The following is a 72,089-nucleotide window of genomic DNA, read 5'->3' on the forward strand; positions in this document are numbered from 1 at the left end:
TCGACGTCGAAACCTCAAGTTTCTTAAAGTTCAATGGTCAAATCATTCCGAAAAGGAGGCAACATGGGAAAGAGAGGATCGTCTCCGACTTGAGTAACCCGCGCTATTCCCGATGACTTCCAAATCTCGGGACGAGATTCTTTTGAGTGGGGGTGAGTTGTCACATCCCTGGATCTCTAACTAGGGTCTAGTCTTTGTGCTCATGTTTTCTTCTATTGCATTCAAGAATTTGAAACAAACTCCAAAGAAGTGGTGCAACTCAAACCAAAAACCCTAGCCACTTCTAATTCAAGGAAAATTCAAATCTTGCCAAAATCAATGAACCCAAAATGGCCTCAAGAAAAGTTCACCTTCTCTGATAAATATTGAAAATAAGTTATCACGGGTGAAAACTATTCTCAAATCACTTTTGGCATTTTATTTAAAACCAGCAAGTCCCTGAATTCAAACTTATATTTGAATTCAAAAATATGTAAGATTTCAAAAATGCTGAAAACTTTATGGGTGATTGGAAATATTCCAACTAACACCCTAGCATTTTTCAGACTATTTTTAGATTTGATTTTAGTGCCAAAAATAAATAGCAACAAGTGTGAGCAAATAAAACAGAAACAGAAAAAAATGAAAAAGTCCTATCCTACGCTCACCTTGGCCCAGCCCACCTCCACGCTTGTCTTCTTCCTCCTCGCCAGTGTGCAGCAGGAGGTGGCGCCATGTTCTCCAGCGCGCCCACGCAGCTGCACGCTTGCCTGCCTCGCCTGATGCGCTGGAGGGTGGAGATAAACCTCCCCGTAGACATGCCCGAGCTCTCCCCCTCCTCATTCTTCCCCCTGCCCTCTCTCCTCTAGGCCGCCATTGGAGCCCGAGCAGAGCTCGAGCTCGCCGTTGCTCTGGCGTGCCTCCTTCCCTCCTGAGCCGCGCGGAAGAACCGCCAGGATCCCTTGAAGCTTCCAAGCCACGAGCTCGAAGCCGAGACGCAGTGAATCACCGAGAAGTCGCCTTCTTCCTCCTCGAATATTCGACGTTCATCGTCGCCGTTCTTCCTCCTCGGGCCTCCCCCGAGCCTACTTTCAATGCCTCTGCACTCCTCGTGAGCTCAGGATCCTTTCCCCTCTATTTCCCCTCTCGATTCCGAGCTCTAGCACCTGATTCCACTGGAGCCCGACGATGACCGCCGTGGTAGCTCGTCGCCGGTGGCTCTCTAGTGATTGGCTCGTTGTTCTGAGGCTTGGAAACGCTTCAGCACATCGTGTGGATGCTTTAGGAGCCCAGCGCCGCACGTTTTCACCTCAGTTTTGACTAGCCCGACATCGCCCGAGCTCCGGCAGCCGCCGAGCTCGTCGCCGGCGTCATCTCCGGCCAGATCGTTTGGGGCCGTGGCGGAAACCTCGGCCGGACTTCTGTGCGGGTTACCCTCAGATAGGCGATAGACCTGGACTAAGTATTAACGTGGTTAACGGTCGTGGCTGACTCCCTAGCTAGGCTTCCGCTTGAAGGTTGCCGAGGTGCATGACGTGCACATGGCGATAAGTGGCAAGAGCATGTGTGAAGAAGTACAACCCTGCAGGGTTATGATCTATTCGAATAGCCGCGTCCGCGGATATGGACTACTTGGAAACATATGTTGTTCATAGATAACTATAATGGCTACTCATAAAATTGTCAAGATAAGCGTGAGTGTCGTGGACGGCATTTCCGTATGGATACAGAATGATTCCACGACGGAGTATTGTTGTGGTGTTAGTGGACTCGTGTGCGAGAAATCAAAGTTGTCAAAACTATTTAAAAATGCAAGTTGTCTAGCCATGAGTCAAATGTTGGCTTTCCGCATGAAACCCCAAAATTCCTATTTGTACATTGCATGAGTAGATAGTTATCCTAAAGTCTTGCTGAGTACTTTTGTACTCACGTTTGCTTAATAAATTGTTGCAGAGGTTGTTAATGACCCTAATGGAGGGTTCTACCTAGACATCGACGACGACGAGTAGCTGGTATCCCAGCTACGATCTGGCCCTAGGGTGGGTCTGTAGATAGTCAGGCCATGTGCCTTTATCTTTTCCTCTGTCTGTACTCAGATAGCTTTAAATCTTCCGCTGGCTTGTAAGAATTGTGTGTATGACTTGTGATGATGGGTCGTGAGACCCCTACCTTGTAATATTATGTGTGTGGCTCTTCCGAGCCTTCTAAATAAAGTTTGTATGTTTATGGTTATGTTGTGATGCCATCGATGTATCTATACATATCGGTATGCCATGTGTACGTGTGTTGTACTTGATACATATGGGGTTCGAATACCTAGGCGTAGGCTTTAGTAGCACTCCTTACAGGGAAATGCCCCTTTGTGATTCCAACGAGCCATGGTAGTTCGCTACTGCTCCGGACACATTGGTTGACCGGCATGTGTCCTTCTCAGCTTCTGTGTCTGTCCCCTTTGGGGAAATGTCACGCGATGTAACGGAGTCATTGTAGCTTGCTACGACTCGTCTACATTCGCTGGTGACCGACACCTGCTTTGCTGGGTCATGTATGCCTGTCCCTGTGCGGAACTGTCGCTTTGGTTTATGACTAGACATGTCGATCCGGGTTCTTTGTCATTGGATTGCTAGCGACACAACTGCATACGTGAGTCAAAAGGCGCAAACGGTCCCGACTAAGGTAAGGTTGCAGTCGTGGGGATAATCGTGCGTGAGACCGCAAAGAGATGTGATGTGTTACAGGCTGGGTTCCTATGGCTTAGGATCGGGGTCTTGACATATTTATAATCTCGTTTTTCAATTAAAAGTTCCAAGAATTGCATTACAATGCTTGCATTGCATGCTTTGATTGGTGATGTGTAAAAACAGAAACTGGTGTTGTAGTGTTTGAATTTTCATATTTACTCAAACGTGCAAAGTTTCTGAAATTTTCGCACACGGTTGTCATATAAGTTTTATACCATGTCATAAATTTTCATAATTTTTGAGTTACAGAAGTACAATATTTTCATAAATTGTCTACAGACTATACTGTTTGGACATATTGTTGTTATAGTTTTGTTTTCTACTTATCCTATAGTTTCCATAGCCTATATTTATAGATATAAATTGTGGAAATGGTAGTCAACAGTAGATGATGTTTGCAATTATTATGCAACTTGCCTTGGTAGTACATAAAGAGTTGATTTATTATTATGTGCACTAACTTATCTTACGAGTTCTTTTCAAGTTTTGTGTGGATGAAGTTTTTGAGAATAGGTGAAACCGGGGTACGAGAGGATTGAAAAAGATACAAAAGCTCAAGCTTGGGGATGCCCAAGGCATCCCAAGTAAATAATTCTATAACTCTCAAGCATCTAAGCTTGGGGATACTACGCATCCCACCTCTCTTCGTCAACTATCGGTTAGCCTATGTTGAGCCTAAACTTTTATTCGTTCACATGATGTGTCCTATTCTTGGAGTGCTATTTTTATTTTGTTTGTTGTTTAATTAAAATACTAAGATATGAAAATCTTTATTAAGAGAGAGAGTGAAAGTCCTCACATAGCTGCTTAATTGTTTGACTACTCATTGATCTCCACTTATATGTTTTGGAGTAGTTTTGCCATTTACTCTTGTGCTTCACTTATATCCTATGGGTAAATGGTTGAATCAATTGAATATCATAAATCTGAAATTATATATGTTTTATATGCTTACCCCATGGGAAGTAATGACTTCCCATATAAGAAGTATAGGTGGTAAAATTTACTGAAAGTTAGCAAACACCGCATTGGTCACTTGAACAATTGATGAAACCATATTGAAGGAAGACAGATTTCACATAAAAATATACTATCTTGGAACTATGATTGTGAATACCCGTTAATTATTTTCAAACTTGAGCAATTAGTCGAAGTTGGACAAGGAAGACAACGTAATGAGTTATGCTTGGGTATATTTGTATAGAAGTTATATTGTTATGGTTCATCCAACATGTGGTGCTTGCTTCCACCTCATACTAGCCAAAACTTCCGCACCAAGTAGAAATACTACTTGTGCATCCAAACACCCTTAAACCCAAAGTTGTTCCATATGAGTCCGCCGTACCTACCTATATGCGGTATTTACCTGCCGTTCCAAGTAAATTTGCATCCGCCAAACTCTAAACCTTCAAATAATATTTTGTTTTGTATGCCCGAATCGCTCATATTGTGACTAGGGGCTGTCAGTATCTTCCATGCTAGGTGGGTTATTCTCACGATATGTGTTGATTCACTATCATTCACGAGAAAGTGGCTCGTATTCGGGATGCACAGTTCCATGCTCAAAAATCAAATCAAATATAATGAAACAAAACTCCCCGAGGAATGTTGCTCGTATGGACGGTACCCGAGGATTCGGCTCGCCGTGGAGTGTGATTGATTGGTGGAGGGGGAGTAAAAACTTTACCATTCTGTTTGGGAACCGCCTATAATGTATCTAGCATGGAAGATACCAAGATCTCTTGGATGTTATGTTGACAATGAAAGCATACCGCTCAAAATTATTATTCATCTCTGTGTTTAAAAGCTTGAGCTCTGGTACCTCTGCAAACCAATGCTTCCCTCTACGAAGGGCCTATATTTTATTTCTAGTACTTACCTTTATGCAAGAGTCAAGGTGATCTTCACCACTTCCTATATTTTTTCCTTTTTCTCTTGGCAAGCGTCATGTGTTGGGGAATGTTCTAGACATATATATGCACACAAATATATTTGATCATGAATTATTATTGTTGACAATTATCAATATGATAAATAAGTTGCGAGGCAAAACACAAAGACCCTGTCTTTCTCTGTATTCGATGGAGGTTATTTGCTCTAAAAATATGCTTTGAGTGTTAGCAATCATGGAAGACTACCTGATAGTTGAGTATGTGGAATTTGCTAAATTAAAGCTCTTACATAGACCCTTCCTGGAAATAAGATGAATTGCAATTGTCCGATGACTAGGATTATGGTTTGTTAGTTTTCAAGAAACTTTTTGGTCTATACTTTAACATGAGAATAGCTTGTTACTTGATCGTGAGACGTTTTATGAGATGAGCTACTGTTAATGGTTTATATTGATGCTAAAAAAAGTGATTGGAAGTATCATTTGTCAAACTTGTGCACTTGCTAACATTCACACTTCATAAATTATTTCTTTTATCATTTACCTACTCGGGGACGAGCATGAATTAAGCTTGGGGATGCTGATACGTCTCCAACGTATCTATAATTTATGAAGTATTCATGCCATGTTTACAATAATTCTATATGATTTTGGTATGATTTTATTAGAACTAACCAGGACTAACACTGTTTTCAGCACAACTACCATGGTGTCGTTTTTTGTCCAGAAATAAAACTTCTCGGAATGAGCTGAAAATTTACGGTAATTTTTGAAGGACCAAAAGAGACTCCTGAAGCACCAGAGCTAGTCCAGGAATTGGATGAGGAAGCCACAAGCCTGGTGGGCGCCCCCACCCCATAGGTCGCGCCACCTGGCTTGTGACTTACTCGGGAACCTTCCTGGCGTGAAACCGGCGCCAAAAATTCCTAAAAATACCAAAACCCCCAAAAGAAACCTAGATCAGGAGTTCCGTCGCCGCAAGCCTCCAGATCCATGAAAAACCAATCGGGAGCCCGTTCCTGCACCCTACCGGATGGGGAAACCATCACCGGAGACCATCTTCATCATCCCGACGGTCTCCATGTCGAGGAGGGAGTAGTTCACCCTCGGGGCTAAGGGTATGTACCAGTATCTACGTGTTTGATCGCTCTCTCTCGTGTTCTTGAGAGGGCACGATCTTTATGTATCACGAACTTTATTAATATAGATGAATCATATGGAGTTTTCCCCTCTCTATCTTCTTGTGATGAATTGAGTTTTCCCTTTGAAGATTTCTTATCGGGTTGAATCTTTAAGGAATTGAGAACACTTGATGTATGTTTTGCGATGGGATATCTGTGGTAACAATGGGATGTTCTATTGATCCACTTGATGTATGTTTTGGTGATCAACTTGTGGCTTCCTTGACCTTCGGAATCTATGCATAGGGGTTGGCACATGTTTTTATCTTGACTTTCCAGTAGAAATTTGGGCCACTCTTTGAAGTTCTTTGTGTTGGATTGAACATGATGAATCTGAAATTATGTGATGCATATCATATAATCATGCCCATGGGTACTTGTCATGACATTGGAGTATCTAGGTGATATTAGGGTTTTGGTTGATGTGTATATTAAGGTGTTATTTTTGTAGCGACCCGACTCAAAACGAGTCAAGCCTCTGTGTTTCTGTGCCATCCCTGGATCAGTATGCTGGCACACACAGTACATCAATGTATATATCAAAGTGCAATCACATGTAAATAGCGTAAAACTGATATATACCTTAAATATCTCAGCGGAAGCAGTCAAGGGAGTGGAGTCCCAATAAACACCAACGGCAAGTTGAGTGCGGACCGTAACCCTGAATCGTACTCTTACTCGTGGAAGAAAAATATCTGCAACATAAGACGTTGCAGCCGTGTAGGTCAGCATATTGAATATGCCGGCAAGTCACATAAGAGAGGGGTGAAAAGTAATCATCTATACTATATGCATATATGGCTGGTGGGGCTATAAGTTTTAGCGTAAAGCAAAAAATTTCCTACATCAAGAGAGGGCTAAAAGCAAAATGTTACTACATTGTTGGTTGTTAATGAGATGGTTGCACCAACCATTTCTCGTACCCATGTTGTCAATAATACCCACATCAATATTATTATTTGTGTTGAGAATTTCAGATAACTTCAGTTCCTTTGGCTCAAGTTGTCCATGACCGTGGACACGGCTAATCGATTAGGTTTGAGTACTCTGCAGAGTTTTGCACACGTTCCCCACAAGATTTGATCGCCTCCGTGTATGTCCTCGCACTTCAGGGTGTTTCAAGATCGGATGATCAAAACATGGTCTTTCAACGGGTCCCTCTGAATCCCTGTCGGTGCCCATCCAATCCTACTGTTCTTCTACATCTGCTAGCACCGCCTGTCCAGAGTCGCCGCGTTGTCCAACCAAGCCAGAGCCCATATTGACTTGTGGCTGTGCAGGTAAGCCTTGGGTCTTGAAAATATCCGTCCGTCTCTTTGAGCCTGGGTGAAGCTTTCCGCTGGATGTCATGGCCTCTCCAGCATCCCGGGTCATCCACTGGTTTCTCCACGGAGCCGATCAACCGTCCTTCACCCAGAGTTGCATTGCAACGCGAGGTCTTGAAAATCTTGTCTTAACCGGTCTTGGTTATTTAATCAACCTCGCATCACTCTTGTTATGCACTCAACCGAAATCCCGTCTACTCAAGCATAGCAATATGAAATTTGTCGTCCCGGGGCCAAGTATCGGGGTTCTTGTGTGCCTACCACATGATACTACAACCTATACTAAAATTTCCAAGTACCTAAGCAGCATGCAATTGAGCAAAGAAAGGTGAAACTACCATGCATCAAAAAACATAGGAGATAGTATGATCAAAATGACTTGCCTGGCGATGTTGACGAAGAAGAATTTTCGTTCTCGGGAAATACGTGATAGAACTATTCGTCACTCTCCGATGAAATCTATATAATCAAACATAGTATTCACATAAGCACTCACACTAGCAATCATTCTAGCAATCAATTAACAAACAGCAATAAAAGTTGATGCAATCAAAAATCAATAAGAGAGAGCGGATAAAAATCCAAAGAAAACTTCAAAGAAGCTAGGAAGCCTTCTACTACATCAAACACTATATAGTTTTTGTTCTAACTGAAAATAAAACACTAAAATAGAAAAAATAACAGAAAACAAAATATAAAATAACTAAGATAACAGAAGTAAAACTTACAAAACAATATTATTTTATAAGTATTTTCAAAATAGGAAATCAAACTAGCAATGCAATCAATTCGCAAGTTAGTATAGAACTAGAATTGATTCCATGCAAACAAATAAGAATAAATAAAATAAAATTTTGTTGTTGTTGAAAAGTTACTGGTAAATATCAGGAAACAAAATATAACTTGTCACAATTACAAAAAAACAAAAACAAATTAAGAACAAATAATACAAAAGAAATAGCAAGAAAAAAAGGCTAAAACAGAATCTGTTTTGCTTAAAACCCTAAGTAAAGTTACTTAAAAAAATTGAAACTTAAACTACTGAAAGATATGATCAATACGAAGCAGCAGCAAAAAGAATCAAATTAAAAGCTATTTTTAAACTCCCGGAATAAGCAAAACAAGATTTAATTCAAATCTGATCTAACTCAATTTTTATAAATCCAAACATAGACAAATTATATATCTATAGAAACTACATAACAATTTTGATCCAACTCAAAAAGAATCACCTAATTCGGAGTTATAGACTAATAGATATGAATTTTCTAAGATTTCAATTTTCTGAAAAAACTGCAATACGGGATTTCGTGAATCTCACCATGGGTGACAAAGAGGAAGAACTCCGGCGAGGTAGCTGCTCCGGCGAGGTGGGGAGGTCACCGGCGGGGTGGGGAATCGGCGGAGGAGTAGCATGGCAGGGGGTGGGGCGCTGGAGAGGCTCGGCAGGGGTGATGGGGAAGTGCCACGAGACCTACTGTACTCCGTTCTTGACAGGAAGATGAGGATGGTGGCGCCGTGGCTACGAGCAGGGAGAAGGCGAGGTGATGGGGAAAATGGAACGAGGAGAGGAGGGGCGTTCTTATAGGGGTGGTGAGAGGCTCGGGAAGGAAGTGTAGCCCTCGAATCGGGGGAGGGAAGCTTCGTGGGAAGCTTCTCCCATGGCCACAGAAGGAAGCTCGTGAGGATGAAGAAGAAGGTGGGATTGTGCCAGATTGGTTTCCTAACGTGGCCCAAGTACATTCCTAAAATAAGGGATATCTTTCCCTTTTTATTAAAACAGGAATTAATACGATTAAAAGGAAATAGAATATCCTCGGAATATAGGGGTATAATATATTAAAATTTTCACAAAAATAAATCCAGAAAGATGGGCATTTTTTCACTACCAAAATAAATACTTCAAAAAAATGTTTTTAGAAAATCCCTAAATGCTTTATTTCTTTTTGAAAATATTTTTCAAATAAACCTTGGGTTTTATGGTCCAAATATTTCAAAGGAATATCCCCAGTTTGGAGGGTCATGTTCCTCCTCTCTTTCTTGCTTGGCAAGAATTATTTTTGGGGTATTTCTCGGGGAAGAAAAATAAAGAAGCAAGGGCAAATATTTGAAAGGATTCAAATGCAAACTCCGTTCAAATTCTTTATAGTTGAAGAAGTCATGTCATCTTCTCTCTTTGCTTTTAAATGATTGAATTTGAATTCTCGGAGAAGGGGAAAGTCATTTTATTCCCTCTCATTCAAAAGTTTTGAAAAGTTTTCAAATTTCACTCAAGCTTTCAATCACTCAAGCAACCAAAGAAACAATCTAATAATTATTTTAACATTCCAAAATTTATAATTTTGGGATGTTACAAACTACCACACTTAAAATGAATCTCGTCCTCGAGATTCGGAGAGGCTAGAAAGAAAGGTTAGGGTTTGGGGTCTTCTAACAAATCCAATCTCCGGCAAGGTGGGATGCTACCACACTTAAAATGAGAGATACTGGTCCCTCAAAATGCTTTAACGATCCTCTGGGGTTTTTGGCAACTGACATCGCACAACCTTCATATTAAATCCTTTGGTGATGCTCTCCCGTTGATATAAGCTTCTTCCATTACTGGGTCTTCTTAACTGACAGTCTCGTGGTCAATTCTAAATAACATATCGACGGTTCTCATGGTGGTCTACCATTTGTGGTTATCCTGCAGAGAAAGGGGTCTTGTCTTCATCCTCACCGTAAAATTTCCTACGCGTGACAACAAATGCCATGTACTTGCGGCTTTCCTTGTACCATTCTAAGGCTTACACAAAAGCTTCAAAGAACATTCTCTCTCTATATGGGTAAGTCTCTCAGATTTACCATTCCGAATAGCAAGATAAATGATAAGAGTAAGTCGTCATGGTGATCAATCCATTCCGCACCCAAATCATTTCTCTGTATAAGGTTTAGCGAATCTCGCATTCTAACACTTGGGCATCCTCACAAGCGTTGCAGAATTTCTCTTGTCCACGAACGAAGTTCGGATAATCCATTGGTTCTGCAAGCTGAACAAAACATCTATCATTTCTTCACCACTCTCAGGCTTTCGTATGCTCCTAAGAAAATGTTTGCTGATCCATCATAGCTTCTTTCATAAATCATATGCATTTCATAATCAATCCTTTATTACATCCTACATTTATCCTCAAAAACTCCAATTCAAAAGTACTCTATTACAAATGCTGCCATCCACATGGTTCGGTATGGTCGAGCATTTCTGCCAACTTTATTTATATGCCTCTCTTGGAGGTACTTTAGTTCCACTCGAACTTTCCAATGTGCTCCTTGAAATCATCCATCTTTTGCTTCATCATGGTGGTCATGAGCTTCATCTCCATCATCTCCGCACGTACTTCACTCAGGTATTCTTGGGTATGACGGAGTCGTGCTTCAAGGATTTCTCCGATCTGACGTATGGCTTCCATGGCAACTTCACGAACAACATCAAAGAAGGTTGCTCGTGGTACACGTGAAATGAAAAAGTATTGCCCCATAGTCTTTGGACAAACTCCTTTCACATGGTGGAGGTGTACTTCCACGTACCAAAGTTCTACTCCACTTTCCATGAATGGGTAGCCTTTGAAGACTGCATCTCCTTCAAGATGAATGTGCTTCATCATGTCCTTCAGGATTTTCGGGTAATCATGATCACTGGTCAGGGTCATGATCGTTTCTGGGCCCTTGAGGAATGACTCGTAGAGAGTTGTCATCTGCAGGTGTCAGTAAGTAAGTACTTAGAGGAATGTATATGTCTCCTCGGAAATCATGGTACACTCCTACTCAATGGATCCTGTGGGTTTACCGATTACTACCACACTTAAATGAATTATACTCATGCCTGCATAGACCTTATTTCTCTTATCCTCATAAGTGTTCAGAGATCCTTGCTCGTAGAGAAACAACGCATACAGTTTCAACATAGGCAATCATGAGACAATAAATTCCATTTATTCATGATGTTATTACAATCTCCGGGACTTCTGTTACAAAAAATTCACTCCATGATCTTATGAAAAACAAGAGTGCTTCGGATTATACTTATTGCCATGGTCAAAACTTAACTACTCCATTCTAGCTTTCTTCCTTTGTGGACAATCGCTGGCAAAATGTCTTGCTTCCTTGCAACAAAAGCAAATGAGTTCTGACAAATCTCGAGGCGTCTTAGTGTTTTCCTTCGCTCCTTGGGTTCCCGGCTTCCTTCCTGAGCACATGTATTTGTGGTGGCCAAATTTCATACACTTGTAACATCTGACATGACTTAGGTCTATGTCTGCAGAGATTTGGTTCTTCCGGGGGTACTTCTTCTTCTTTCCGGACTCCTTTGTTTTGGCCAGTTCTTCTATTTCAAGTGGATCAAACTCCACTTCTTCTATCGGGAAGTTTCCCAGATACTCTTGGCTTCTCTTCGTGCAGTCCTGTGAATAATGTCCTTCTTCTCCACATGAGTAGCATGCATTGGAGAAAAATCTGGTCAGACCTTGTCCATCAGGGTCTTCAATATTTTCGTTCATCACTGGCTCTTCCAGAATCTTCTTCTTGAGTGTTTCCTTCACTGCATCTTTCTGCTGCTTGACAACTTGTTGTACCTTGGGGTAAATGTGACACTGAGCTGGGTAGTGGGTGGTTCCTTCACAAAGGAAACAAGTCACCTGACTACTTGGGCACTCCTCAGCTGGGTGATATTCTTCACAATGAGTGCATCCATCCTTGTGTTCTTCCTGGGTGTGTCCTATTTCTCCACAGATCTTGCATGCACAAGTCTTCTCCTTCGGATTATCATAGCACTTTTGAATAAGACGAGATTTTAATAGAGTCTTCTTGAATTCTTCCCAACTTTCTGCTCCACTAAATCCTTGTATGGCATGATGCATTTTCCACCAGATAGCAGCACTTTGGGTAAAGTACTGGAGAGCGTGTTCCACTTCGTACTTCCTTGAGATCAAGTTGCTCGCGAAGTGGTTCTCCATGGTTTGAATCCATATATCAGCCTCCAGCTGGGTCATTGGTCCAGAGACTACAAGTCTAGCTTCATACTCCATCTGGTAGGGTTAAGGTTTTGGGGATGAGACGGGTAAGAGAGGGAGGGAGATACACACAATACAAACAATATTTTTGAGAATAGCTTTTAGTTGTGGCCGTCGGAAAAACACACACCAATGACGGCTCACAAATCATCGTATCTAACGTGAGTATATAAAAGGGGTTTGGACATTTAATGGTCATATAAATATTCGAACGCTTCAGGGTCTTCGAGTTCTTCGGGTCTTGAGAGTCTTCAATTGGTGCACCTTCAATTCTTCAAATGCATGTTGAAATCCTCTTTACTTTGAAGTAGAACTCCATTGATTCTTCATGAGGTCAAAGGGGAAAGGGCATTGTCTAATTATGTGAGGTGAGAGAGAACGTTTGATGAAATCAGAAGAGATGAGAAGTAAAAGGTTTTGCTGAAAATAAGATTTTTGAGAGGTCCTATCCTAAGAAATTTCCAGTTTCTAGGGTCATGTCCTACAGTCAACATGTGCTCTGATACCATTTCTGTAGCGACCTGACTCAAAACGAGTCAAGCCTCTGTGTTTCTGTGCCATCCCTGGATCAGTATGCTGGCACACACAGTACATCATTGTATATATCAAAGTCCAATCACATGTAAATAGCGTAAAACTGATATATACCTTAAATATCTCAGCGGAAGCAGTCAAGGGAGTGGAGTCCCAATAAACACCAACGGCAAGTTGAGTGCGGACCGTAACCCTGAATCGTACTCTTACTCGTGGAAGAAAAATATCTGCAACATAAGACGTTGCAGCCATGTAGGTCAGCATATTGAATATGCCGGCAAGTCACATAAGAGAGGGGTGAAAAGTAATCATCTATACTATATGCATATATGGCAGGTGGGGCTATAAGTTTTAGCGTAAAGCAAATTTTTTCCTACATCAAGAGAGGGCTAAAAGCAAAATGTTACTACATTGTTGGTTGTTAACGAGATGGTTGCACCAACCATTTCTCGTACCCATGTTGTCAATAATACCCACATCAATATTATTATTTGTGTTGAGAATTTCAGATAACTTCAGTTCCTTTGGCTCAAGTTGTCCATGACCGTGGACACGGCTAATCGATTAGGTATGAGTACTCTGCAGAGTTTTGCACACGTTCCCCACAAGATTTGATCGCCTCCGTGTATGTCCTCGCACTTCAGGGTGTTTGAAGACCGGATGATCAAAACATGGTCTTTCAACGGGTCCCTCTGAATCCCTGTCGGTGCCCATCCAATCCTACCGTTCTTCTACATCTGCTAGCACCGCCTGTCCAGAGTCGTCGCATTGTCCAACCAAGCCAGAGCCCATAATGAATTGTGGCTGTGCAGGTAAGCCTTGGGGCTTGAAAATATCCGTCCGTCTCTCTGAGCCTGGGTGAAGCTTTCCGCAGGATGTCATGGCCTCTCCAGCATCCCGGGTCATCCACTGGTTTCTCCAGGGAGCCGATCAACCGTCCTTCATCCAGAGTTGCATTGCATCACGAGGTCTTGAAAATCTTGTCTTAACTGGTCTTGGTTATTTAATCAACCTCGCATCACTCTTGTTATGCACTCAACCGAAATCCCGTCTACTCAAGCATAGCAATATGAAATTTGTCGTCCCGGGGCCAAGTATCGGGGTTGTTGTGTGCCTACCACATGATACTACAACCTATACTAAAATTTCCAAGTACCTAAGCAGCATGCAATTGAGCAAAGAAAGGTGAAACTACCATGCATCAAAAAACATAGGAGATAGTATGATCAAAATGACTTGCCTGGCGATGTTGACGAAGAAGAATTTTCGTTCTCGGGAAATACGTGATAGAACTATTCGTCACTCTCCGATGAAATCTATATAATCAAACATAGTATTCACATAAGCACTCACACTAGCAATCATTCTAGCAATCAATTAACAAACAGCAATAAAAGTTGATGCAATCAAAAATCAATAAGAGAGAGCGGATAAAAATCCAAAGAAAACTTCAAAGAAGCTAGGAAGCCTTCTACTACATCAAACACTATATAGTTTTTGTTCTAACTGAAAATAAAACACTAAAATAGAAAAAATAACAGAAAACAAAATATAAAATAACTAAGATAACGTAAGTACAACTTACAAAACAATATTATTTTATAAGTATTTTCAAAATAGGAAATCAAACTAGCAATGCAACCAATTCGCAAGTTAGTATAGAACTAGAATTGATTCCATGCAAACAAATAAGAATAAATAAAATAAAATTTTGTTGTTGTTGAAAATTTACTGGTAAATATCCGAAAACAAAATATAACTTGTCACAATTACAAAAAAACAAAAACAAATTAAGAACAAATAATACAAAAGAAATAGCAAGAAAACAAAAAAGGCTAAAACAGAATCTGTTTTGCTTAAAACCCTAAGTAAAATTATTTAAAAAAAATTGAAACTTAAACTACTGAAAGATATGATCAATACGAAGCAGCAGAAAAAATAATAAAATTAAAAGCTATTTTTGAACTCCCGGAATAAGCAAAACAAGCTTTAATTCAAATCTGATCTAACTCAACTTTTATAAATCCAAACATAGACAAATTATATATCTACAAAAACTATATAAAAGTTTTGATCCAACGCAAAAAGAATCACCTAATTCGGAGTTATAGACTAATAGATATGAATTTTCTAAGATTGCAATTTTCTGAAAAAACTGCAATACGGGATTTCGTGAATCTCACCATGGGTGAGAGAGAGGAAGAACTCCGGCGAGGTAGCTGCTTCGGCGAGGTGGGGAGGTCGCCGACGGGGTAGGGAATCGGCGGAGGAGTAGCACGGCAGGGGGTGGGGCGCTGGAGAGGCTCGGCAGGGGTGATGGGGAAGCACCACGAGACCTATTGTACTCCGTTCTTGACAGGAAGATGAGGATGGTGGCGCCGTGGCTACAAGCAGGGAGAAGGCGAGGTGATGAGGAAAATGGAACGAGGAGAGGAGGTCCATTCTTATAGGGGTGGTGGGAGGCTTGGGAAGGAAGTGTAGCCCTCGAATCGGGGGAGGGAAGCTTCGTGGGAAGCTTCTCCCATGGTCACAGAAGGAAGCTCGTGAGGATGAAGAAGAAGGTGGGATTGTGCCAGATTGGTTTCCTAACGTGGCCCAAGTACATTCCTAAAATAAGGGATATCTTTCCCTTTTTATTAAAACAGGAATTAATACGATTAAAAGGAAACAGAATATCCTCGGAATATAGGGGTATAATATATTAAAATTTTCAGAAAAATAAATCCAAAAAGATGGGCATTTTTTCACTACCAAAATAAATACTTCAAAAAAATGTTTTTTAGAAAATCCCTAAATGCTTTATTTCTGTTTGAAAATATTTTTCGAATAAACCTTGGGTTTTATGGTCCAAATATTTCAAAGGAATATCCCCGGTTTGGAGGGTCATGTTCCTCCTCTCTTTCTTGCTTGGCAAGAATTATTTTTGGGGTATTTCTCGGGGAAGAAAAATATAGAAGCAAGGGCAAATATTTGAAAGGATTGAAATGCAAACTCCGTTCAAATTCTTCATAGTTGATGAAGTCATGTCATCTTCTCTCTTTGCTTTAAAATGATTGAATTTGAATTCCCGGAGAAGGGGAAAGTCATTTTATTCCCTCTCATTCGAAAGTTTTGAAAAGTTTTCAAATTTCACTCAAGCTTTCAATCACTCAAGCAACCAAACAAACAATGTAATAATTATTTTAACATTCCAAAATTTATAATTTTGGGATGTTACAATTTTAGTACGAACTCTAGGTTGTTCGTGACACTTGTAGGGATAGCTCATAAGATTGAACAGAAAAGATAACTTTGAGGTGGTTTCGTACCCTACAACAATTTCTTGGTTTGTTCTCCGCTATTTGTGACTTTGGAGTGAACTCTTTGTCGCACGTGAGGGATTTATATATGATTCAACTATGTTAGTATTGTTGAGAGAACTTGCACTAGTGAAATTATGGACCCTAGGCCTTGTTTCTAAGCATTGCAATAGCATTTGTGCTCACTTTTATCATTAGTTACCTTGCTGGTTTTATATTTTCATATTACAAAAACCTATATCTACCATCCATATTACACTTGTATCACCATCTCTTCGCCGAACTAGTGCACCTATACAATTTACCATTGTATTGGGTGTGTTGGGGACACAAGGGACTCTTTGTTATTTGATTGTGGGGTTGCTTGAGAGAGACCATATTCATCCTACGCCTCCCACGGATTGATAAACCTTAGATTATCCACCTGAGGGAAACTTGCGACTGTCCTACAAAACTCTGCGCTTGGAGGCCCAACACGAGTCTACAAGAAGAAGGTTGTGTAGTAGACATCACACTTCCATTCGGGAACCTTCATTGGCTGTAATAGCCAGGATGGCTTCTGATGTTCTCCTTTGATTCGCTGGCATGAAACACAGTGTGCAATGAAAGAAGTGATATCCCTTTTCATTTCGCGCCACCAATATTTTACCTATTGATCCTTGTACATTTTTGTACCTCTAGCATGAATTGAATATGGCACGTTGTGAGCTGCTTCCAAATTTTGAACCTTGAGATCCTCTTGGTCTAGTACGCATAGCTGGTCGTCCTACCATAATATTCCCTCTTCATCAATAATAAACTCTGGGGCCTTTTTAAGGCTCACTTTCCTATTTATGCCTTCAATTATGGGTTTCTCATTCTGTGCCTTCTTGATCTGCTCATCTAGACTAGGTTATACCTCAAGTTGTGCCATAGTGCCTTCCGGAACGAGAAGCAGGTTTAGCAGAGCGAACTCCTGAATGAACTCGAGCCTTAACTCTTGCATAGTGCCGATTGTTGGAGTGGGGTTCCAGCTAAGAGCATCGGCTACCACGTTGGCTTTACTCGGATGGTAATGAATGCCCACATCATAATCTTTAATCAGATCTAACCAACGGTGTTGTCGCAGGTTGAGATCGGGTTCCGTGAAGAAATAGTTGAGGCTCTTATGATCTGTGTATATCTCACAGCGATTTCCATGTAGGAAATGTCTCCATTCCTTGAGAGCGTGTGTTAGAGCATATATCTCCATATGTGGTTTTAGTAATTGATGACAATTCCTATGGACTAATGGTTGCCTTAACTTATATTTATAGGATTTCTCCATAGGCACTTCTTGAAGTCCATCTGTTGGGTTCAAGGAGTTTATATGATGACCAAGGTGGCATTCAAGGTATTATCTAAAGAATGGTCATAGAGACACAAGGTTAATCAAGATCGTCAGACAAAGAGTAAATCAAGATGATCAACACACCAACGTACAAGATGTACCGAGAGGGATCAAGTGAGCCCATGGTATGGTAATCATTGTCCATTACATATTTGTGTACTAACCCATGGTCTTCCTGAGAGTTCTATGTCGGGTTAGGTGTGTTTCCATGGGCTTGCGTCAAGAGGAAGATCTCATACAACCCATGGAGGATGACGTCAAGTGGTGGAGGATGGTGGCAATGGACTTGTGAAGATATGCTGAAGAGCGGCTCACCCATAGTGTGTATGGGGAGCAATCAACTAGTCTTCATCAAGCCAACACAATATAGAAAGGTGGTCCATCTTGAGGAAGCCAAGATCATAGTCATTTAGCTCAAGAGGACGAGGTGTAAGGTATAGGTTTGCCCTTGATAGGTTTTCTGTTTTAGGATAGATTTATGTACTGTCAAGGGGGCTCTCAAGTGAGTAGCTTGATCGTACCGTTCATTGAGAGCTCAAACCATTTGCATCCTTGCGTCATACTTCTTGGTTCTTGTTTTCTATTTCTTTTTGTGAGTTTTAGAGCTTATGGTCATCTTTATGACAAGCTCGAGTTCATAAAAAACGGAGTCCATATGCATCTTCTATGATGTTTTCAATGTTGGGAGTTTTTACCGGTCTTATTCGAAGTAGGGTTCTCACCATTTTCTTTTGGGACTTTTCTCACTTGCTTCTTAATTATATTTCTATCAATATTGTGTTAGACCATGTCGTTAGCTTTCCAACAAACTTGGTTTTGTTGAATTTGGAGTCCGTATGCGAAAGTTATGGCAGTTTCAGTATCCAGCGGTAGTACCGCCCCCGGAGCACTAGTAATTTTTTACTACCACTCCCTAGCGGTAGTACCGCTCCTGAAGCGGTACTACCACTTTGTCGGACTGTTTTTCGCATCCTTTTTGGCCTCATTATGGTTGGTGAACCTACCGAGCGGTAGTACCGCTCCCATGAGCGGTAGTACGGCTCTGTGCGGGCTGCAAAGCATAATGGTTGGATTTTTTCCCACCTATAAAAGGGGGTCTTCTTCCCCATTGAACCTTATCTCTTTAGCTCGTGTTCTTCCCCCATTGTTGACCTTCTTCGAGCTTGCTAACTCTCAATCCATCCAATGATTCTTGCTAGTTCTTGAGGGAAAAGAAAGAGGAGATCTAGATCCACATTTCCACCAATCACTTTCTCCTCTAAGTGAGGGGAACCCATTGGGTCTAGATCTTGGAGTTCTTCGTGTTCTGCATTATTCCTCTCATTTTCCTCCCTAGCATTAGTTGCTTTGGTGGGATTTGGGAGAGAAGGATTTGGGCACTCCGTGTGCCCTTTCCATTGCATTTGGTGCATCGGTTTGAGTTCTCCATGGTGATACGGGGAAGTGAGAAGTTGAGAAGCTTATTACCTTTGGGTAATTGGTACCCCTCAAAGCTTGGTGGTGCCTCGGAGCTTAATCATTGGGGTGTAAAGCTCCGGGCAAACGTCTGGGTCTGATACGTCTCCAAGGGATCTATAATTTTTGATGGTTTCATGCTATTATCTTGTCAAACTTGGTATGTTTTGCACGCCTTTTATTTATTTTCTGGCCCTAACTTATTAACTCAGTGCCAAGTGCTAGTTCCTGCTTTTTCCATGTGTTTTATCCCTTTCAGAGGAGATTTTGAAACGGAGTCCAAACGGTAGAAAATCCCCGAAAAGGTTTTTTCTGGAACGGAAGAAGATCGGAGAGCTTGGGGGCCAAGCCAGAAGAGCCCCAGGGGCCCCACAAGCCCCCACCCCGCGGCAAGGGGGTCGCGCCATGCAGGCTTGTGGGCCCCCTGGAGGTCCCCTGACCTAGATCTTGCTCCTATAAATTCCCAAATATTCCCAAAAAAATCAGGGGAGCATCGTAATCACTTTTCCGTCACCGCAAGCTTCTGTCTTCGCAAGATCCCATCTGGGGCACGTCCTGGTGCCCTACCGGAGGGGGGATTCAGACACGGAAGGCTTCTCCATCAACACCATGACCTCTCCGATGATGCGTGAGTAGTTCACCATAGACCTACGGTTCCATAGCTAGTAACTAGATGGCTTCTTCTCTCTCTTTGATCTTCAATACAGAGTTCTCCATGATCTTCATGGAGATCTACCCAATGTAATCTTCTTTTGTGGTGTGTTTGTCAAGATCCGATGAATTGTAGATTTATGATCAAATTATCTATGAATCCTATTTGAGTTTCTTCTGATCTCTCTTATGCATGATTTCATATCCTTGTAATTCTCTTCGAGTTGTGGGTTTTGTTTGGCCAACTAGATCTATGATTCTTGCAATGGAGAAGTGCTTGGTTTTGGGTTCATACCGTGCGGTGACCTCACCCAGTGACAGAAGGGGTAGCGAGGCACATATCGTGTTGTTACCATCATGGGTAAAAAGATGGGGTTTTCATCATTGGTTTGAGATTATCCCTCTACATCATGTCATCTTGCTTAAAGCGTTACTCTGTTCGTCATGAACTCAATACACTAGATGCATGCTGGATAGCGGTCGTTGTGTGGAGTAATAGTAGTAGATGCAGGAAGTATCGGTCTACTTGTCTCAGACGTGATGCCTATATGCTAGATCATTGCCTTGGATATCGTCATGACTTTGCGCGGTTCTATCAATTGCTCGACAGTAATTTGTTCACCCACCGTGATATTTGCTATTTTGAGAGAAACCTCTAGTGAACACTATGGCCCCCAGGGTCTACTCCACACCATATTTTCATCCTTACACTTTTCACTTTGTTGCACTTTCCGCCTTCATATCTCACTTTTGCAAACAGTCTTGAAGGGATTGACAGCCCCTTTGAAGCGTTGGGTGCAAGCTTGTTTGTGTTTGCGTAGGTACTTTGGACTTGACGAGGCCCTCCTTTTGGTTCGATACCTTGGTTCTCAAACTGAGGGAAATACTTACTGCTCCTGTGCTGCATCACCCTTTCCTCTTCAAGGGAAAAACCGACGCAAACCAGAGAAGTAACAAGAAGAATTCCTACGCGCCAGGGAAGGACTTTAGTTGCCGCAGTAGAAGAATTTATGGCGCCGTTGCCTGGGAGGAAGATCAAGTCAAGAACTCATCCAAGTAGGTGTCGCAAACTCATCTCTTGCATTTACTTTGTTTGCCAGTTGCCTCTCGTTTTCCTCTCCCCCACTTCACCAATTTGCCTTTTTTTTAGTTCGCCCTTTTTCTCGCCCTCTTTTTGTTTGCTCGTGTGCTTCCTGCTTGCTGAAGTCACCGTGAACAAAAACACCAAGCTTTGTGACTTCTCAAATACTAATAATAATGATTTTATTAGACTCCGATTGCTCCCGCCACTAGTGCGGAGTCATACGAAATCAATGCCGCTTTGCTGAATCTTGTTATGAAAGAGCAATTCTCTGGCCTTCCTAGTGAAGATGCCGCATCCCATCTCAATACCTTCATTGAGCTTTGCGATATGCAAAAGAAAAAAGATGTGGATAATGACGTGATTAAATTCAAGCTTTTTCCTTTCTCGTTGCGAGATCGCGCAAAAACTTGGTTTTCTTCTTTGCCCAAAAATATTTTCCGCGGGCTAAGATTATCGCGCAAAATCGATTCTTGGGATAAGTGCAAAGATGCTTATATATCCAAGTATTTTCCACCGGCTAAGATTATCTCTCATATGGATAATGCTTATATATCCAAGGAATTTCAAGCAACTTGATCATGAACATGTTGCACAAGCTTGGGAGAGAATGAAATTAATGATTAGAAATTGTCCCGCTCATGGCTTGAGTCTTTGGATGATTATTCAAATCTTTTACGCTGGCTTGAATTTCGCTTCTAGAAATATCTTGGACTCCGCCTCAGGTGTAACGTTCATGGAAATCACGTTAGGAGAAGCCACAAAGCTCTTAGACAACATCATGATGAACTACTCTCAGTGGCACACTGAAAGGTCACCTGCTAGTAAGAAGGTACACGCTATAGAAGAAATTAACTCGTTGAGTGCTAAGATGGAGGAGTTAATGAATTTGGTTGCTAGTAGAAGTGCTCCTTTGGATCCTAATGATTTGCCTTTGTCTTCTTTGATTGAGAGTAGCAATGCTAGCTTGGACGTAAATTTTGTTGGTAGGAATAATTTTGGCAACAACAACGCTTTTAGGGGAAACTATGTTCCTAGGCCTTTTCCTAGTAACTCCTCTAATAAATTTGCAACTCCTACAACAATACCCATGGAAATTACAATAGATTACCCTCTGATCTAGAGAGTAATATCAAAGAGTCCATCAACTCTAAAAAGATTTTCAATGCGTCCATAGAGGAAAAACTACTCAAAATTGACGATTTGGCTAAGAGCGTTGACAGGATTTCTTGTGATGTTAATGCTTTGAAAGTTAGATGTCCTATTCCCAAAATCAACATGGATGAAACTTTGAAAGCTATGCGTGTTTCCATGATTGAGAGCCAAGAAAGAACCGCGCATATTCGTGCTGGACATGAATGGCTTAAAAAGGCGTGTTCTCGTGATGAGAACCACGAAGATCTTAAAGTGCTTGGTGTGACACCCATTGAATATTTGTTTTCTTGTGTCAAACCTAATAATTATGGGGCTGGATACGAATCCACTTTGGTTGAAAAGTGCCCCAATGATTCGGAGTCCATCTATCTTGATGCTAAAAGCGTTAAAAGTGGAGTAGAACACGTTAAAACTTTGAGTATTAATGAAATTACTACCGTGGATTTCAAGGAATTCAATTATTATAGTTGCTCCTTGATTGAATGCATTTCTTTGATGCAATCCATGTTAAACTCTCCGCACGTTTATAGCCAAAACAAAGCCTTTACTGATCATATCGTGGAAGCTATGATAAAATCTCTTGAAGAGAAACTTGAATTGGAAGTCTCTATCCCTAGAAAGCTTCATGATGAGTGGGAACATACCATCAAAATAAAAATCAAAAACTATGAGTGCAATGCTTTGTGTGATTTGGGTGCTAGTTTTTCCGACATTCCAAAGTCTTTATGTGATATTCTGGGTTTTAATGAGATTGAAGAGTGTTCTCTTAATTTGCATCTTGCTGATTCTACTATCAAGAAACCCATGGGAAGGATTAACGATGTTCTTATTATTGCAAATAGGAACTATGTACCCGTGGATTTCATTGTGCTTGACATTGATTGCAATCCTACATGCCCTATTATTCTTGGTATACCTTTCCTAAGGACTATCGGTTTTATCATCGATATGAAGGAAGGGAATATTAGATTTCAATTTCCTTTAAGGAAGGGCATGGAACACTTCCCTAGAAAGAAAATAAGATTGCCTTATGAATCCATGATGAGGACTACTTATGGTTTCAGCACCAAAGACAATGATACATGATTCTATCGCTTCTATGCCTAGCTAAGGACGTTAAACAATAGCACTTATTGGGAGGCAACCCAATGAATTTATCTTTTTCTTTCTGTTTTGTTATGTCCACACTTCCATTCTGTTGTGATTGTGTTTTTTGTGTTTGAGCCAAGCAAAACCTTTATGAGTGGTCTTGGTAATGGTTGTTTGATCTTGCTGGAAAAAGACAGAAACTTTTCGCTCACGAAATGATTTTTCATTTTTATTCAGAAAGATATTTTGAGTTTATTATTTTTGCTGCTGATTGATATGATTGTTCCCTAGACCGTCGTAATTTTTCAGATTTGTTGAGGTACCAGAAGTATACGAAGTATACAGATTGCTACACACTGGTCTGTTTTTGATAGATTCTGTTTTTTTGTTGAGTTGGTTGCTTGTTTTGATGAAACTATGGTTAGTGTCGGGGGGTACTAGCCGTGGAAAAGTGAGAATACAGTAGCTTATCATCAATATGGATGGAATTCAAGTTTGCTACAGTACCAAAAGAAGTGGTAGTTTGTTTTCTTGTACTAATGTTATCACAAGTTTCTGTTTAAGTTTTGTGTTGTGAAGTTTTCAAGTTTTGGGTGACGTTCTCATGGACAAAGAGCTAAGGAGTGGAAAGAGCTCAAGATTGGGGATGCCCAGGGCCCCCCAACCCAAATTCAAGGACACCAAAAAGCCTAAGCTTGGGGATGCCCCGGGAAGCCATCCCCTCTTTCGTCTTCAATCTATCGGTAACATTACTTGGAGCTATATTTTTATTCACCACATGATATGTGTTTTGCTTGGAGCGTCTTGTTTTATAGGAGTCTTTTATTTTTGTTCTGTCACAATCATCCTTGCTGCACACCTTTTTGAGAGAGAGATACATGCACTCATCATGAATTTCCTAGAATGCTCATTGTGCTTCACTTATATCTTTTGAGCTAGATAGTTTTGCTCTAGTGCTTCACTTATATCTTTTGAGCTAGACACTTTTGCTCTTGTGCTTGACTTATATCCTTAGAGCATGACGGTGCATGATTTGGTAGTTGGCTTATGCTATGAAAGAAGTCCCATGTGCTAGGTACCCAAAGAGGACGCAAAAACCTCCATCTTCATGTGCATTGAGTAGAAAGAGAAGTTTTGATTCCTCTCAATTAGTTTTGAGACACGAATTCGGTAATATTGAGAGTTATGTTAGTAGGGTGTTGTGAATCTAGAAATACTTGTGTTGAAGTTAGTGATTCCAGTAGCATGCACGTATGGTGAACCGCTATGTTAGGAAGTCGGAGCATAATTCATCTATTGATTGTCATCCTTTGTGTTGAGGTCAGGATCGCGCAATGGTTTACACCTACCAACCCTTCCCCTCGGAGTAGTTTAGCACTTTGTTTCGATTACTAATAAAAACTTTTGCAACAAGTATGTGAGTTCATTCTGACTAATGTTGAGTCCATGGTATAGATGCACTTTCACCTTCCACCATTGCTAGCCTCTCTAGCGCCGCGCAATTCTCGCCGGTGCACAAACCCACCAAATTCCTTCCTCAAAATAGCCACCATACCTACCTACTATGGCATTTTCATAGCCATTCCGATATATATTGCCATGCAACCACCACCGTTCCGTCTAATGACTTGTGTCGTCACTTTCATATTGCCGTTGCGTGATCATACTAGATCGTTGCACATCCCGGTACATTGCCGGAGGAATTTCCTATGGAGTCATCATCATTGTGATTTTTGAACTTTGAGTAACTAAAAGTGTGATGATCATCATTATTAGAGCATTGTCCCATGTGAGGAAATAAAATAAAATAAAAAGAAGATGCCAAAGAGCCCAAAAACAAAAAAAAACAAAAAAGAAAAGAAAGAGGCCTAAGAGCCCAAATAAAAAAAAGGAAATGAGAGAAAAACAGAGAAGGGACAATGCTACTATCTTTTTCCACACTTGTGCTTCATTATAGCACCATGTTCTTCATGATTGAGAGCTTCTTGCTTTGTCACTACCATATGCTAATAGGAATCTTCGTTTTATAACTTGGCTAGTATATTCCAATGATGGGCTTCCTCAAAATTGCCCTAGGTCTTCGTGAGCAGCAAGTTGGATGCACACCCACTAGTTTTCCCTTCATTTTTCACATACTTATAGCTCTAGTGCATCTCTTGTATGGAAATCCCTACTCATTCACATTGATATCTATTAATGGGCATCTCCATAGCCTATTGATACGCCGAGTCAATGTGACCATCTCCTCCTTTTTTGTCTCACAACCACCACCACACTCTATTCCACCTATAGTGCTATATCCATGGCTCGCGCTCATGTATTGCGTGATAGTTATAAAAAGTTTGAGAAAGTAAGAGTGCAAAAACAATTACTTGGCCAATTTCGGGGTTGTGCATGATTTACATTAATTGTGTGAGGATGATGGAGCATATCCAGACTATATGATTTTTTAGGGATAACTTTCTTTGGCCTTGTTATTTTGAAAGTTCATGATTACTTTGGTAGTTTGCTTGAAGTATTATTGTTTTCATGTCAATATCAAACTATTGTTTCGAATCGTACGGATCTGAATATTCATGCCACGTGAAAGAAGTTGCAAAGGACAACTATGCTAGGTAGCATTCCACATCAAAAATCTGTTCTTTATCACTTCCCTACTCGAGGACGAGCAAGAGTTAAGCTTGGGGATGCTTGATACGTCTCCAACGTATCTATAATTTTTGATGGTTTCATCCTATTATCTTGTCAAACTTGGGATGCTTTGCATGCCTTTTATTTATTTTCTGGGACTAACTTATTAACTCAGTGCCAAGTGCCAGTCCCTGTTTTTTTCCATGTTTTTGACCCCTTTCAGAGGAGATTTTGAAACGAAGTCCAAACGGAAGAAAATCCCCGAAAACAGTTTTTCCGGAACGGAAAAAGATCGAAGAGCTTGGGGGCCAAGCGAGAAGAGCCCCAGGGGGCCCCAAAAGCCCCCACCCCACGGCTAGGGGGGTCGCGCCATGCAGGCTTGTGGGCCCCCTGGAGGTCCCTTGACCTAGATCTTGGGCATATAAATTCCCAAATATTCCCAAAAAAATCAGGGGAGCATCATAATAATTTTTCCGCCACCGCAAGCTTCTCTCTCCGCAAGATCCCATCTGGGCACGTCGTGGTGCCCTGTCAGAGGGGGGATTCGGACACGGAAGGCTTTTCCATCAACACCATGACCTCTCCGATGATGCGTGAGTAGTTCACCATAGACCTACGGGTCCATAGCTAGTAACTAGATGGCTTCTTCTCTCTCTTGGATCTTCAATACAAAGTTCTCCATGATCTTCATGGAGATCTATCCGATGTAATCTTCTTTTGCGGTGTGTTTGTCGAGATCCGATGAATTGTGGATTTATGATCAGATTATCTATGAATCTTATTTGAGTTTCTTCTGATCTCTCTTATGCATGATTTCATATCCTTGTAATTCTCTTCGAGTTGTGGGTTTTGTTTGGCCAACTAGATCTATGATTCTTGCAATGGGAGAAGTGCTTGGTTTTGGGTTCATACTGTGTGGTGACCTCACCCAGTGACAGAAGAGGTAGCGAGGCACGTATCGTGTTGTTGCCATCAAGGGTAAAAATATTGGGTTTTCATCATTGGTTTCAGATTATCCCTCGACATCATGTCATCTTGCTTAAAGCGTCACTCTGTTCGTCATGAACTCAATACACTAGATGCATGCTGGATAGCGGTCGATGTGTCGAGTAATAGTAGTAGATGCAGGAAGTATCGGTCTACTTGTCTCAGACGTAATGCCTATATGCTAGATCATTGCCTTGGATATCGTCATGACTTTGCGCGGTTCTATCAATTGCTCGACAGTAATTTGTTCACCCACCGTGATATTTGCTATTTTGAGAGAAACCTCTAGTGAACACTATGGCCCCCAGGGTCTACTCCACACCATATTTTCAGCCTTACACTTTTCACTTTGTTGCACTTTCCGCCTTCAGATCTCACTTTTGCAAACAATCTTGAAGGGATTGACAACCCCTTTGAAGCGTTGGGTACAAGCTTGTTTGTGTTTGCGTAGGTACTTTGGACTTGACGAGGCCCTCCTTTTGGTTAGATACCTTGGTTTTCAAACTGAGGGAAATACTTACTGCTCCTCTGCTGCATCACCCTTTCCTCTTCAAGGGAAAAACCGACGCAAAGAGGAGAAGTAACAAGAAGAATTCCTACGCGCCAGGGAAGGACTTTTGTTGCCGCATCAGGGTCTCCAATTAAGTTGTGGAGATTGCCCCGGGAATTTTTGGTCACCTCGAAACCATATGCCATTGTGGTCAAGCTTCGTGGTGTTGTTGGGAGCCTCCAATTAAGTTGCGGAGATTGCCCCAACCTTGTTTGTACGGGTTCGGTGACCGCCCTCAAGGGTCCCTTAGTGGAATCACGGCATCTTGCATTGTGAGAGGGCGTGAGGAGATTACGGTGGCCTTAGTGGCATCTTGGGGAGCATTGTGCCTCCATACCGCTCCAACAGAGATTAGCATCTGCAAGGGTGTGAACTTCGGGATACATCATCGTCTCTGCGTGCCTCGGTTATCTCTTACCCGAACCCTTTACTTATGCACTTTACTTTGTGATAGCCATATTGTTTCTTGTCATATATCTTGCTATCACTTAGTTGTTTATCTTTCTTAGCATAACTCGTCGGTGCACATAGTTGAGCCTAGTTGTTTTAGGTCTTGTGCTTGACAAATTAAATGTTAGTTTTATTCCGCATTTATCAAGCCTAAACCATAACTATTTTAAATCGCTTATTCACCTCCCCCCTCTAGGTGACATCCACGTCCTTTCAATTGGTATCAGATCTAGGTCTCTCTTTATTAGGTTTAACCACCTAGAGAGTAAGGATGCCGACTAGGGGTTTAGGATTCTCTCACACTCTTAGTTTCAATCACACAAATCTTGATGTTTGGGTAATTTACATGCTTAATCACTTTAGGGTCATGGACCCAAACTTGGAGCGAATTGTAGATATGGGTTTTTCTCCTCCAAAGGATTCTCAAAATATATCTTTAGAGGATGAGAAAAACTCTTATCTCAATGCTCAAGCTTCTAATGTGCTTTTTGATGCTTTGAACAATGTAGTTATATTTCAACTCATGCCATTCCGGGATGCTCATCAGTTGTGGACAAACCTTCAAGATAAATATGGTATGTCCAAGATTGATGGGAATGATTGTTCACCCTCCACCTCCGGTCATGTGGTCTTATCAACTTCATATACTTCACCTACATGTGGATTGCCACAAGGTATTGATATGGTGAGTAGTGGAGATCATTGCAATGATGATTGTGGGCTTATTGTTGATGATCCTTCATCACTATATTATTGTAATGCTTCATATTTGGGTGTTAAAACTTCGAGCACTCTAAATGTTTTACATGCTTGTGTTGATAGTCCTTGCATATCATGTAAAAACTGCTTGACTAAATCTCATGATGATATGCTTCCTATATCTTGTTGCCATGATAAAAATGTATCTATTTCCTTGAGTTGTTGTGCTGGCAATGTAGAGGAAATCCATCAATCCATGGAATAAGATGTGGCCTTGAATGATGCCTCAAGGGATCATACATCATCATCTATTGTTACTCACTTTTGCCTTATGTCTAAGGCTTCAAAGGTATCTCCTACTTTGAATCCCAATATATATCATGATGATGATGTGGACGATAATGAGGATGAGGATAATGATGAAGAGAGTGATAATATTGCATCCTTCAAAATTAAGGGCTGAATGATTTTTAAATATCTTTATAAGAATAAACTTGCTTGTTCCAACTTCTTGGAAATCATGTCTATTGCCACTGAGGGCAAGAAATACATTGAGGAGTTGGAAGCTCATCTTGAGGAGCATGAGGCCACCATTGAGATAATGGAAGGTCATGAGCGTGATTACGCTAATGAGATCGCAGAGCTGTCTCAAGCTCTTGAAAATGAACAAACCACCAAGGAATCTCTTGAGGAAACTTTTGCTCTAGAACTATCTATATTAAAGGAATCCCATGATAGAGCTCTCGAGGTGGCTAATGGTTTTAGAACTAAAAATGATAAGCTTGAAGTTGCACAAGCTAAACTCCTTGAGGACAATGAGCACCTCGAAAATGGCTCAAGGGCTATTAAGAGTTCGCTCATCGAACTGGCCGTGTGTCATGCTCAACTTGAAGCTTCATGTGCTAAAGAGCTTGCCAAGGTGCCTTCTCCTCTTATTGCTAATGATGATGCTTGTGCTACTAACTCTACTTCTTGTGGATCATCCATTTTAAAGGAGAATGTTGAGCTAAGGGCTCAACTTGAGTTGCTATCTAGCAATTATAGGAAATTGGAAGAAAGTCATGTAATGCTCACAAGCTCTCATGATGATCTTCTAGCATCCCATAATGCGCTGAAATTAGCTCGTGAGGCTATTACTACCAAGGTAACATAGTGAGCCTCATGTGGACAATGGCACTACTTCTATAGTCAAAATGCTATATTGCCATGTGCTAGTCCTCGTAATTCTTCTACTCATAATGTTGCTACCTCTTGTGATGAATTACTATCCTTGCCTTGTTTCTCTAACAATGAAGCTTATAGTTCCTCTAGTACTTGTGTTGATACTAACCATGTAGAGGAAATCGAAGAGCTCAAGGCCCAAGTCATTTCTTTGAAGAAAGACTTGGAAAAGAGTCATGAAGGGATGTCCACACTCAACAATTTCTTTTGTGGGCAAAAATCCCCGAATGACAAAGATGGACTGGGATTCAACTCCAACAAGAAGAAGAATTCCAAAATCTTCAAGAAGAAGGGACAAGAACAATTCAAGAATTTGGCCAAGATTATTTGCTACAAGTTCAAAATTGAAGGGCACCATGTTAGATTTTGCCCACTAAAGAAAAAACCCTAAAGTCACAAGAAACAAGGGAAGCGACCACAAGTTCAATCACATACACAACTACAAGTTGAAGAAAGGCCTCTTCCCAAGAAGATCCAAGCCAACACTCCTCATGTTGAGAAATCAATAGGGAAGAAATTAAAGGGTAGATGTTGCTACTTCTGTCGTGAGAAGGTTCGCTTCGCTTCTTCTTGCACGAGAGGTAATTTATCCAACCCAATCATTATTGATGATATCTATTCTCTTGGGAAGGATAAGGTTGGCAATGTGTTTGCCAAGTTTGTTGGTACTCAAAGTGGTGTCAAGAAAAGTACCATTTGGGTTGCCTAGCCTATTGTGACTAACCTCTTAGGACCCAACGTGGCTGGGGACCAACAAGCTCAAACTTGATCAATAGGTGATTGTGGAGGACATTGGAGACTTTGGTACATAATGAAGAATTAAGGGGTCTTCATCATTCATATTATCTCAAGCCAAGCCATTTGGATTATCGAGTTTATATCTTATATCCAATGTGCCTCCTTACGGTAACTTGTACTTAAATTTTTTACATTGTTAGTTACTTGCCCCTTTGCATGTTGTGGCTTTTTACCTTGCATGTGTTTGTATATGTTGTGCTTCCAACTTTCTTATCTTGAGTAATCGAGTATGTGTATGTTGGTTTGCACATCATGTACATGTAAGTCTTGTATTGAGCCCTTTCGCATCTTGTTTGTATCTTTGTTGGCTCTTTTGAGAGATTAATGGATTATCCCATTGTGGGGGAGTGATGTGTTTTGCACACCTCGCAATCCTATAAATGTGTATACATGGGGAATACCACTTAGTATTGATATTTCAAGATTATCTAGTTTCTATGTGGTATATATGTCTTACTCACATGTGTATATTACAAGATTATCTAGTTATCACATTATGGGGGAGTAATATGCTATGTGCATATTACAAGCCTAGAACATGTGTACATTTGAGGTATTGCCACTTAGTGTTGATATTGTAAATTATCTTGTTCCTAGGTGGCATGTTATCTCTACAAGTGTCATTTGCTTGCGTTTTAGGGGTAAAATATGATGTTGGATATATTTGTGATCTACCAATGAGTATTATTTCCAAAAGACTTCATGTCCTTGACAATTGGTATTCCCATCATGTGGTAGAAATTGCTAATCATCTTTACATTGGATTATGTGTTTCGTTTGTCTTCCTTGCCTCTTGTGGATCTATTTTAACATTTCTAGTGTTTTTATAGATATAGAGAAAGTGATGATCCCATCCTGTGCATTTTGTATTTAAATGCAAATTCTATATAATGCACATCCCTTGGGGGAGTTATCCTATTTTCTTTAGAACACTCTCTTTATTCGTCCATCATAAAATCTTTTGATCCCCATCAAGTGGGAGGCAAGTCTTGATCTTTATGATGCTTTGTGCCATCATGAAAATTTGTCGAGGGTTTGGTTTGTTTGGAACCTAGCTCTCTTATGGAAAGTAGATACCACATGTTTGTTTTCCTTCAATTGGTATCTTGTTTCCTTTTATTTGGCATGTTCAATGGATATCTCATTCCTTGAGGTATCTTTTAATTGATATCCTTCAAGTGATAGTTTTTCATTTGGGATCTTATTATCACTTGATACCTTGTCTTTTGGTGACTTATCAACTTTGTGTTGAGTTGATTCTTCAGAGCCTTGAGCATGCATATTTACTATATATAGGTTCTTTTGCACGCTTTCTTTCCTTGACCCGATATATAGGGGAAACTCCACCTTGTCATAAATTGGCTAAACCGTGCATGAAATTCAATTTCCTATCTATATGCACATATTTATGTGGAGTTTGTTCTATGTATTGTTGGTTTTCTAACTCTTTGGTCCCAATGAGTTTGGGCACAATTTTGTTTGTTTGTTGTTCTAGGAACAATTGGAGATGCATTGGATGCTCGGCTCACCTACAAGGACGGTGTTGACACCGTGTGCTTAATGGAGCCAAGTTAGGATGATCAACGAACAACCATCTACTACATCAATCCAATGATGTCTCGGTAACAATTATCTACTTCATGCATACATTCCTTGCAAGGCCCGAACATGTCTTCTCTTGGCTGAGCGGTACTACCGTGGGTAGCCACGGTACTACCGTTGGAGATGTGTTACTGCTGCACTCATGCAGTAGCAGCACCGACACGGTACTATCACATCCAGCACGTCAGTATTTTTCTGCTGCCGCTGGACGAACGGTACTACCGCCCAGCGAGCGGGAGTAAAATTTTACAAATGTTGGCCAGGCGGTACTACCGTGATGACGTGCGGTACTACCGCGCCGTCGGGGCTGCGAGGGGTTATACCCTCTTCTCATGGTTCTTCTCTCTCCCCAGGTTGCATCTTGGCATGAATCTCTTGATTCGTTCTTGTGGTACTTGTATCCTTTCTCAAAGCATCCAAACAATGATGTCTTATTGCTAGTTCGGATGTCTTTGTTATTCGTATGTTGGAAGTTCATATTGTACAATAAGAAAATATTAGGCCATGTGTTATGCTTCCAAGCAAAGACCTTATTGATATATTTATGACATCCTTTTCGATATCTTGTTTGTTCCTTCTTGTAACAATTTCGTGTGTACACCCTTCTTTTTGGATATATATCATCATGATTGTCTTCTACCTAGAATCTTTTACACATGAGAGAAGTTACATCTCTAATTGATATCCTCTTTTCTTTCACGTCCACCGTTGCATTTCCTTTTTCCGTTTTTGGTGGCTTCGTGAAAGGATTTGTCGTGAGTGCGTATCTTATATTCTTGCATCATGATGCACTCTTTGGTGGTGAAGATAATTTTTCCTCATGCTTGTCTTGATGAGGGTTTTGCCATTTCGATTGGTATCCCTCCTCTTGACAAGGTTATTATTTCCTATCGTCACCATGGGTTGTCACAAGCGTTGGTTCTCAATTTGTTTTTTAGTAAGCTTGTGAACCCATTTTCTAGTACTGTGCGTGTGGGAAGGATATGTCTTGCACTTTGTTTCTCATTTCATCAAGACTATGTTGATGAGTAATGATCATCCTTATCTTAGTCTTCTCAAGTGCTTTGCCATGACTCACACACATTATTTTGGTTGAGCCTATCTTAAGTTGCTTCTTTTACATGTTGCTCAACCATTTGTTGTGTGCAAGTGATATGCTTATTGTCTCATCTATCTTCTTGCACTCGTTGTGTGTTTTTATTAATTTTGGGGGATCAACGATCCTATTTTATGCACTAGTATCAAATACAAAAATCTCTTATTAATGCACAAATCATGGGGAGCTTCTCTAGTTTTGATAAAACACTCCTTTGCCTTTATCATAGTATCTTTTATTCATGTGGTTCAAAGGACCATGTGATTGTTTGTTCCATATGGTATCTAGTGATTGCTTGCTTCTATCTTGTATGTATTTGTGCCATACGATCCATCTTTTTGCAATCTTTGGGTCCTCAATATAGTTTGTTTTCCTCCAACTACTTATCATTGTATTTGTGTATTTCTTTGCACTCATTTGCTGAGAAGTACACACCTTTTGGAAGACCACCTACTATATTGTCTTTCTAAACTTTCCATCCATTTTGGCAATCGATGCCAATGGGGGAGAAGTTTAGAGAGTTTACTTTGGATATGTTTAGAGGGTTTTGCTTTTATTGCGTAAGCATTTACATCTTGCACGCATGCATTATTGCTTTGTATGTGTGCGCTTGGTTATGCTTATTTCCTTATATAAAATCTCTTGAAGTGGTTGTCATCAATTACCAAAATGGGGGAGATTGCTAAAGCATATATCTCCATATGTGGTTTTGGTAATTGATGACAATTCTTATAGACTAATGGTTGCGTTAAGTTATATTTATAGGATTTGTCCATAGGCACTTCTTGAAGTCCATCTATTGGGTTCAAGGAGTTTATATGATGACCAAGGTGGTATTCAAGATATTATCCAAAGAATGATCATAGGGACACAAGGTTGATCAAGATCGTCTGACAAAGAGTAAATCAAGATGATCAACACACAAAGCGTACAAGATATACGGAGAGGAATCAAGTGATCCCATGGTACGGTAAGCATTGTCCATTACGTATTTGTACTAACCCATGGTCTTTGTGAGAGTTCTATGTGGGGTTAGGTGTGTTTCCATGGGCTTTCGTCAATAGGAAGATGTCATACAACTCATGGAGGATGACATCAAGTGGTGGAGGATGGTGGCAATGGACTTGTGAAGATATGCTCAAGAGTAGCTCACCCAGAGTGTGTATGGGGAGCAATCAACTAGTCTTCATCAAGCCAACGCAATCAAGAAAGGTGGTCCATCTTGAGGAATCCAAGATCATAGTCATTTAGCTCAAGAGGACGAGGTGCAAGGTATAGGTTTTCCCTTGATAGGTTTTCTGTTTTAGGGTAGATTGATGTAGTGTCAAGGGGGCTCTCAACTGAGTAGCTTGACCATATTGTTCATTGAGAGTTCAAACCATTTGCATCCTTGCACCATACTTCTTGGTTCTTGTTTGGTGTTTCTCTTTGTGAGTTTTAGAGCTTATGGTCATCTTCATGACAAGCTCGAGTTCATCGAAATCGGAATCCATATGCATCTTCTATGATGTTTTCGATGTTGGGAGTTTTTACCGGTCTTATTCGAAGAAGTGTTCTCACCATTTTCTTATGGGAATTTTCTCACATGCTTCTTATTGACATTTCTATCAAGATTGTGTTAGCCCATGTCGTTAGCTTTCCAACAAACTTGGGTTCGTTGAATTTGGAGTCCGTATGCGAAAGTTATAGCAGTTTCAGTATCCAGCGGTAGTACCGCTCCTGGTGCCAACGGTAGTACAGCTCGTGTAGCGGTAGTACCGCCCCCGGAGCGGTAGTAATTTTTTACTACCGCTCCCTAGCGGTAGTACCGCTTCAGGAGCGGTAGTACCGCTCCGTCGGACTGTTTTTCGAATCCTTTTTGGCCTCAGCATGGTTCGTGAACCTACCGAGCGGCAGTAACGCTCCCATGAGCGGTAGTACCGCTCTGTGCGGGCTGTGAAGCATAACAGTTGGATTTTTTCCCACCTATAAAAGGGGGTGTTCTTCCCCATTGAACCTTATCTCTTTAGCTTGTGTTCTTCCCCCATTGTTGACCTTCTTCGAGCTTGCTAACTCTCAATCCATCCAATGACTCTTGCTAGTTCTTGAGGGAAAAGAGAGAGGAGATCTAGATCCACATTTCCACCAATCACTTTCTCCTCTAAGTGAGGGGAACCCATTAGGTCTAGATCTTGGAGTTCTCCGTGTTCTTCTTCATTCTTCCTCTCACTTTTCTCCCTAGCATTAGTTGGTTTGGTGGGATTTGGGAGAGAAGGATTTGGGTACTCCGTGTGCCCTTGCCATTGCATTTGGTGCATCGGTTTGAGTTCTCCACGGTGATACGTGGAAGTGAGAAGTTGAGAATCTTATTACCTTTGGGTACTTGGTACCCCTAGAAGCTTGGTGGTGCCTCGGAGCTCAATCATTGTGGTGTAAAGCTCCGGGGGGTCTCCAATTAAGTTGTGGAGATTGCCCTGAGCATTTGTGGTCACCTCGAAGCCATATGCCATTGTGGTGAAGCTTCGTGGTATTGTTGGGAGCCTCCAATTAAGTTGTGGAGATTTCCCCAACCTTGTTTGTACGGGTTCGGTGACTGCCCTCAAGGGTCCCTTAGTGGAATCACGACATCTTGCATTGTGTGAGGGCGTGAGGAGATTACGGTGGCCTTAGTGTCATCTTGGGGAGCATTGTGCCTCCACATCGCTCCAACGGAGATTAGCATCTGCAAGGGTGTGAACTTCGGGATACATCATCGTCTCCGCGTGCCTCGGTTATCTCTTACACGAACCCTTTACTTATGCACTTTACTTTGTGATAGCCATATTGTGTCTTGTCATATATCTTGCTATCACTTAGTTGTTTACCTTGCTTAGCATAAGTTGCTGGTGCACATAGTTGAGCCTAGTTGTTTTAGGTTTTGTGCTTGACAAATTAAACATTAGTTTTATTCCACATTTGTTCAAGCCTAAACCGTAATTATTTTAAAGCGCCTATTCACCCCCCCCCTCTAGGCGACATCCACGTCCTTTCAGTGTGTATTAGGCCGGCCAATTCCAAATCATGAGTGGGGTAATTTTCCTCGTGTCGCCGTAATTGTCTTGAGGCGTAAGCCACGACTTTTCCTTCTTGCATAAGTACGCATTCGAGGCCTTTCCTTGAGGCGTCACAATATACCTCAAAAGTCTTGTGTATATCAGGAATGATTAACACTCGTGAAGTGGACAGTCTCTTCTTCACCTCTTGGAATCTATTCTCGCATGCCTCAGTCCATTCAAACTTCTTGTCCTTTTTGAGCATCTGAGTCATGGGTTTGGCGATAGTGGAAAAGCCTTCAATGAATCTCCTATAATATCCCGCCATTCCGAGGAAACTTCACACATCTGTCAGGTTGGCCGGTTGTGGCAATTCACTTACGGCCTTGACCTTTTCGGGGTCCACGGCTATGCCTTCTTGGGTCATTACATGGCCCAAAAATCCGACTTCCTTCAGCCAAAACTCACACTTGCTAAATTTTGCATAGAGCTGGTGTTTACGCAGATCACCTAATACAATTCTTAGGTGTTGGGCGTGTTCTTCGGAGTTCTTGGAGTAGATTAGTATGTCGTCCATGAATACTACAACAAATTTATCCATGTACTTCATGAAGACCTTGTTCATTAGATGTACGAAATATGCCGAGGCATTTGTTAGTCCAAAAGGCATCACAGTAAACTCACAAAGTCTGTATCATGATGTAAACGTTGTCCTGGGAATGTCTTCTGGATGTATCTTAAGTTGATGATATCCTGATCGCAAATCAATTTTTGAGAATACATTCGCTTGTGATAGCTGGTCAAATAAGTCATTTATCTCGGACATACGATACTTGTCCTTGATGCTGACCATGTTGAGGGCTCTATAATCAACGCATGGTCTTAGTGTTTCATCCTTTTTTGGCAAATAGTACTTGCGATCCCCATGGCGAGGCGTTGGGTCTGATGTATCCTTTGTCCAACAGTTCATTAAGGCCTTGTTTGGTTTCTCAAAATTTAAAGGGGTTTGGAGGGGATTGAAAGGGATTAAATCCCCTACAAGTCAAAATTCAGCTTAATCCACTCCAATCCACTTCAATCCCCTTGTGGGAGGGATTAACCAAACAAGCCCTTACTTGTTTCTTTAGCTCGACCAATTTAGTAGGTGCCATGCGGCATGGTTTCTTGTATATTGGGGTGGTACCAGGTGCAAGCTTGCTCATGAATTCTATTTCCTCGTCCGGTGGCATACCTGGTTGTTCTTCAGGAAACACATCTGGGAATTCACAGACTACCGAAACATTCTTCAACTCAGATGTATCCATTTTAGTTAGTCGAGCTTGAGTTGGTGTGTTCCTTTCTAAGGCTGCAACTTTTACTCTTCTTTCCTGATGATGGGTGAGTGTGACCGTCGAGTTGAAACAGTCAATAAATCCCTTATTGGCATTTAGCCAATCCATTCCCAAAATAACATCGAGATTATTGCTTTCGATCACGATGAGATTTGCCCAAAATGTCAAACCCTCAATCTCAATGGTAATGTTCTTGCAATACTTTTGTGTAACTTGTTGTACTCCCGGGGACTTGATGGTCATCGAATTTTCCAAGGGGAGAGTTGAAAAGTTGTGTCTCAAGGCAAATTTTTCGAAAATGAACGAACGGGAATTTTGTTATTAGGACGCTCGTGCAATACCTCCAGAATCAAACAAAACCATGACAGGAATTTGGTTGACACGAAACTTACCGAGTACTATCTTCGGTGCGTTCATAGCATCCTCATTGGCCACATGATTCACGTGGCCCTTTCGGTGGTTTTTTTTTGGGATTGAAGTTGCTGCACTTTGGTACTGAATATTGCTGGAGTTGGTTGGTTTTATTGTACCATTCCCAGCCTTTGGACACTATTGGGCTTAGTGTTCGGCTTCTCCACAGGCGAAACAAGTTACACCGAGGCGGGGAGTAAATTCCTTGTATCTTTCCTGAAAGTGGGTGTTGGTGTGATTTGTTGAGGTTGGAGCACGAGCTGTTGAACTCTTGGTGTCCTCAGTCTTGTGCTTGGTGTTGCGAGTTGGTGCCGAGTTATGATGACGGCGCTTGCAAAAGTCGTCTAGACCGCGAAGCTCTGCCTCTAGCATATTGGCCTTGTCCACAAGTGCCTTGAAGTCGGGGAAGGTATGAACGACGAGTAACTTCTCCACTTTCCTCTCTTCTGTCTTATAGTCTTCACTTGCATAACGGGATAGTTGATTAAATCGGTCCAGGTATTCCATTACGGTAGATTTCTTTGCTTGAGGTCCTCGAACTCCCTTTTCTTAATCTTCGTGATGCTATTTGGAATGTGTTCCCCACGAAAGCTCTCTTTGAACTCGGCCCACGTGATGTTGTTCTCGTTAGGATGTACGCGGAGGATATTTTACCACCACGAGGATGCGGCTCCAGTCAGATAGTGAGGTGCATAGAGTACCTTCTCATGATCGGAACATTGAGAAATAATAAGCTTCCTCTCAATATCACGTAGCCAATCATCGGCTTACATCGGTTTATCAGTGCGCAAGAAAGTTGGCAGACTGGTCTTGTGTAACTCAGCCAACCTGGAGTGTTGTGGGTGTGGTCCACGCTGATTTCCCATATTCATTAGTTGTTTCATCATTTCGTGATCTTGTTGTTGGCTTTGCTCATAAAGGCGGAAAACATGCAAAATTGTTTGGCCGCTTTCTTGTTGGCTTGACTGTCCTTGAGTGGAAACATTTCTTGTCTCAGCAGACTGATTTTCTCCTTGCATTCTTGGCATGGAGCGTGTCCACGGACATCTCATTTCTCAAAACTGGGTTAATGTCGTAAAAAACAAATGAGAAATCCGAATAAAAAAATTCTCATCCAAGGAAAAACATCATATACTTTACATAAAACCACTGACGTGTTTGGAGAAGGACCGCGGTACATATCTTACATCATACATAATTATACATATCACTCAGGTCGTACTCTCGTATGGCTGACATGTTATTTAAGCTAGCGCACTTCTCCTGATCCTACATGATGCAACACGACTACTTCTCTCCAGTCCAAGAGCACACAATCATACATATCATACAAGCACATGGACGCCGTGCTGAACCATCTCTAGGTGGAGTTGGACGGAACCTAGATTGGCTGGCCCGGGGAAAGTCCCATACGAGGTGCTGGGGACTCCACTTCCTCCTGCACAGGCTCTAAACGAACGGCTGAGGCGGCGAATCACGATCTAGGTTAGCAGGAAGGGCAACTAGGATGGGGGCAGGAGCAATGACTTGATGGAACTCCTCGAGCGTAGGCAGCTCGCGGTGAACTAGCTGGGCTGGCGGAGCGCACGAAGCTGAGGAAGAGGGGCACGACTGGGGTGGTGCGGGACAAAGGAGCTCAGTCTTGTTATGGGGACGAGTGTGAGTCTCCATCGAGCAGCCACCAAGCCATCCACTAGTCCGTCAAAAGCTGACTACAAGGCCATGAGGTACTGCATGAGCATCCCAATGGCCTTGTCTTTCTCTCCTCTGGTGCAAGCAAAAGCATAGTTACTAGTGTAGGGCACATGGCACGGTAGGTAGTGATAAGGACGATACTTCATTACTGGGAGGGTGTCCCGCAAAGGGGCAATCTGCATAGCCTGCCTCTCCGTAGGCATGGCTCTCCCGACGAAGCGAAGACAGCATGCCTCAACTCGCCCACTAATAAAATGCACTGAGGCCTCATGCATAGTCAGGGTCACTACTGTAATTCAGTTTTTTCCGTCTGCCAAATCTTTGCCATCAGCCAGCGGGCGACAAAGAGTGTCTTTGCCGTCAGCTGCGACAAATCCGATGGCAAAAGAAATGGCTGATGGCATAGATGGTCTTTGCCATCAGTCACATCTTTGCCGTCAGCCAGGGATGGCAAAGAGCCGCAAAGCAGACGGCAAATATACAGGTGGGGCCCACGTGACCGCGTGGACGTTAGGTCAAACTAGAGTCCCTTCTTTGACGTCTGCTAGCGGACGGCAAAGAGGCCGGAGGCACACAACAAAGAGTCTATACTCTTTTCGTCCGCCGGCAGACGGCAAAGAGCTAACTCCGTAACGGCTCTTCGCCCCCACCCCGCCCCTCTCTCTCTCTCTCTCTCACTCACTGTGTAACGGCTCCACTCTCTTCCACTCCTCTCCCGACGCCCAACGCTGCCACCACCGTCGCACCGCCGCCCCCGGCGCCCCCGGCACCGCCCCGTTGCCACACAGCCCCGCCGCCGCTGCCCCACCGCCCCCGGCGCCGCCCCGGTGCCCCACAGCCCCCGGCGCCGCCCCGCAGCCGAGCACCCCCGACGCCGACCCGCCGCCCCAACACCCCCAGCCCCGCCGCCCACGACGCCCCAGCCGCCCCTGTCGGTGAACCCCCACAATTGATTATATTATATTTTTGGAATTATATTATAACTACAAAGTTGATTTTTAATTGTTGTTGTTGTAGTTGTTCTAGTTATTGTAGTTGTTGTAGTAGTTGTTTTTATTGTAGTTGTTGTAGTAGTTGTTGTAGTTAGTTAGCTTAATAGAAAGAAGCGGAAGAAGAAGAAGAGGAGGAGGAGGAGAAGAGGAGAAGAAGAATAGGAGGAGGAGGAGGAGGAGGAGGAGAAGAAGAAGAATAAGAAGAAGAAGAATACAAGAAGAAGAAAATAAGAAGGAGAAGAAGAAGAAGAAGAAGAAGAAGAAGAAGAAGAAGAAGAAGAAGAAGAGGACGAGAAGAAAAAAATAAGAAGGAGAAGAAGAAAAGAAGAAGAGAAGAAGAAGAAGAGAAAAAGAGAAGAAGAGAAGAAGAAAAAAATAAGAAGGAGAAGAAGAGAAAATAGAAGAAAAGAAGAATAAGTAGTAGAAGAGGATAAAGAAAAATAGAAATAGAAATAAGAGGAAGAAAAAGAAGAAGAGAAGGAAGAAGAGGAGAAGAGGAGGAGGAGGAGGAGGAGGAGAAGAAGAAGAACAAGAACAAGAGAAGAACAAGAGAAGGAGAAGAGAAGAAGAGGAGAAGAGGAGGAGGCGGAGGAGGAAGAGAAGAAGAAGAAGAGGAGAAGAGGAGGAGGAAGAGGAGAAGAGGAGGAGGAGGAGGAGGAGCAGGAGGAGAAGGAGGAGAAGAAAGAGGAAAAATGAAAAGAAGGAAGAAGAAGAAGAAGAGAAGAAGAAGAGAAGAAGAAGAGAAGAAGAAGGAGGAGGAGGAGAAGGAGCCCTCCTTCTTCTCATTCTTCTCCTTATTATCTCCTCCTTCTTCTCCCTCCTTCTTCTCCTTCTTCTTCTCCTTCTTCTCTCCTCCTTATTCTCCTTCTTCTTCTTCTTATTCTTCTCTTCTTCTTTGTCTTCTCCTCCTTCTCATTCTCCTCCTCCACCTTCTCCTTCTTCTTCTCTTATTGCTTCTTCTCTTTCTTCTTCTACGTAGCTTATTTTCTCCATGGTATGTGCAATAAGAGCGGTCAAGTCCCTCCGCCGATGCCCGTCTTCTCTGCGATTGGCACGGTGAGTTTCATTTCAATGGTCATTATAAACTAGTATTAACAATTAAGCGTCATCATGTAACTGAGACATTGCAAAATATCTTTTCTACAGAATAAATCCCGAGCGGCATTGCACGCCACTTCTCCAAGGCAACCGTCTCCAAATGAAGCCGCCGCGAGCAACCCTGGTGCTTCTCCTCCTTGATGACCATGACGGTAAGTTTTTGCTCTAGTTCATTTTTGACATAATTAGAAGAAATAGGATAAGAGTAGAAGAGGATAAGAAATAGGAAAAATGAAAAGAAGGAAGAAGAAGAACAAGAGAACAAGGAGAAGGAGGAGGAGGAGATGAACAAGAAGGAGGAGGAGGAGAAGAAGGAGAAGGAGGAGTCCTTCTCATTGTTCTTCTTCTCCTTCTTCTTGATTTCTTCTTCTTCTCCTCCTCCTCATCTTTATTCTACTGTTTCTTATTTTCCTTACCTTATTTTCCCCAACAATGACATAATTAGCCCATTTAGCTCCAAAATTACATAATAAGCTCAAAATGGCATAAACACCTTGGTTAGCTCATGAATATTATATTATTAGCTTGTTTTTCTCTAAAATGTCATAATTAGCACATATAGCCCCAAAAAGACATAATTAGATAATTTAGCTCCAACAAGAAAGAGGAAGAGGAGAAGAAGAAAATAAGAGGAGGAGGACAAGGAGAGGAGAAGAAAAAAAAATAAGGAGAAGAAGGAGAAGGAGCCCTCCTTCTTCTCCTTCTTCTCTCCTCCTTCTTCTTCTCCCTCCTTCTACTCCTTCTTCTCCTTCTTCTCTCCTCCTTATTCTCACTCTTCTTCTCCTTCTTCTTCTCTTCTTCTTCTCCTCCTCCTCCTTCTCATTCTCCTCCTCCTCCTTATCCTTCTCCTCCTTCACCTTCTTATTATCTTCTTGCTTCTTCTCTTTCTTCTTCTACGTATCTTATTTTCCCCCAACAAATACATACTTAGCTAATTATCCTCCAAAATGACATAATTAGCTTAGTTAGGGTAAAAACGTTATAAGAACCTTGGTTAGCTCACAACTTCGCTAATTATCCTCCAAAATGACATAATAAGCTCAAAATGGCATAAAACCTTGGTTAGCTCATGAATATTATATTCTTAGCTTGTTTTCCTCTAAAATGACATAATTAGCCCATATAGCTCCAAAAATACATAATTAGATAATTTAGCTCCAACAAGGGGAGAAGAGGAGAAGAAATAGGAAAAATGAAAAGAAGAAGAAGAAGAAGAAGAAGAAGAAGGAGAAGGAGGAGTAGGAGAATAAGGAGGAGAAGAAGGAGAAGGAGGAGAAAACCTTCTCCTTCTCCTCCTTCTCATTATTCTTCTTCTTCTCCTTCTTCTTGATTTCTTCTTCTTCTCCTCCTCCTCTTTCTTCTCCTCTTTCATATTCTCCTTACCATATTTCCCCAACAATGACATAATTAGCCCATTTACCTCCAAAATGACATAATAAGCTCAAAATGGCATAAGAACCTTGGTTAGCTAATGAATATTATATTCTTAGCTCGTTTTCCTCTAAAGTATCATATGTTGTTCTTCTTCTGTCTTTCTTATTCACATTTTTGCAGATTGGAGCACTACATGCATGGAAGCTGGCATTCATGGAGTGCCTTATTAGTTCTAGTTTTCATTTGAGTTGATGAACAATGTTGAACTATACGTATATGTATCTATGGATGAACAGTGTAAAACTTTGTATGTTGGTTCTTTCGATATATGGGATGTACATTGAGGAACTTCATATGTATATCATATATGTGTGGTGAACTATATATATGTGTTGTGAAATATATATCATATATGTGTTGTGAAATATATATATATGTGTGTGTGTGTGTGTGTGTGTGTGTGTGTGTGTGTGATGTGAAATAATAAAAATACAAACAAAACAGAAGCTATATGGGCTCTTTGCCGTGTGCCGGCTGATGGCAAAGAGCTTTGCCATCAGCTGGCCGACGGCAAAGGTGCCACATGGCACCAGGCTGTGCACCCTACGGGGCAGCAGCAGCTAGCCATATAGCTTCTTTGCCGTCTGCTGCCCGGGGAGGCTGACGGCAAAGAGAAGAAAAACGGCTGGGCTGTTATGGGGGAAGCATACGGCAAAGACTAGGGGAAAGTAGACGGCAAAGGCTACGAGGGAAGCAGACGGCAAAGGCTACAGGGCAAGCACATGGCAAAGCCTCCATTAGCCCTAACGGAGGCATCGCCTGTCGGCTACCGTCTCAAATTCTTTGTCGACTGCCCGGTGCCAGTACTGACGGCAAAGAGCTTTGTCGTCCTCTTAGGGAAGGCTGACGGCAAAGAAGCTACAATGCCGTGGTAAGCTGACGCCGAATCTTTGCCGAAAGGAGGCTGACGGCAAAGAGCTTTGCCGTTGGTGGGGTCCTCTTTGCCGTCTGTTATGGCGGACGGCAAAGAAGCTGATTCGTGTAGAGGGTGTCGCTGATCCTGTGGAGGTAGAACATGTACTCAGTGCGAGTTGTCGATCCAATCGCGACCCTGGAAATGATGGAAAGGAGTCGTGAAAATCCCGCCGGCTGGTTGACGAACACCTATGACAGACAATCATTGCCAGCCATATACACATTAGACAAAAATTTCCATATAGTCATAACATAAACATATGTTGACTAGCAAAAAAGTATCTACAGTGTGCAGATAAATAAAAATAACTAATTCGGTTAGCAATCGCGCCTAATGGTTTCCTAAAGATACCAAGTTGTCAAGACCGGTCTCCTAATAAAATAATTTATTGGAAATCAGCCATGAATGTCACGAGTGCAGAAAAATATTTCCCACTCATAGACTCATCTTGATACAGAAACCAGTAGTACTTAATATTAAACATAGTAGAGCGGAGGTCGCCCTGCAATTTATTATAACATGTCCATAGTCTCAAACGGACATATATGTTACAGTGGTCAAGGAGTAACTCTATTGCTCGTAATAAAAGGGGCACGTCACATCACAATGAGGTGACATGATAAGTACTACTACGCGCCAAGCATCAGAGTGAGGCTTGACGATTTATTCGGGGTGGCGGAAGCGGTGAAATAATATAGCGAGGACTCTAATCTCACAAGACTGACTAGGACTCCACTAGGCGCCGGACTCGCTATCGCACTCTTCATCCATGAGGTTTCCTTCGTCCATATCTGGCCATATCAACAAGCGAGTGAGTACTTCAAAAAGTACTCGCAAACAGTTTGCACAAAAGATGAGGTGCATGCAGCAATTTTTATATGCATGGCTTCAGGTCAAAATTTATCATGATAGAGACATTAATAGCACTTAAGGTAGACTGGATAACTCGGGTAGTAATCCTCCCGAAATATCCAAGCAGAAAATAAAATGCACCGGTCGGGTGTCTGCAGCGACACTTCGAAAGGTTAACAGTAAAATAAATCACCACCATCGGGTGTCTAAGCGACACCACATACAGGGCACAATAATATAACAAGCCGCATTCGGGCGTCTTAGCGACACCACTTAAAGGGCATAAATAAAAACAAGCCGCAGTCGGGCGTCTTAGCGACACCACATAAAGGGCATAAATACATAACAAGTCGTAGTCAGACATCTTAGCGACACCACTTAAAGGGCATAAATAAATAACAAGCCGCAATCGGGCGTCTTAGCAACACCACAAAAAAGGGCATAAATAAATAACAAGCCGCGGTCGGGGGTCTTAGAGACAGCACAGAAAGGGCATAAATAAATAACAAACCGCAGTCACGCGTCTTAGCGGCACCACATAAAGGGCATAAATGAATAGCAAGCCGCCGTCGGGCATCTTAGCGACACCACATAAAGGGCATACATAAATAACAAGCCGCAGTCGGGCATCTTAGTGACACCCCAGAAAAGGCATAACTAAAAGTAAAGGATTATCCGGGTGGTACAACCAACCTTCAGGATAATCTTAGAACCAGGTTACCAATAAGTAAGTTTTTCCACAACACCGTCAGATGTTCATAACCATTATCATTAAACCACACTTTTGCTTCAGGGACCGACTCTAAGACTGATACTTGACCTGTCAACCATCCGTCCTTGACCGTGACATGGCAACTCGAATAGTTTTGACTCTGCAAAGGGTGTTCTCTTTACCCATGGCCCACAGGTTCCAATAGCCACCAGGACTAATCCTGCATATGATATTTTAGAAGCAAACACTCAGAACTAGTACACACCCATTTTTACCCGTGCTAATACCGGTCTCACCCATACTACGCTGCCAGGGAAAAACCTTTAGATGGGGAGGCTCCAACCTCGACTAGCATGGAATCAAATCTATACCGTGCGCTACAAGGGATTGCCCTCCCTCTCGGTCCCAGACCGGAAAACCCATGCCCCCTGACCGGATGACTGGATTTAGTCCAGGGCCATGGATACCTTCATCTCGGCCCCTCTACTTGGTTTGTGGATGATAATAGGTTCACGACCGACTATATCGCATTCCCTTTTGGAAAAACTCTAGCAGCACAAATAATAAGGCGACATACTGATAAGACTCGATCTAGGTTGACACTGGAGTTATCCGATTATTTTCACCATAATCATGCATCCGGCATGCCCAGGCCACAACCTATCACGTTCTCCGTGACTAGGCTATCCACAGCCTCTCACAACCATATGATTCCTCATAGCCACATATAGAGTTTTTAAATATAAGTAAGTATGTGATACGTCCATTTTGCATCATGCTTTCATATTGATATTTATTGCTTTATGGGCTGTTATATTACTTGTGGTACCATATTTATGCCTTTTCTCTCTTATTTTGCAAGGTTTATTTGAAGAGGGAGAATTCAGGCAGTTGGAATTCTGGACTAGAAAAGGAGCAAATCTTAGTCCACTATTCTGCACATCTCCAAATGCCCTGAAAAGTTACGTGGATTTTTTTGGGATTATATAAAAATACTGGGCGAAAGAAGTACCCGAGGGTGGCTGCGAGGGCGCCACAAGCCCTGCCACTCCCACCCCCCTGGTGGCGGAGTGGGGGCTTGTGGGCTCCCTGACGGCCCACTAGCCCCCCTCTTTTGTTATATGAAGGGTTTTGGTCCAGAAAAAATTATTCAGGGACTTTTTCGTGGTTTCACCGCTGCCACGAGGCGGAACTTGAGCAGATCCAATCTAGAGCTCCGGCAGGACGATCCTGCCGGGGAAACTTCCCTCTCGGAGGGGGAAATCGTCGCCATCGTCATCACCAACACTCCTCTCGTCGGAGGGGATGCATCTTCATCAACATCTTCATCAGCACCATCTCCTCTCCAATCCCTAGTTCATCTCTTGTAACCAATCTTCGTCTCGCGACTCCGATTGGTACTTGTAAGGTTACTAATAGTGTTGATTACTCTTTGTAGTTGATGCTAGTTGGATTACTTGGTGGAAGAGTTTATGTTCAGATCCTTGATGCTATTCATTACACCTCTGATCATGATTATGATTATGTTTTGTGTGTAGTTACTTTTTTCCTGAGGACATGGGATAAGTCATGCTGATAATAGTCATGTGAATTTGATATTCGTTCGGTATTTTGATATGTTGTATGTTGTTTTTCCTCTAGTGGTGTTATGTGAACATCGACTACATAACACTTCACCATATTTGGGCCTAGAGGAAGGCATTGGGAAGTAGTAAGTAGATGACGGGTTACTAGAGTGACAGAAGCTTAAACCCCAGTCTATGCGTTGCTTCGTAAGGGGCTGATTTGGATCCACTAGTTTAATGCTATGGTTAGACGTTGTCTTACTTCTTCTTTTGTAGTTGCAGATGCTTGTGAGAGAGTTTAATCATAGGTGGGATGCTTGTCCAAGTAAGGGCAGTACCCAAGCGCCGGTCCACCCACATATCAAACTATCAAAGTAACAAACGTGAATCATATGAACGTGATGAAACTAGCATGACAGAAATTCCCGTGTGTCCTCGGGAGCGTTTTTCCTCCTATAAGACTTTGTTCAGGCTTGTCCCTTGCTACAAAAGGGATTGGGCCACTTGCTGCACCTTTGCTACTACTTGTTACTTGTTACTCTTTGCTTGCTACGTTTCACCTCGCTACACAATCACTTGTTACCGCTACTTTTAGTGCTTGCAGTTATTACCTTGCTGAAATCCGTTTATCAGAGCCTTCTGCTCCTCGTTGGGTTCGACACTCTTACTTATCGAAAGGACTACAATTGATCCCCTATACTTGTGGGTCATCAGTATGCAATGGGTTAGTTCATGCATTAGATGATAATTAAAAAAATTATTAGCAAACACACATCAAAAGTTCAAACATGCTTGCATGGTTCCACGTAGTCGGAATCGAGTTCGGTGAAGTTCACGCCTGCGTCTCCCTCGTCATAATATATTTTATACACCATATAATATCATAAGTGCTAAATGCCTAGCAAATGCCTCCAAACAATTTTTTAATTAAATCTGAAAATAAACTAGACCTCTAGAGATAATTTTTGCAAAAAGAATCTTTTAAAAAGCCTTTATAGTTTAAAAGTTATAAGCAAAATGAAACCAGGGACTATTTTGTGATAAAACAGAAACTATCGGGGGCAGACTGAAAAGAAACAAAGCGCTCACACGAAAGTGTGCAAACCCAAAGAGAAGGTGTATTCTGGCGGAGGCATTTTCAAAAAACGGTTCGAAAAGAATAGAATCCTGACAGTGGGCCTCCACTGTCAGGTTCAAATCCACTTCCCGGAGGCAGAAGTCCGTGGTGTCTCCGGCGGCGTCGTGCGAGGAACTAGGGGGAAAGAACACGCGGGTGCACTCAGCAGGAGCTTTCGCAACTGATGCAGGTGGAGTTACACGCCGGCGGGTAGCACGACCACTACAGCTCCAAACTCTAGCGGGCGGCATTTTGGTTGTAGTGGGATCTCGACACAGAGGCCTGCATACACCGAAATCGTGCACAGATCAGAAGGGGTCGAGCTCCAGGAGTCTGCTCGTGAGAGCTGGGCTGCGGGGATGCATTCACCAGGGCCAATTTCGCCGGCGCCTAAAATGAATCGAGGTGATCGGAGGCGGGGAGGAAGATCCTTCCAAGCCCCTCCGAAGGCTTGGGCGAGCGTCGTGGAGGAGGAGGGGAGGCGCAGGAGTGGCTCAGGTGCTCAGAAGCAAGGGGGTTCTCAATTTATAGAGGGTCGGGAGGGGAGCCACGGGAGCTTAACTCCGGCGACCAATTCCGGTGATCAGGGGGTTTTATTAGAGGGTTACAAGGCTGGGTTGGCATCCACATCTCTCGGGGGTTCCATTTTTGTTGTATGCTTAATCAACATCGACGGAAAACACGACTCGATGGCGAGGCACTCACTGGGCACAACGGCAGCACAAATCACGCTATGTGTCATCTGGGACATGGCGACGGGCATCGCAACACGCGCAGGAGGGGTACGGGACACACGGAGCTCGCAGGGTGCTTGGGCGGTGCCGGGCGGCACGACTTTTGCAGCAGGGGCTGCTGGCGGCCACGGCGGCCGCTGGTAGTGCTCCTACAAGAGTTGGCTGGCTCAGGCCAGCTCACCACCGATGCTCGCAACCGTCCAAGGGACCGTGCGGCGGTTGGATAGGCCCGGAGAAAAGTGGCGAGCTGCCACCCTTGTCACTGCTGAGATTGTCGCTGCGGCTCTGAACCTGAATCAAAGCAACACTGCATCTATGAACTTTGACTGGACTAAATGAGAGTTGATGGCAACAGCGCACACAACATGCTCGATCGAAAGAAAATGGTGTGAGGAAAAATTATTTGGAGCTTAAAATTTATGAGATGGCCTCTCATTGATCCTAGAGGCCGTCTACAAATTTTCAGAATTTTTGAAAATAGTTAAGTCAGGTTTTATTTAAAACACAGAATTCTAGTCAAACTCGGGTCAAACAAAATTTGAAATTTTCAAACTAGCAACCAAAATGTTTTTGGAGAAATGAGTTTAGGGTACTAAGGGCTACCAAGGATAGGAATTAGGGACAAAGAAACCAAAGGAATCTATGGGTTCCTTTGAAAAATTCTAGGGGTCAAAACTGATTACAGAAAATAGTTTTTACAAAAATAAAATAGGAAATGTGGTTAAATCCTTCCAAGACTTTGAGAAATCATTTTTAAAAGTTGTGAAGATACCACGGGAGTGCCATGGACAACAAATCAAAGGCGGTGGAGGTAACAAAATTTTTTAAGTAGGGGTTGGTTTCGCAAAAGCTTAGCCACTTCCTTTAATACAAAATATTTTTTTTAAAAATATAGAGGTTTTCTTGGGTCAATACTTTTAGGAAGAAAGAGCTAGGTGAAATTCCTCTCAACAAGAGTTGTCGTTGAAGAACTTCAAAAGATTTTCTCAAGGGAATTTTTTAAAAGATCCCAAAGATGCTTTCATAAAAACAATTGTTTAAAACAATTAATTCAAAAAAAATTAATCAAGAAAACCAATTTTAAATTTTGAGGATGTTACATGGAGGGCCGGTGCAGGGGAGGGGGTCGGCGTAGTGGGAGGAAGGAGATGGGGCGCCGCATGGAGGTGGTGCTCGCCGCGGGGAGGGCCTGGCTCCGTCAGTGGGGTGCCGCCGTGGTGGAGGAGGAGGTGGGGTGCAGCCATGGTGGGAGGGAGGACGTGGGGTGCCGCCATGGTGGGGGGAGGACGTGGGGCGCCGCCGTAGTGGGAAGGAGGAGGTGGGGCGCCATGGGGAGGTGGGGCGGCGCAGGAGAGGGGGGAGAAGGGACCGCAGGGTGGGAGGCTCGCCGCGGGGTGGCGGGGCGGTCCGTGGGTGGAGGCGGCGGCCGATGAGTGTCGGGGAGAGGCGGGAGGGAGGGAGAGGAGGATGTGAGGGAGGTAATGAGAGGGGGGGTAGGGGCGACTAACGACGGGAGGGAGGTCGTACGCTTTGACCAAAGAAGGTTTGCCGTCAGCTAGCGGATAGCAAGCACGGCACCCAGTTTACCCTAGTGACAAGTGGGCCCATCTCTTCCTTTGTCGTCTGCTTCTCGGCTTTTTGTCATTGGCGAGTACACGACAAATAATGGACTGATGGCAAACACCTTATTTGCCACTAGTCCCTTCTTTGTCGTCTGTTTTGTGTAAGCTGAGGGCAAAGACCTTCTTTGCCGTTCGCTTGCACACGACACAGAACTGACAGATGGCAAATTCTGTGATTTGACGAGTGCCAGATATTAGAAAAATGTGGCAATCAGCTGATAAGTAACGCCCACAACGGCAAATGCACGTGTGAGTTCCTAGCTTAGCAGATTTAATATAGCAGTATATTCTCACATGAGGTCTACATATGAACCAACAACTCAAGCTGCCTTTTTCTTCATGTGGTTTTACTTGTATGCATCTTTTCTCCTTTTTTGGTGCAAGATGGCCCGCTTCTTAATTTGGAGCTGCTTCAAATTGTGTTCTTTGGCAACTGCGGTTGCATGCCAAAATGATCTCCATGCCGTATGGATCAGATTGGTCGATCAATTTGCACGTATAGACCAAGTACGACTCATATTGTAATTAATGCAAGCATCAGGTCATAGATTAGGAAACTGATATCAACTGACACGCAGGTAATGGACATGCAGATTTTAGCCAAAAAATTGGAAGCAGGCGTGGAAGCGAAAGTCGACTAGAATGCTAGAAACCGACGCGGACGCGGAAGCCGTCCGGAACTCTCGAAACAAATGTTGTCATGAATTATCAAAACCTCCAAGGGATCATATGTGCTTTTAGTTGGTGATAGACGTTGATCACTAGACTAGTTATCTCCTAGAGCCAAGAACTCAAGAGATACCCTCCCCTTCACTAGGACGATGAGGTGTTCAAGAAGGATATGCCCGGTCTGCATCGCGGAGCGTGGATCGCACGCTACTACTTGTAAATTGCATTGAGCTTTACCTAAAGAGGAGGGGTGATGCAGTATAGTAGAGATAATTATTTCTCTCAGTGAAATCCGAGATTATCAAACCAATAGGAGAACCAAGCAAACTCTCGTCGCCGGCATCTACAAACACAAAACACTTGCACCCAGTGCGAGCAAGAGGATTATCAAGCCCCTTAAACTCGTTACTTGCAAGGATTGATTCTAATAGATAGATAATATAAATAAAAAAAGAAAATAAAGTGCAACAAGGTAATTTGAGTTTTAACAATAGGATTAAGTAGACCCGGTCATAGTTTTCACTAGAGGTTTCTCTCTCGAACATAGCACATGGTGGATAAGCAAATTGCTATTGGGCAATTGACAACATAATGCATACTTAGCACATGTTATTCATGACAATGATTATGTTTATATAGGGATCACGTCCATAAACAAGTAGACCGGAACAATCCTGCATCTACTACTGTTAGTCCAATTCAAGAGTGCTTCTATGCTTGCCTCTCTAGATGTTAAGTTCATGAGAAACAAAGTAATGCTTGGTGAAAGATGACATGATGTAGACAAAGTAATATAGGCAATATCTATTGGAAATATGGCCGAGAGGCAATAATAAATTAGTTATTATTATATTTCTTTGTTCATGATAATCGTTTATTATCCATGTTATAATTGTATTGATTAGAAATACAAATACATGTGTGGATACATAGACAAAACACTGTCCCTAGTAAGCCTCTAGTTGACTAGCTCGTTGATCAAAGATGGTTAAGGTTTACTAACCATAGACAAGTGTTCTCACTTAATAACGGGATCACGTCATTGGGAGAATGATGTGATGGACAAGACCCAAACAATAAATGTAGCATATGATCGTGTCAGTTTATTGTTACTGTTTTCTCCATGTCAATGTATTTGTTCCTAAAACCATGAGATCATGCAACTCCCGGACACCGGAGGAATACCTTGTGGGTTATCAAACGTTGCAATGTAACTGGGTGACTATAAAGGTGCTCTACAGGTATCTCCAAAGGTGTCTGTTGGGTTGGCATGGATCAAGCCTGGGATTTGTCACTCCGTGTGACGGAGAGGTATCTCGGGGCCCACTCGGTAATACAACATCAAAACAAGTCTTGCAAGCAATGTGACTTCGGAGTTAGTTACAGGATCTTGTATTACGGAACGTGTAAAATGACTTGCCGGTAACGAGATTGAACAAGGTATGGAGATACCGACGATCAAATCTCGGGCAAGTAACATACCGAAGGATAAAGGGAATAGTATACGAGATTATATGAATCCTTGACATAGAGGTTCAACCGATAGAGATCTTCGTAGAATATGTAGGAGCCAATATGGACATCCAGGTCCCGTTGTTGGTTATTGACCGGAGAGTGTCTCGGGTCATGTCTGCATAGTTCTCGAACCCGTAGGGTCTGCACACTTAAGGTTCGGTGACATTTTGGTATAGTGAAGTTATATGTGTTGGTGCCAGAAGTTTTGTTCCAAGTCCGGCATGAGATCCCGGACATCACGAGGAGTTCCGACATGGTCCGGAAACGAAGATTGATATATAGGAAGTTGGTAATTGGATTCCGGAAAGTTTTCGAGCATTGCCCGCAGTGTACCGGGAGTGATGAATGGGTTCCGGAGGCCCACTGGGTGGTCCCACCATGCCCCAAGGGGTCCACATGGGTTTATTGGATGTGCAATAAGGCATAATGGGCTGACAAAGTCATCCAAGGAAAGCTCATGAGGAAAAAGTGGAAAAACCGAAACAGGTGGGAAATTGAGGAAGGAGTCCTAATCCAAGTGGTATTGGAGGAGGACTCCTCCATCCTCCACTTCGGCCGACCCAAGGGAGATTCCCTTGTGGCGCCAAGGCTGCCTCCTCCCTCCTCCACTTCGTCCGACCCAAGGGAGATTCCCTTGTGACGCCAAGGCTGCCTCCTGCCTCCTCCTACATATACTAGAGGTTTAGGGCTTTTTGAGACACAACTTTGCCACGTGCTGCCCTCTCCTCTAGATCGTAGTTCTTCCTCTAGATCGGTTTTCTGCGGAGCTCGGTCGGAGCCCTGCAGGAATAGATCACCACCACCGGAGCACTGTCGCACTACCGGGGAACTCATCTACATCTCCGTCTCTCTTGTTGTATCAAGATGGTAGAGATCGACATAGGGTTGTACGTGTGTGGAACACGGAGGTGTCGTCCGTTCGGCACTTGATCGGGATGGATCATGGAACAGATCGCGAGACGGTTCACGGGACGGATCGTGGGACGGATCATGAAGACGTACCGCTACTTTAACCGCGTTTATTAACGCTTTCGCTTATTGATTTACAAGGGTATGTGGATCCGATCTCCCTCTCGTAGATGAACATCACCATTATAGGTCTTCGTGTGCGTAGAAATTTTTTGTTTCCCATGCAACGTTCCCCAATAGTGGTATCAGAGCGAGGTTCATGCGTAGATGATATCTCGAGTAGAACACAAAAAGAGTTTGTGGGCGCTGATGTTTTTTTGCTGCCCTCCTTAGTCTTTTCTCGATTCAATGGTATTGTTGGATTAAAGCGGCCCGGACTAACCTTACTCGTACGCTTACGAGAGACCGGCATCATCGACTAACATGCAACTTCTTTCATAAAGATGACTGGCGGGTGCCTGTTTCTTCAACCTTAGTTGAATCGGATTTGACCGAGGCGGTCCTTGGAGAAGGTTAAATAGCAAATTGCATATCACCATTGTGGATTTGCGTAAGTAAGATGTGATCATACTAGATACTTGTAGCAGCCACGTAAAACATGCAACAAATAATTAGAGGACGTCTAACTTGTTTTTGCAGGGTATGCATGTGATGTGATATGGCCAAAGACATGATATGGTATATTGGATGTATGAGATGATCATGTGGTAATAGTTAAATATCGACTTGCACGTCGATGTTATGGCAACCGGCAGAGGCCATAGGGTTGTCTTTAAACTAACGTTTGTGCTTGCAGATGCGTTTACTATATTACTAGGTTGTAGCTTTAGTAGTAATAGCATAGATAGCACGACAACCCCGATGGCGGCACCATGATGGAGATTATGGTGTGGCACCGGTGACGATGAAGATCATGCCGATGCTTTGGTGATGGAGATCAAGAAGCACAAGATCTTGGCCATATCATGTCACTTATGAATTGCATGTGATGTTAATCCTTTTAAGCACCTTATCTGGCTTAGAACGACGGTAGCATTATAAGGTGATCCCTTACTAAAATTTCAAGATAAAATTGTGTTCTCCCCGACTGTGCACCGTTGCGACAGTTCGTCGTTTCGAGACACCACGTGATGATCGGGTGTGATAGACTCAACGTTCACATACAACGGGTGCAAAATAGTTGCACACGCGGAACACTTGGGTTAAAATTGACGAGCCTAGCATGTACAGACATGGCCTCAGAATACAAGAGACCGAAAGGTCGAGCATGAATCATATAGTTGATATGATCAACATGGAGATGTTCACCACTGAAACTATACTCAACTCACGTGATGATCGGACTTGAGTTAGTGGATTTGGATCATGCGCCACTCGAATGACTAGAAGGATGTCTATTTGAGTGGGAGTTCTTAAGTAATATGATTAATTGAACTAATTATCATGAACATAGTCAAAAGGTCTTTGCAAATTATGTTGTAGCTTGCGTTGTAGCTCTACTGTTTTTATATGTTCCTAGAGAAAATTTAGTTGAAAGATGATGGTAGCAATTTTGCGGACTGAGTCCATACACTGAGGATTGTCCTCATTGCTGCGCAGAAGGCTTATGTCGTTAATGCACCGCTCGGTGTGTTACACGTCGAGCGTCGTCTATGGATGTTGCGAACATCTGACATACACGTTTTTGATGACTACGTGATAGTTCAGTACGTAATGCTTAACGACTTATAATTGGGGCGCCGAAGACGTTTTGGAATGTCACGGAACATATGAGATGTTCCAAGAGATGAAATTGGGATTTCATGCTCCTGCCCTTGTTAAGAGGTATGAGATCTCCGACAAGATTCTTTGTCTACAAAGTAAAGGAAAAAAGCTCAATCGTTGAGCATGTGCTCAGATTGTCTGAGTGCAACAGTCGCTTGAATCAAGTGGGAGTTAATCTTCCAGATGAGATAGTGATGGTTCTCCAAAGTCACTCCCACCAAGCTACTAGAGCTTCGTGATGAACTATAACATATCAAGGATATATATGATGATCCTTGAGCTATTCGCAATGTTTGACACTACGAAAGTAGAAATCAAGTAGGAGCATCAATTGTTGATGGTTAGTAAAACCACTAGTTTCAAGAAAGGGCAAGGGTAAAAAGGGATACCTTATGAAACGGCAAAACAGTTGTTGCTCTAGTGAAGAAACCCAGGGTTGAACCCAAACCCGAGACTAAGTGCTTCTGTTATGAGGGAAACGGTCACTGAGGCGGAACTACCCTAGATACTTGGTAGATGAGAAGGCTGGCAAAGTCGACAAAAGTATATTAGATATACCTGATATTTATGTGTACCTTACTAGTATTCCTAGTAGCATCAGGGTATTAGATACCGGTTCAGTTGCTAAGTGTAGTAACTCAAAGTTATAGCTACGGATTAAAAGGATACTAGCAAGGGTGAGGTGACGATGTGTGTTGGAATTAATGCTAAGGTTGATGTGATCAAACATCACACGCTCCCTCTACCATCGGGATTGGTGCTAAACCTAAATAATTGTGATTTGCTGTTTGCATTGAGCATGAACATGATTGGATCGTCTTTATTGCAATATGATTATTCATTTAAAGAGAATAATGGTTATCCTATTTGCTTGAATAATTACCTTCAATGGTTTATAGAATCTCGATCATAGTGATACACATGTTCATAATATTGATGCCAAAAGATACAAATTAGTAATGATAGTACCACTTACTTGTGGCACTGCCACTTGAGTCATGTTGGTGTAAAATGCATGAAGAAGCTCCATGCTGATGGATCTTTGTGCTCACTCATTTTAAAACGTTTGAGACATGCAAACCATACCTATTGGTATAAACGCATGAAGAAACTCCATGCATATGGATCGTTTAGACTCACTTGATTTTGAATCACTTGAGACATGCAAATCATACCACATGGAACAAGAAAGTAACTTGTTGGAAGTAATACATTTTTTATGTGTGCAGTCCAATGAGTGCTGAGGAAGGCAGTGGATATCGTTATGTTCTTACTTCAGTGACAATTTGAGTAGATACAGGAGTTTTTACTTGATGGATCACAAGTCTAAAATATTGAAAAGCTCAAGGCTATTTCAGAGTAAAGATCGTCGTGACAAGAGGATAAACTGTCTATGATATGATCATAGAGATGAATATCAGAGTTGCGAGTTTTGGTACATAGCTAAGACAATGTGGAAATTGTTTTGCAATTCATTCCACCTAGAACACCATAGTGTGATGGTGTGTCCGAACGTCATAGTCGCTCCCTATTGGATATAGTGCATACTATGATGTCTCTTATTGAAATACCACTATCATTTTGGGTTAGGCATTAGAGACAACCGCATTCACTTTAAATAGGGCACCACGTAATTCCATTGAGATGACACCGTGTGAACTCTGGTTTGGAGAAACCTAAATTGTGGTTTCTTGAAAGTTTGGAGCTACGACGCTTATGTGAAAAAGTTTCAGTCTGATAAGCTTGAATCCAAAGCGGATAAATGCACCTTCATAGGATATCCAAAACAGTTGGGTATACCTCCTATCTCAGATCTGGAAGTGATACGTCAATTTTGCATCATGCTTTTATATTTATATTTATCGCATTATGGGCTGTTATTACACATTATGGTACAATGCTTATGTCTTTTCTCTCTTATTTTATAAGGCTTACATGAAGAGGGAGAATGTCGGCAGCTGGAATTCTGGGTTGGAAAAGGAGCAAGTTTGAGATACCTATTCTGCACAACTCCAAAAACCGTGAAAATCAGCGAGGAATTATTTTGGAATATATAAAAAGTACTTGGCGGAAGAAATACTGGAGGGGAGCCACCAGGAGGTCACGAGCCTGCCAGGCAAGCCCCACCCCCTAGGCGCGCCTAGGGGGCTCGTGGGCCCCCTCTTACCCCTCTGGCTCCCATCTTCTTCTATAAGGAGGGTTTTGTCCCAGAAAAAAATCAAAACAGAGCTTTTGGGAAGAAACGCCGCCGCCACGAGGCGGAACTTGAGCAGAATCAATCTAGAGCTCCGGCAGGGTCGTCCTGCCAGGGAAACTTCGCTCCCGGAGGGGGAAATCGTCGCCATCGTCATCACCAACACACCTCTCATTGGAGGGGACTCATCTCCATCAACATATTCATCAGCACCATCTCATCTCCAAACCCTAGTTCATCTCTTGTACCCAATCTCCGTCTCGCGACTCCGATTGGTACTTGTAAGGTTGCGAGTAGTGTTAATTACTCCTTGTAGTTGATGCTAGTTGGATTACTTGGTGGAAGATCATACGTTCAGATCCTTAATGCTACTCAATACCTCTCTGATCATGAACATAATTATGCTTTGTGAGTAGTTACGTTTGTTCCTGAGGACATGGGATAAGTCTTGATATAAGTAGCCATGTGAATTTGGTACTCGTTCGATATTTTGATGCGTTGTATGTTGTCTTTCCTCTAGTGGTGTTATGTGAATGTAGACTACAGGACACTTCACCATTACTTGGGCCTAGAGGAAGGCATTGGGAAGTAATAAGTAGATGATTGGTTGCTAGAGTGACAGACGCTTAAACCCTAGTTTATGCGTTGCTTCGCAAGGGGTTGATTTGGATCCACCAGTTTAATCCTATGGTTAGACTTTGTATTAATTCTTCTTTCATAGTTGTGAATGCTTGCGAGAGGAGTTAATCATAAGTGGGATGTTTGTCCAAGTAAGGACAGCACCCAAGCACCGATCCACCCACATATCAAACTATCAAAGTAGCGAACGCGAATCATATAACATGATGAAAACTAGCTTGACAGAAATTCCCATGTATCCTCGGGAGCGCTTTACCTTATATAAGAGTTCGTCCAGGCTTGTCCCTTGCTACAAAAGGGATTTGGCCATCTTGCTGCACCTTTGTTACTATTGTTACTTGTTACCTGTTATGAATTATCTTATCACGCAATTATCTGTTACCGGTAATTTCAGTGCTTGCAGAGAATACCTTGCTGAAAACCACTTGGCATTTCCTTCTGCTCCTCGTTGGGTTCGACACTCTTACTTATCGAAAGGACTACGATAGATCCCCTATACTTGTGGGTCATCAGGAAGCAAAGTGTTTGTTTCTAGAAACAGGTCCTTTCTCGAGGAAAGGTTTCTCTCGAAAGAATTGAGTGGGAGGGTGGTGGAACTTGATGAGGTTATTGACCGTCACTTTAACCAAGGTGTAGCAGGGCGCGGGAAGTTGTTCATGTGGCGCCTAAACCAATTGAAGTGGAAACTGATGATAGTGAACATTAAGCTTCGGATCAAGTTACTACAAACCTCATAGGTCGACAAGGTCATGTACTGCTACAGAGTGGTACGGTAACTCCGTCTTGGAGGGCATGTTGTTGAACAACAATGAACCTACGAGCTATGGAGAAGCGATGGTGGGCCCGGATTCCAGCAAATGGCTGGAGGCCATGAAATCCGAGAGAGGATCCATGTATGAAAAGAAAGTGTAGACTTTGGAAGAACTACTTGATGGTCGTAAGACTATTAAGTAAAGATGGATCTTTTAAAGGAAGACAGACGATGATGGTGAGAGTCACCATTAAGAAAAGGTCAACTTATCGCAAAGATGTTTCCGACAAGTTCAAAGAGTTGACTATGATGAGACTTTTTCACTCGTAGCGATGCTAAAAGTCTGTTGGAATTGTGTTAGCAGTTGCTGCATTATTTATGAAATATTGCATATAGGATGTCAAAACTTTGTTTCCTCGATGGTTTCCTTGAGGAAAAGTTGTATGTGATACAACCAGAAGGTTTTGTTGATCCTAAGGATGCTAACAAGTATGCAAGCTCCAGCGATCCTTCTATGGACTGGTGCAAGCATCTCGGAGTTGGAATATACGCTTTGATGAGATGATCAAATCTTTTGGGTTTATACAAGGTTTATGAGAAACTTGTATTTCGAAAGAAGTGAGTGGGAGCACTATAGAATTTCTGATAAGTATATGTGGTTGACATATTGTTGATCGAAAGTAATGTAGGATTTCTGTAAAGCATAAAGGGTTGTTTGAAAGGAGTTTTTTCAAAGGAAAGCCTGGATAGAGCTACTTGAACATTAAGCATCAAGATCTATAGAGATATATCAAAATGCTAAATAGAACTTTCAATGAAATGCATGCCTTGACAAGTTTTTGAAGGAGTTCAAAATAGATCAGCAAAGAAGGAGTTCTTGGCTGTGTTGTAAGGTGAGAATTTGAGTAAGACTCAAAGCCCGACCACGACAGAAGAAAGATAAAGGACGAAGGTCGTCACCTATGCCTCAACCGTAGGCTCTAAAGTATGCCATGTTGTGTACAGCACCTGATGTGTGCCTTGCCATAAATCTGTCAAGAGGTACAAAGAGTGATCCACGATTGAATCACTGAACAGCAGTCAAAGTTATCCTTGGTAACTAATGGACTAAGGATTTTTTTTTCTCGATTATGGAGGTGATTAAAGAGTTTGTCATAAAGGGTTACGTCGATGCAAGCTTTAACACTAATCCAAATAACTCTAAGGAGTAAAGCGGATTCGTATAGTGGAGTAGTCATTTGGAATATTTCCAAATGGCGCATAGTAGCAACATCTACAGGATAACATAGAGATTTGTAAAGCACACAAAGAGATGAAAGGTTCAGACTCGTTGACTAAAACCTCTCTCACAAGCAAGACGTGATCAAACCCCAGAACGGTATGGGTGTTGGATTCGTTAAAATCACATAGTGATGTGAACTAGATTATTGACACTATGCAAATGGGAGACTGTTGGAAATATGCCCTAGAGGCAATAATAAACTAGTTATTATTACATGTTTTTGTTCATGATAAACGTTTATTATCCATGCTATAATTGTATTGACTGGAAACACAAATACATGTGTGGATACATAGACAAAACATTGTCCCTAGTGAGCCTCTAGTTGACTAGCTCGTTGATCAAAGATGGTTAAGGTTTCCTAACCATAGACAAGTGTTGTCACTTGATAACGGGATCACATCATTGGGAGAATGATGTGATGGACAAGACCCAAACTATAAACATAGCATATGACCGTGTCAGTTTATTGTTACTGTTTTCTGCATGTCAATGTATCTGTTCCTATGACCATGAGATCATGCAACTCCCGCACACTGGATGAATATCTTGTGGTTTGTCAGACGTCGCAACGTAACTAGGTAACTATAAAGGTGATCTACAGGTATCTCCAAAGGTGTATATTGGGTTGGCATGGATCAAGACTCGGATTTGTCACTCCATGTGATGGAGAGGTATCTCGGGGCCCACTCGGTAATACAACATCACAACAAGCCTTGCCAGCAATGTGACTAAGGAGTTAGTTACGGGATCTTGTATTACGGAACGAGTAAAGAGACTTGCCGGTAATGAGATTAAACAAGGTATGGAGATACCACGATCAAATCACGGGCAAGTAACGTACCGAAGGATAAAGGGAATAGTATATGGGATTATATGAATCCTTGACATAGAGGTTCAACCGATAGGGATATTCGTAGAATATGTAGGAGACAATATGGACATCTAGGTCCCACTGTTGGTTATTAACCGGAGAGTGTCTCAGGTCATGTCTGCATAGTTCTCGAACCCGTAGGGTCTGTACACTTCAGGTTCAGTGACGTTTCGGTATAGTTGAGTTATATGTGTTTGTGACCGAAGTTTTTTTCGGAGTCCCGGATGAGATCTGGGACATCACGAGGAGTTCCGGAATGGTCTGGAACGAAAATTGATATATAGGAAGTTGGTGTTTGGACTCCGGAAGGTTTTCGGGCATTGCTGGAAGTGTACAAGGAGTGACGAATGGGTTTCGGGGGCCCACTGGGTGGGCCCACCACGCCCCAAGGGGTCCACATGGGTTTATTGGATGTGAAATAAGGCATAATGGGCTGACAAAGTCATCCAAGGAAAGCCCATGAGGAAAAAGTGGAAAAACCAAAAGAGGTGGAAAATTAAAGAAGGAGTCCTAATCCAAGTGGGATTGGAGGAGGACTCCTCCCTCCTCCACTTCGGTCGACCCAAGGGAGATTCCCTTATGGCGCCAAGGAAGCCTCCTCCCTCCTCCTATATATACTAGCGGTTTAGGGCTTTTTGAGACACAACTTTGCCACGTGCTGCCCTCTCCTCTAGATCGTAGTTCTTCCTCTAGATCGGTTTTCTGCGGAGCTCGGGCGGAGCCCTGCAGGAATAGATCACCACCACCGGAGCGTCGTCGCACTGCCGGGGAACTCATCTACATCCCCGTCTCTATTCCTCTATCAAGAAGGCGGAGATCGTCATCGGGCTGTACGTGTGTGGAACGCGGTGGTGTCGTCCGTTCGGCACTTCATCGGGACGGGTCGTGGAACGGATCGTGAGACGGTTCGCGGGACGGATCATGGGACGGCTCGTCGGACGGATCGTGAAGATGTACCACTACATTAACCGTGTTTATTAACGCTTCCGCTTAGCGATTTACAAGATTATGTGGATCTGATCTCCCTCTCGTAGATGAACATCACCATGATAGGTCTTCGTGTGCGTAGGAAATTTTTTGTTTCCCATGCAACGTTCCCCAACAATATCTTCAGAACTCGTTATTTTATCCTTAGTGGCAACAATAAAAATACGTGTCTCGTCCCCTTCTATCACTTGGATATAGAGCACCGCAAGATTGAACCCACTACAACACACCACTCCTACTGATGATAAATCAATCTAGTTGGCCAAACCGAACAGATAGATCGGAGAGAAATACGAAGCTATAATAATAATGCATAATAGAGTTCAGAGGAGACTCAGTTACTTTCAGTGAATAACTGATCATAAACTCACAATTTATCGGATCCAAAGAAACACGCTGCAAAAGAGGATTACATCGAATAGATCATCGCGGGAATCATGGTGAACATTGTATTGAAGATCATAGAGAGATAAGAATCCATCTAGGTACTAGTTGTGGACCTCTATGTCTTTGCTAGACTACTCACACATCATCATGGAGGCTGCAAGGTTGATGTAGACGGACTCCATGATCGATTTCCCCTCTCGTTGGGCACCGAAAAAGGTCTTCGGATGGGATCACAGTGGAACACTGACTTGCGGCGGCAGAAAAAGTGTTTCTGCTTCGTCTCTGGAGTTTTTGGGATATTTCAAGATTTATAAAGGTGGAATTAGTTCAGGAGGACCTATGAGGGTCCCACAAGCTCACAGGGCTCGCACTACCCCCACGATGCACCACCGCACCCTATGAGCTTGTCGCTCCCTCATGCGGCGTGTGGCCCCCTCCCGAAGCTTTATGGGCCCAAAATCCTCGAGAAAAAATATTCAAAAAGTTTCTTGTGTTTGGACTCTGTTTGGTATTTATTTTCTACAAAAGTAAAAAACACTCAAAAAAGGAAACTAGCACTAGGCACTAGTTCACAAAAATGATATAAAATAGCATATTATTGTGTATAAGTATGCAAGATTGAAACAATGGAAAATTATTGATATGTTGGTGACATATCACATGCTCTGAAGTTCGCTAGTGACTTGATGGCCATTGGGCGCCCAAAGGGGCTGGCGCACAAAGGGTGTGACATTGCCCATGGGAGCTCCTCTTTTGCATCATGATAGTTCGGTGTGTGGATGATCACATGGTCGATGAAGATGTTCTAAAGGGATATTGACCCTTATCCCCCTACCTGGTGCCCCAGATATCGATGATGGGCTCGTTGATATCGATGATATCATCCAGGGGCTAAAACACTACAGAAAAACTTTGAGCCAAGGTATGGGATTTTTTGCCCATGTCCACCGAGAGATGGTGTAATGGCATCCATCCTACTTTAGTTCATATATGTGTGCAACACAGATTACAAGGTGAACTCTCTCTATCTATCTCTCTCTATGTGTGTGTGTGTCTTAGTGTTAAAGAGCTCGTATTCTCTACCTAGGTGTTATTGTATTAGCTAGTATTCTTCTAAGAGCAAGTACAATAGTATAGCCAGCTCCTGGCTATAAGGCATTGTCATGTCATTTATAGCTCATCTTAGTCAATATGTACAATAGTTCATTGCAAAGATGTACTACTTTTTTATTATATGGCCCATCTTTCATACTCAAAAATGCCTAGGAGCACGTGCTAGAGCTGGCTCTTAGCTAAGAGCCTGCTTACCTTCTCTCTCATCTTCTCTTTCCTCTAACTAAACAAAAATATATTAGTTTATTCCTTATAGCCAGCTGACTCAGCTCTATTGTACTTGCTCTAAGTGGAAAATCCATTGCACAGCCTTGGTCCTCCTCTTATATAGGGCCTGAGGGGACCACAAAAAGCAAGCTATAAATCAACCCCACAAGTGATCTTAGGTGACCTGGTTTGTGCGGTCCACACAAGCCCGTCAGGTAAGGTGGCAACCGCAAGCGGCGTTGATAGGTCGGGTCCTTATAGACATACACATCGGTTCCCACTTTCCGACGAGAGAGATCCAAAGTTACACACCATATTCGGCATTCTAATAATCGAAAACCCGGTCAACATTTGTCAGATACCTGATATGGAGGCCATATTTCCTCAATTTGAAGCGAACCGACTTATTGTTCAGAACCATCATAACCTACAAATTATAGGCTACCATTGGTATCTAGACATAGCCATTAATGCATCTGTTGGCCTCTATTCATGCCGAGAGCTTCATGTGGCGAGGTCAAGCCTATGCTTGATCTTTTTGACAACATACGGGTCCCACCAAATGTTCGGTAAGCCAATATCAGTTGCTGGGAGGGGGCAGATAAGTTGGTCCAAGAAGGTCCCACACTAGCTCTAGAGATTCTTTGCACTTGACAGCCTCTCCATGCTTGGAAGGTTCTGAGCATCATTTTCTCTTTATTTCATATTTTGAACATGAAGCCAGACACATCTTTAGCAACCATGTACTCCCTCCGTTCCTAAATATAAGTATTTTAAGGGGTTCCACTAGGGGAACTATATATGGATGTATATAGACATATTTTAGAGTATAGATTCACTCATTTTGCTCTGTATGTAGTCCTATAGTGAAATTTCTAAAAAGACTTATATTTAGGAACAGAGGGGGTATGACTTAATTTCACATATCCCCGAAAGCCCGGTTCAGTCAATTGCATGCATTGGCAATGAAAAAATTGTTCAGGGAGTTTGCACGGACAGTACAAAGCTCACATCAAAGATGCCAATGTCATATTTAAAGCCGTGACATCAAATGGCTTATGGACTTGGCATACTTTTTTGACATGTCATGTTCTTACAACGACATGAATGTGCTTCAACAGTCTCTGTTGTTCAGTTGAGGATGCTCCGACGTGAACTACATCGTCAACGTCCATGACTACACCATGGGTATTGCCAATTGTATCTATCCTCTCTAGGAGGTGTTTGTAATACCATGCCCGATCCCCAAGGTAATAAGCAATGTCTTTTCTACACAATGCGAGAAGGTGGGAGGAAGGATGTGGAGAGAGATATTAGAGTGCTCCAAAGTCGTTGGGTAATGTTTCCAGTGCTCCAATGATATGTGATCCGAAAACGTTGTGGCAGGTGATGAGGTGTTGTGTAATTTCACACAATATCACAATATGATTGTGCGGGATGAGGGAAAAAGGCTAGCACGTGGGTATGATTTTGAGAATTCTAGTACATGATTGCCCTTCGAAACAAGATACAAAGCATGTTATGAACTTTAAAGATGGATCGACAACTCTGAAATACAGAGATGCACATGCAACTACTCATTGATTTTTTGAAGCATATGTAAATACACATCAAAAATTATTGAATTTTATGTTCGAAACATTAAAAATGTATTTTGTTCAATGACTCGCACCCATGTCTATGCCTGAATTTGAGATTTAAAAAATGAAGGATGTGGTTGCACGAGCATATATGTAGGGATGGTCGAATATTGTTCATAAACACGTCTATGGATATGCGAATCAACCTGTGATTGGATTATTAAAGAGACAGTGGCATCTCAGCCCACTAGGGTTCAAGTCTTGGTGTTCACCTTATGTTTGGATTTATTTCAGGATTTCCGACGATGCACAATCAGTGAGAGGAGACGTTCCCATCGACGACAAGACGCTTACGATGACTTCATAAATCTCAAGATGATATGTATATGATATGTCCATGTGCATTTATATGAACGGGTGTATACGCGTTTATGTGTGTTGTTTGAGTCTGTAATGTGTTAAAAAAGTTATACACGCATAGGCATCATATTTGGCCGATCCAGTCGGAGATTGCTCTATGAAAACAAAACATCCTGGGCAAGATTTGTAAATCGCCATCCTGCTTTCCTTTCTCTTGTAAGTAACCGAGAAGGAACGATATATGAACAAATAGAATGAAATTGTATCTTTATTAATCATCTTCACAGATTATATACAATGTTGAAGAGGCGCCTCCTTGGAGAGGCTTCAGTTTGTATGTCGGGTCGGAGTGTGACTTCAGGAGCCATCGCGACGGTTGCCAAAGGAGCAACTGCACATGGGAAAAGTGTGGATTCCCCTAATTAATCGCATGGATTACTTAATTTTAACACCCCCTAATAACCACTTCACTGCATGAGTGACCATCACCTTGAAAAGTTCCTCCAAAAACCCAGTGGAAAAAATGTGAGGAGATAGGTGTTTGATATGTTGCTAAAACTCCTTCAAACCCAGTGGGAAAAATAAGGAGAAAATGATGCAAAATATAATTATTATTTTCTCTTTTAAGTCAATATGAGAAAACTTACAAAGTTTTGAGGACAATGAATATGTCATACATACTTTCCCAAGAACCCCGGTGGGGAAAACCGAAAGTATGACATATGATCTCATGTTGATATTACCTCATTAAAAACCATTATGAGAACGTGTAAAGTAAACTCATAAAGAGAATAAGGGTATAATATGATGCATTGAACAAAAACAATTTAGGAAGATACTCCCCTGATTCTTGCAAATTCCGAAGCAGTCACATACCAATTGCATGAACATATTTTGGAATGTATAAGTTGGTAGAGACTTGGTGAACAAATCAGTTGCATGATTTGATTTGCAAGATATGCAATATAAAGATATTGCTTATTAGTAACATGTTTGTATCCGGGAAACACGAGCAACATTATCTTTGAGATAATGGTTGGTGGATGTAGCCATGAAGTCTATTTCAAAGACGGTTATGGAATGACTAGCACACCTAGTAGGAATACTAAGCTTGTCTATGATCTGATATAGTGGGGATCTAACCAATGTATCCAACGGTATTGATGTTCAGATTTCACTAAAACTGAAAACCAGGACAAGATGTTTGAACCAGCACAAGGGTTCATGTAGATACCCTTGTGAAATTTCCAGAGGGTTCACAAGGGTATATGTGTGAACCCTTGTGCTACAATACTTGCTCTTTGTTTCACCACCTCATTGTTCTCAATTCTGTTTGCAAAAGAAAACTGATATACTTTTTGCTTATGGATACCTTTCCATTGTTGAGCAAGATTATTTCTACCTAGATTATACCCTTTGCTTGAGTTCAATCTGAGTGTGGTTCACACTTTGCCATGGCCATGGTCTTTGGATCTGAATCACTTGAAAGGTTTTTACAATCTAGTTGAGAAATGTATCTCAACAATTGTAGACTTCCAGTTATATGTTTCTCCAGAGTCTATATATCAATATATAGTTGATGGAAATATCGTTACCCATGGTGACTACTCGTGGTTTTCCAACACGAATAAGTCGGGTATTCCGATGTCCCAGTCATTGTGTGCACTATGACCTGGGTTTGTGGAGGTTTCCCATGCACTCGGTGTATACTAACCATCAGGTGTTTGTCAACGTGAAGTTAACTTGCATTTACCGATTTACACGCCTTGATATCCTTGCTTGCGAGAAGCCGAATCCTGATGTACTTTTGCCATACATCTCCCCCTGTTGCTTTGAACGGGGAATGGAGTGGATTTCGTTGGTACCGCCACTCTTTCAGGCGTACTTTTGTAGGATTGTAGGATTGTGTGACACCTTTATAGTCAGTAAATGAATCTGGCAGGTTATTTGCAATGTGATGCAAATCTTTTGAACGCATGGTTCAGATCTTTGAGTACGTGAATTTGAGGCAGAAATGTGCTACACATTCCACTAATTCCCTGGCATCCTTTATGGTACTTGAAATATCCCCCTAATGCTTGGAAATGTTCCTCATTGAATGAGCATACTTGCATTGAATAACTCCCCATGTGAGGGGCTTAAGGTATTGACGGTAATACAATTATTCCTCACATAGATCCCAACTATATGTTGAGGGTAAATTATGTATGTCGGGTGGTGATATCGGTATGCAACCGAATTGCCGCAGATGGGAATTACTTGGTAGATATCGACATATCAAAGATAGAGGGGAATAATATTATGCAGTTTTGTCATGAGCGTGTAAAACTACATGACTCCAACGTAAAGTTGGTAAGTTGCAATTCCAAAGTAAATATAATGCAATGAGCTTAACTCTTTGGATAAAGGATTCTACCAAACCATTTTGAATCTAGGCATTAGGAGAAATTTCTAAACTTAAATCCAAGGGCCATAGACAGGGCACTCATGGAGAATTCTACAATGTTATCCATTCGATTTGCTTGAAATCGATGTCAGGATAATGAGCCAATGGTTTCATGTGAATAAAGCACACACTCAAGACCACCATGTAGATATGCCTTTTAGAACCATGGAATACGTGAATAGTCTAGTCAATGGATGGGAAGAGCCACTTACCTCAACTTGATGTATTCAAGGACTCTGAGTGGTTCAACATAGACTTTGAGGTGCGCGAGTCTTAAAATTAGCTTCCTTGTCTCACTTGTAGTGCACATAAAATCCAAATGTTGTTAGAATTTAGCATCATAATAACCATAAACTATTGGAATTACTGATAGTTCTGGTTTTAACCCAATGTCTGGATGACGAAGGCGAGTATGCCAAGTTTGTCATATACAAGACATTTTGGAAAACTATGTAGTACAATCCAGATGATACATAGAGAATGTGCTTGCCATATCTGTTGTATATGGTAAAAAAGGTTATTTCTCGTTGTTGTCATCATAAGTTTCGCTATGGAAACTATTTTGACGGATACCTCTATAGTTTAGTAGGGTACGAGTTAGACCTGGGAAGGAATAAAGCATTCCGACGTTACTCAAGTACCCACAGGGATAGTAAATATGGCTTGAGTTGAGCCAACAAATACCTCATCACGTCTAGCGATTCTAAAATATCTCCTTTCTCTCAACAAGAGTGGAATCATTGGACTTCCCTGAGTATAGAGTTTGTGGTGCATATGTCCACAAGGCACATATCATTTTTCATTGGATTGACTAACATAGAAATCTATATATAGACATGAAGATTCTCAATATGAAAATCACTTTAGATATATAGAGTACATACAAATGTATTTGTACCAAAGTGCTGATACAATATATTGTGATATACAATATACGATGATAACAACACTTGTGTTGTTATTACAACATCATAAATGGATATAAATAAATATTGACCACTCAAGAGATTGAGAGACTATTCATAGTCTCCAAACATGTCGGTGAGGCATATTCAACAATGACATTCTCTGTGCCCATAGGGTCCTGTCATCACTGGTGATGCCGGATTGAAGATTCAAGTGAGCTTCAAACCTTTGCCCTTGGGGTTCATTGTGTCCTAGGAATTGCTGATACAGAAAAACCAGATGCTGAGATCTGAATCAGTACAATGCCTTATGATGTATAAGACACCATTGTTTTCCTGTTAGCGGTGTGATACTAACCAAAGACGAATATTATGGTCTTGGATTTCACACATTATCCCACAAGACACAAGAGTGATCATGATGTCCTTGGTCCAGAAAGGGCAGTGGTGGTCATTGAGGGCTAATGCCTCAAATTCTCTAGCCACCGGCTACCACAAATAATTAATTTACGGGCGGTAAATTAAAAACCATCATGGTTATGTAATAAGAATGCAAAAATTTGATACTCAAGTGTAAACTTGAAAAATTATCAACCTCAATTGTGTGAATATAACACATTGAAGATGACTTAGATATCACACTAATAGGTTGCATGGCCATTACCTTGTGTATGCTACAATTTAGATACTAGATCACTGATAGCGCGCGTTGCTCTGCGTGTCCATTTTATGAAAATAATGGTAATAATTTCAATAGTATATATGATTTCACTAAACATGGTAGAATAGTACTTTTAGGATAAAGTAAGATAACAAAGTGAACCATATATCTACACTCATAGAATCTGTCCACACACTCATCCATTTTGATAAAAGAATAATATACGTAATTGTAAAACAATTCTCTAGTATAATTATTTATAAAATATAATGGAAGTATAATATGTAAATTGGACATATACATTCACGGGAAAATACAGTGATGTTAATAGTTGGTCCATAATAAACTGATAGCATACAAGCGATAACAATATGACCAAAGAAATACAGTGTACATAAGGGAGCTACTTTACCAAATTAATATGAAGATACTTTTTTCTAGCTATGGGATGTAGCTGCAACCAAATGGTACCTGGTAAAGCAATGCCATAATCCCTCGTTCCAATGAAAAAGGTCACAAAAATTCCAAATCTGATCGGTCATAATTTTCTCTAAAAAAGCTAGCAGACCATGGAGTAATCGAATAGCCAATTAACATCATTATAGGGTTAGCACAATTAATGGTAAGACATTATCTGGTAATGAAAAATGTGTCATTTTCCCATGATCGAATAATACTATCATACAGAAAATGTTGTTGACATCCTACCCAGAACACAAATAAAAAAATTCCAAGCCAGTTATTACTTACAGAGAAACACATGTGTGGAGGCAATGGATAGGTCTCTTGCGAATGGGATTATCCTATGAAATCAACCTTTGACAAACTGTGAAATCAACTTTTGAGGAAATAAATAAAATATAAACGGAAAACTTGAATAAGAACTTAGTGATTACCTATGTATAATTTCTATCCAAATGGTCTATCAACAAAGAAGTATTGGACAAGGTAAACTCAAATCAAGGTCATTCAGATGGCTCCACCGAAACATTTGTTTTGCAATGTTGTCAAGTAACATAAGGTGGGGAAATAGTGCATAACAATACATGGAACAAAAATAGCGATGCATAGTTCAATTGAAAAAAGAGAGTCAAAATTATGAAACTCAAAACTAAAAGAAAGTACACAACTGATTATTGTACAGATACACTCATTATTTTTTATAGTAGGTAACATAGTTTATGATCTCTTCCGAAGTTAATTAGTGAATACTTCTAAACACAGATTTACTTTGTTACAAAGTATGGCTCATTTTCAAGTAAAGGAAATTTAATTTATCAAAAATCGTTCATAATATAATTTCCAACATAAGATAGAAATTTAATTCAAGAAATGTATACTAAATTCTTCTCATTTTATTTTGAACGGCTTTGAGCGAAAGGTTCCAGATTAGACTTTTCAAGTATATTGTTACCTGCAAGCCGAGCACAAGAAAAAAAAAATATTTCAATTCAGAGATGTTATAGGTTTACCAAATTGTAGTGCTAACAAGCTCGCAATAAAGAATACTTGAATCTGAGAAGGAAAAATAATCCTATGGCATCCATACTACTATCACCACTAGTTATTCATGTAAATGTCATGAATTGTTCAGTTGGAAATCATAAAGAGGCAACCCACCATACTATTTATCACTAATACTAATTGTTGTAAACATCAAGAATTGTTATCCCTGTAATCTTCCATCAGAAGCTTGTTAGTTGGACAATTATAATGAGCAATTGTTGAGGACACATCTCCGGGATTGAGGTACAAAATCAACCAACCTAACAAAAAAAAGGTTAAATGTCCTCAGTACAACAATCTTAGTGTTGATCTTACTATTCAGGACAGAGGTCCAAACTAAACAAATATGCAAGAAAAAGATAGCATGTCCATCAATACACCAATTTTTTTAGCTCCATTCTCATGAGATGCCCCATTGATAGTTGCACATATTAATTTTGGTTTGTATTCACATGTCATGTGGGAGAGAACCAAGGACGTGAATATTTGGAAATAGACATATTGGGGGTGACGGGAGAAGAGGGGACCCGAATACGCAAGAGTTGTGGCCACAGACTCTAATGGAGAAGTGCATAATTCTAGTAGCTAGAGTTTTTTGAGAAAAGATCAGATAGATGAAGAGGAAGTTGCTCGATGTACAAAATCCTGTGGAGCATCTGCCCATCTCCTCTTGGATCCTCTCTCCGATGGTTACTCGGGCAGTACGGCCGCGCCCCTACCAGTCTCTAAATATGCTAAAATCAATTGAACACCACCAACAACATGACATGTATGTACAAATTGGATTGGAAGGATGCCAGGACAAAGAAATTGTTTGGTGGAAGAAGGAACCGTACATGAAACGGAAAGAAATATAAGGGACCTGGTGTACTATTGTTGCCCATAGACATGTCCTCTCTTGTCCAGTTCCCTCCATTACTCCACACCTGAATTCTACCATCCCCTATATTCAAGAAATATAGAGCATTGTCACCAATCCAAGAGGCCCGACCTCATTGTGCAGTTGCTGGAGCACCAT

Source organism: Hordeum vulgare, chromosome 4H (assembly GCF_904849725.1).
Source record: "Hordeum vulgare subsp. vulgare chromosome 4H, MorexV3_pseudomolecules_assembly, whole genome shotgun sequence".
Classification (NCBI taxonomy): Eukaryota; Viridiplantae; Streptophyta; class Magnoliopsida; order Poales; family Poaceae; genus Hordeum; species Hordeum vulgare.